The 71503-nt window shown below is 46.1% G+C and overlaps 1 protein-coding gene and 1 pseudogene across 2 annotated transcripts; one reads left to right on the top strand and one right to left on the bottom strand.

Annotated features, from left to right (window-relative positions):
- The first annotated feature begins 13233 nt into the window (after positions 1-13233).
- Parp11 (poly(ADP-ribose) polymerase family member 11) lies at positions 13234-67281 on the top strand. 2 transcript variants are annotated; one of them, XR_006634557.1, is made up of 9 exons: positions 13234-13282; positions 44932-45063; positions 45785-45905; positions 48612-48687; positions 53444-53516; positions 53595-53725; positions 61550-61701; positions 63786-64254; positions 64339-67281. XR_006634557.1 is itself a non-coding variant. In XM_045139722.1 (8 exons), exons 1-8 carry the CDS (start codon positions 13265-13267, stop codon positions 64100-64102), a joined length of 1020 nt encoding a protein of 339 aa, XP_044995657.1. In that variant the 5' UTR covers positions 13234-13264; the 3' UTR covers positions 64103-67281. The 2 variants fall into 2 exon arrangements, 1 of the variants encoding a protein (XP_044995657.1); XM_045139722.1 differs by having other exon boundaries at positions 63786-67281.
- LOC101607977 lies at positions 23858-24333 on the bottom strand (annotated as a pseudogene).
- Positions 67282-71503: the final 4222 nt, after the last annotated feature.

Genomic DNA, 71503 nt, shown 5'->3' with positions numbered 1-71503 from the left:
AGAAAAGCAGAGATCACTCAGAGCCAACCCGAAATCTCAGAAACAAAACATGCCTTCATTCATTTCCCCCCCCCCCTTTTTTTTTTGGATAGGGATATTAGATTGATAGAAAGAAGAGACATCACAACTCTCTTTGCTTTTAGCACGGCCTTTGACAAGACCCATCATAAGTGCCTTGTGATAAGATGCGAACTGGCTTGTGGCCCATGGGGACAACCAAGGCTGGGTGAGAACTACATCTGCAGGCTGGTGATTAGAGCCCAAGGGAGACCAGGGGTGAGCCACAAGCTCGCGTTCACCCTTCCAGGAGAGTGATTTTGTCTGTCTTAGAGGAAATGTTCTTCAGATTCTCATAAACAAAGAGAGATGGTTAATGTGAAAGATAAGATGATGAAGATAATAGTAATAATAGTTGACAGATGATTACTGAGCCTCGCTATGTGCCGTAAATTGTGTTAAATATATCTTTTCCACACAGCTATCACTTCTAAATCGTACCCCCTCCGCTCCCTAATGACGAAGGCAGTAATAGCATCCCTGTTTCAGAGTTGAAAAAAAATTGATGGTTTCAGAGATGAAGGCTCTTGGGCTGGAGAGATGGCTTAGCGGTTTAAGGCACTTGCCTGCGAAGCCAAAGGACCCGAGTTCGATTCCCCAGGATCCACCTTAGCAAGATGCACGCGTCTGAGGTTCATTTGCAGTGGCTGGAGGCTCTGGCACGCCCATTCTCTCTCTCTCTCTCTTTCATCAAATAAATAAATAAAACTACAACATTTTACAAAGAAAGAAAGAAATGAAGGTTCGTGCCCAGGATGACGCACACAGCTTGCAAGCAAGGATTTTCAGATCCAGGTATGCGAGGTTCCAAGGCCACAACTAAGTCATCATAAGGAAGATTTGGGAAGCCACAGCTTAAGTCCTCATGACAACATGGGAATTACCATGTGAGCTTTAACCCTAGAGATGAATCACATGGACAAGGGAGGGGGATATCTTGTCATGCCATGCCCACATGAATGACCATCAGTTCCAAAGAAAAAACAGTATGGCATAAGCATGAAGAAAGTTAAGCAAATTTTGGTTCCAATTACAGAAGCACGGTGTCAGAGTGACGGCGATGGACACAGGACGACTTGGTGATACGGTCAGAACGTGTTTTATGGCAATGTAGCCACAGGTTGGCTCTGAAGAAGAATATGCTAGCTTGTGGAACCGTCTAGAAACACAATAGGCTGCTTCTGTCAGTGGGCAGTGTGTTACTTACTCTAGGGGTTTAAATAGACTAAATGACCTCTTGTAATAAGGAGGTTCCTATGAAAGCAGGGAGGAGGCCCAAGGCCATCTAAATTCCTTCCTAATCCCAACTTTTGTTTTTTGTCTTGTTTTTAATTTTTTTTGTTTTTGTTTTTGTTTTTCAAGGTAGGGTATCACTCTACTCCAGGTTGACCTGGAATTCACTATGTAGTCTCAGGCTGGCCTCAAACTCACAGCGATCCTCCTACCTCTGCCTTCTGAGTGCTGGTATTAAAGGCATGCGCCAGCACACCCACCTCCAGTCCCAACCTTTTAAAAATATATGTTTTATTTATTTATTTATTTATTGGAGAGAGAGAGAAAGAGGTAGAAAAAAAGAGACAGAGAACGCCAGGGCCTCCAGCCACTGAACACGAACTCTAGACGCATGTGCCTCCTTGTGCATCTGACTTACATGGGTCCTGGGGAATTGAACCAGGGTCCTTTGGCTTTGCAGGCAAAGGCTTTAGCCACTAAGCCATCTTCTCCAGCCCTCCAGTCCCAGCTTTTAACATAGATGTTAACATATCAGAATCTGGTTGGCAGGTGTAATTTAAGTAGAGATCATCCACAAAATGACTTCCAAATAAACCTGCATGCATTACAACAATCTGGTTTGTTGGAGGGTAGGGACAGTTCATTGAATTTCAAGCTGCTTGAATTTATACTGACGCAAAGTGGCAACAAAGGCATTCCACATCAGAATAAGGGTGCAAGACTCACCGCCTGTGACTGGAGTACTCAGTGATGTTTCCTGACCACGCCTCTCTCTTTCTGACACTACGGAATTAAGGGATGTGTAGTTCATGCTAAATGTCTTTACTGCTAAGTACAGACCGCACTGCTTTCATCTGTCTGGATCATGAGCATAAAGCACATTGCATTATGGCTGCAACAAAAAGTCTTTCTAAACTGGGCGTGGTGGCGCACGCCTTGAATCCCAGCACTCGGGGGGCAGAGGTAGGAGGATTGCCGTGAGTTCAAGGCCACCCTGAGACTACATCGTGAATCCCAGGACAGCCTGGACTAGAACAAGACTCTACTTCAAAAAAAAAAAAAAAAGAAAAGAAAAGAAAAGAAAAGAAAAGAAAAGAAAAGAAAAGAAAAGAAAAGAAAAGAAAAGAAAAGAAAGAATGTCATTCTGATAAGGTCTTCACAAAAGCTGGCCTTTTCCATCTAGAAACACAGGGACTCTTTGCCTTATAAAGTTTGCACTCATGGTTTGTTCTTCATTTAGTTTTTTATCGATTTTGGCTTTAGCAGAGAATTTGTTGCCTGTGTACCAGCGCCATCTTGTGTTGGCAAAGAGTACGTTTTCCAGCCATGGAGAATAAAACCAATTTGACAATCTTGGGGACCGCTTCTCCTTTCTGTACGCCAGAATGTGTGGATTGGCATAAACCCTCCAATCCAATATTGGATGCCTTGGATCATCTAGGAAAGGCTTTCTCAGAGTCCTTCCTAAATCTAGAGGTGTTCGGTGCCCAGAATAAGCGAAACTCCAGGAAGGCAGAGCTCGGATTGTTCTCAGGTACATGAAAATGAAAGGCCTGCACGGGGAGAGGCCACAGCCAATCTTTTCCTTCCCTGCCTCCTTTCCGCCTCACTTTGTTAGAACTCCTGGCTTGTGAAAGCGTGACCGGACACCTGCAGAAGTGCTCAGAAGTGGTGCCCTGGAGTGGGAACGGATCTGATACACATGCCATACACTACACACACACACTGAATTCCACATACTGCACACACATGATACATACCCCGCATGTCACATACCACACACACTACATACTACACACACAGAACATATCATGTGCCACACATACATACCACATACTGCATATCACATACCACACACACACACACACACACACACACACACACACACACAAAATAAGAACAAATACCCCGCTCCCCAGTTATTCCATATTTGATTCACTGGGCTTTGCAGAGTAGAATGCATCCCAATTGTGTTTCAGGATTATTCAGGATTCGGAACAATGTTAAAAATCATCTCTGAAAGCCGGGCGTGGTGGCGCACATCTTTAATCCCAGCACTCGGGAGGCAGAGGTAGGAGGATCGCCGTGAGTTTGAGGCCGCCCTGAGACTATGTGGTGAATTCCAGGAGAGCCTGAGCTAGTGTGAGACCCTACCTCAAAAAATAAAAGTAAAAATAAAAAAATCAATCCCAGCTCGGGATTGCAGAGGTAGGAGGATGGCCATGAGTTCAAGGTCACCCTGAGACTACATAGTGAATTCCAGGTCAGCCTCAGCTAGAGTGAGACCCTACCTTGAAAAACAAAAAACAAAAAAAAATCTCTGAAAACAATCTAAGCTTGATATAAGAGTTATTCCCATTCGTATATGTAGGTGAGGTAAGGTGGGACCAGGGATCCGCTCACTCGTTTCTCTCGGAGGTTCGAACCCTTTGTGTTCTTTGGGTGGCATGTGTAGCCATTTGCTCTTTATCTTTGCCAAGATGTTTGAATCCCCTTCAGTGTCCAGACAATCCCTCAAAGACAGAAAGAGGACCTTTAGCATCTCACACCTTGGGACATCTTGGTGTGGATGCATGCGAGCATCACATCAGATTGTAGCTCATCATGATAGCCGACATGGGCTTCAAGAGACGGCAGCCACCTTGGAGATCACCTGGTGCGATGATCTCCTGCATCACATCAGATTGTAGCTCATCATGATATCCGACGTGGGCTTCAAGAGACGGCAGCCACCTTGGAGATCACCTGGTGCAGTGATCTCCTTTACTCTAGGTGGGAAGCAGTCTCTCCAAAGTGGACTGGTCTGGCTCGCTTGCCTGCAGTTTGGAGGGCCAGTGGTCTTTGAGGGTCCTGTTCTATCCACCAACAGTGCATGGTAAAGTCTCCACCCAGTGGCAGAGCACCCATGCTCTCCTCTTTCCAGCCCAAAGCAGGTAGCCACACGCATGAAACTGCATCAAAGCCTCAAGTAGGCCATCTTTGCCTTGTGCTCCAGAATAGACACGTTTCTTTAAAAACATTGGAATTTTTTTTTAAATGGATTTTTTTTCCCAACAAGGACAATGAGAACTTGCAGTAATAGTACAATTCTTGGAATCAATAGAAAGTTGTTAACTCTGGGTGGAACAGGCGTGGCTTAGGAATGGTGACTATCTTTCAGAGGGGCTCTGTACTTCCTGAAACTATGAGAAGGAGGGTAGGGATCAGCAAAAAGGGAAAGCAGGAAGGAGAAAAAAGTTAAGATTATAGATTAAAAACTTTACTGCTATAAAACCCACACACCATGCAACATACCCATTGCAAGTGCACAGGTCACTCACTGGCTTTGTAGTATAAAGGTGCCAGGCCTTGAAAGAACGGGTTAAAGAGAATTTTTAAAAACTCAGGAGTCAGTGGGTGTCTTTATCAACACACTCTACCCCATACTCTTTTATGGTATCTTCCAGAGCAGAAGAAACAGGAATATAAGGTTTTCAAACTTAGTTCAGGCTCTGTCCTGCCTCCAGGTGAGCTGTTGGCATTATTAACCCATAGAAGCTCCCAGGCCACCCACAAACTGAGCAGACGCTCCGGCCACCTGCTTGGTTTGGCAGACAGGAACTCTGGACTCCAGGCTCTGGCTGGCAGACAGGGCCACTTCTTGAAGGGCTGGAGAGGGGGGAAAAAAAAGAGGTAAGGAAATGGACATAGGTGATAAGCAGCGAACAAGCGACACTGGCTTGAAAAAGAAAAGCTTGTCTTTATCTTAGGAGGGTGGGCAATCTAGACTGGCATCAGAAATAGATGGCTTGCGGGTTGGGGAGACGGCTTAGTGGTTAAGGCATTTGCCTGCAAAGCCAAAGGACCTCAGTTCGATTCCCCCAGAACCCTTGTAAGTCAGATGCACAAGGTGGCTCCTGTGTCCGGAATTCCTTTGCAGTGCCTGGACGCCCTGGCGTGCCCATTCTCTCCCAGCCCCTCTCCTTCTTTTTCTCTCAACTAAATAAAATTTTTTTTAAAAGAGAGAGATGGCTTAAAATCACATTGAGAGATGGTATAAGACAGCAATTAGGGGCGTGGGCTCTGCAGCCAAGAGCTAAGGCTAGGCTCCCTTCTCTCGGGTCTTTTCGCCTCAGCTTCCTTGCAAGTAAAATGACATGACATAGTAGCTAATTCATAGGATTGTTGTGAGGACTACGTCTCTCTATATGCATAAATACATATATTCCTTCTCTGTTCAGATATTGATCCATTATCTTACTTTCTTATCCCCTCAGTTTCCCCCTCCCAAATGTCACCTCTTTCCAGGTTTATTGAGTACTCTCAACATTCCTTACTCTGAACTCTGCAATGCACTTATTTATTATACCTCATTGCTGCCTGCTTCCCTGCATCCCCAGACCAACAGCTGCTGTCTCCCCTTCCCCCCACGCATGTAAACATCACAAGGGCAGGGCTGTTATTTGTTCTTTTTAATTTTTTTTTATTGTTTTTATTTATTTGAGACAGAGGGAGGGAGGGAGACAGAGACAGAATGGGTGTGCCAGGGCCTCCAGCCACTGCAACTGAACTCCAGACGCGTGCGCCACCTTGTGCATCTGGTTTACAAGGGACCTGGAGAGTCGGACCTGGGTCCTTACGCTTTGCACACAAGCACCTTAACTGCTGAGTCATCTCTATGGTGCCTGTTTATTTTTTTTCAATCTGCTTACTGATGTATTCAAGGGGGGCGAGGTGGGGGGAGACCGTGTCTGGAATGTGAAAGGCCCTTGCTAAGTATCTACAAAATGGAAAAGTGAAGAGTATTCCTGTTGATAACATAGGGCAGGTGCCATGCCCTACCGTTGCACTCTTCACCCCCAATGCCTTCATCTGCCTCCCTCTCTTCTCCTGTTTCAAGGTTACCCCTTGCCCGTCAGTGTCTGGCTGCCTTGTGTCCCTTCACGTTTTGCACGCTCTCCTCAGTCGTTATTTCTTGTCCCTTGCCCGATCACTCTTATTGAGACCCCCCCTTTTTTTTTTTTTTTAATAAAAACATGATGACCAAAAGCCTCGTGTGACATTCCTGGAGGAAAAGCCACTGCAGCCAGGAATGTCACAGCTCCCCGGGGGGAGAGTCTTTTCAGAAGTCTCCATCCTCTAATTAGGATGGCCACACATCTCAGCTGCTGCTTTGGACCGCTGCTGTGAGCTGAATGCTGATGTCCATCTTTGTGCCTTGATAATTTCCCCTGAGCGGTCGACACTAATCATCGGTGGGATTTTCAACTGCGCCCACCCCCAGTCCGTGTGGGTGACTCATTCAAACTCTTCATTTTTCGGGTTGAATTGAGTTTCCGTGTCATGTTTCCTAATTAAGAAGTTTCGTGGGATTTCATTTTGAAATTTTTTTTTTTTTTTTTTCTTTTCGGAAAACAAAAATTTCTTCCAAGGGATGCTTATCTCGGTTTCTGCGTATGTTGCATTGGCTTCTTTTACCCCTTAATTCCCGCTGGGGTTGTTAACGCATCAGTCCTCAACGGCAGGGCCCCGCCTCATTGTTGGATCTTTTTCAGACACCGGCGGGGTCTTTCTATTCAACACACACGACTGTGGTGCTTTCTCTCGCCCTCCCTCTCACACCCTCTTTTGGCCCCTCATGTCTCTTTCGCTCCCCTCTTCCAGTCTTCCTCTATTTTCTGCCACCTTTCAGATATAGGACTTGCCCCTCATATCAAGTCTCCTCCAAGTTCTGGCTGTGATGAGGCCTTTACAAATAAAAACCACTAGAAGTCAGGAGAGGGCAGAACCAGATGGGCATGATCAAATTGTGCGGTACGAATGGATGGAATTGTCACAGTGAGGCTCATCATTTTGTACAGTTCATATGTGCTATTAAACATTTTTAAGGGTGACATCGGAGAAACTGGGTAAAAAAAGGCTACCTACGAGTCATGTGTAGCATTCTCATAAATTTTCTATTTTACTTCCATGAAAATTAAAAGTTACCCCGAATTAAAAAAAAAAAATTTAAAAAACTGGAGAAAAGGGCTCATTAAGATGGGATGCAAACCAGGCATGGTGGCACAAGCCTTTAATCCCAGCACTTGGGAGGTCGAGGTAGGAGGATCACTGTGAGTTCAAGGCCAGCCAGAGACTAATTCCAGGTCAGCCTGGACTAGAGTAAGTAAGACATTACCTGGACAAACAAAACAAAACAAAAAGGATAGATGCAAAATTTTAGAGTCCCTGCGTCCCAACACCCAGATTTGGGTGTTTGGGGTACAAAAGAGGGGAGGAATGGGAGGGATTGAAAGGAAGAAGGAGAAGGGAGGTAGACAGTTATTGTAATAATAAAATAATAGGAATACTATGTCTGCTCTTACTACTTAGTTCTCTCCTACTGTCCCAAATTTAGCTTGCTTTTCTCTTCATCCATTAACCTGCTTCCCCCATTGGATTAGTTTTTTAATATTTTATTTATTTGACAGAGAAAGAAGCAGAAAGAGAGAGAGAATGGGCATGCCCGGGCCTCCAGCCACTGCAAACACACTCCAGATACATGCACCACCTTGTGCATCTAGCTGACGTGGGTCCTGAGGAATTGAACCTGGATCCTTTCGCTTTACAGGCGAGTGCCTTAATGGCTAAGCCATCCGTTCAGCCCCCAGCTGATTATTTTTGTTTCTCGGTCCTCTGCTCCTTGCTTCCTGGTCTCCTCTTTCCTCTCTTGGCACTCAAAGACCTGGAAATCTCTCAGCTATCCCTGGGCGAGGTTTATTCTGGCTTAAGACATCTCCATCCAAACACCCAGAAAATGTGAAAGATAAAGCAATATGCCTGCATTAGGAGATGGCTCCGTGGTTAAAGGCATTTGCCTGTCCCAATTCAATTCCCCACCACCCACGTAAAGCTACATGGGCATTTGTTTGCAGTGGCAAGAGACCATGGCCCATGCACACACACACAAATAAATAAATAAATGAAATAATAATAATAGAAGAAGAAAGCTAGTTCCCAGGGCTGCGGCTATGGGCCTGGAGCAGCAATATAGAGGAAGGGTTCTGGTGCCGAGTGTCAATGTTATGTCTCCAGGTAAGTTGGAAATTGCAGACATCACACAAGGGAAGGTGGTATGTTGAATGGCTGTGAGAGTGTTGGCCCCAGTGATTCAGCCACCCTGGAGAACGCTGTGGAGGAGGGTGTGTTGACGCTTTTATCCGTGAGGATATTTTAGGAGGTCTTAGATCCATTTCCTATCCTTAGCAAGATATGAGGTGGCGCGTCATTAGTTACAAATCCAAATAGCCAAAAGGGCCCAGGCAGGCAACGTCAAAGAGGCAGAGAGTTCTAGTCTCCATCTAAAAGGGTCAGCACGGAGCCAGCTAGCTGTATCGTGGGGGAATGCAGTTCAAATGGTAGCGCACACAGCACTGGATGAGACACCCCACTTTAGAAGTTGTGACCACGTGTCATTATACACCAACGCTCTCTGTTGTGTTAAATCTCATTAGCTAGTAGTTTGTGACCCCAGGACTAGCTGATCATTTGCCTACAATTGTTCTCAGAGTTATTCTAATGCAGTAGTCCTAAGGAGTAACGAGAAAAAGTGCCACTAACCTTTGTACCCCTCTTTTCAGTTCCCTTCATGTTACTTTGGGATATAGTTGTTTTATTTAATTTCATTTTTTTTCTGTGGGTTTTCAAGGTATGGTCTCACTCTAGCCCAGGCTAACCTGGAATTCACTACGTAGTCTCAGGGTGACCTCAAAGTCACGGCGATCCTCCTACCTCTGCCTCCCGAGGGCTGGGATGAAAGGCATGCGCTGCCTCCACACCTGGCTCCACAGATGTGTATTTTTAATTTTGCACATCTACCTATACCTTTCCTGGTCGTGTTCCTTCCATTCTACACTCTGATCAGCAGTCTGGTAACCCCAATGCTTAGAGAAAATGAAGTACAGTCTCCATTCCAAAGAGACTCTAGGCCCGACTGTCACAAGTTGAACTTGCTGTGTAATTCAGAAGAGCTAATTCTAAAGTCACTTAAACTGTCACTGTTCAATTCTCAAGGCTAGTATCATTCTGATAACACAGATTGTCAAGGACAATCACACAAACAATATAACAATGAATGGTTTTTATTAACTGTAAGTAACCTTTTTCAGTGCTACGGATTGAACCCAGTGTCTTTATGAGCATGCTAAGCTTAGAATCCACCACTCAGATCTCAATCAGATTTTTTCCTTTCTTCCCCTACCTATTTCTTCCTTCCTTCCTCCCTCCCTTCCCTCCTTCTCTCCCTTTCTTCCTTTCTTTTTCCCTCCTTCCCTTCCTCCTTCCCTCCATCCCTCTTTCTTTCCTTCCCTCCCTCCTTCTTTCTTTCCTTCCCTCCTTCCCTCCATCCCTCTTTCTTTCTTTCTTTCCTTCCTTCCCTCCATCCCTCTTTCCTTCCTTCCTTCCCTCCATCCCTCCCTTCCTCTTTCCTTCCTTCCTTCCTCCCTTCCTTCCTTCCTTCCTTCCCTCCCTCCCTTCTTCCTTTTCTCCCTCCCTCCTTCCCTCCATCCCTCTTTCTTTCCTTCCTTCTCTCCCTCCCTCCTTCCCTCCATCCCTCTTTCCTTCCTTCCTTCCCTCCATCCCTTCCTCCTTTCTTCCCTTTCTCCTTTTCTCCCTCCCTCCTTCCCTCCATCCCTCTTTCTTTCCTTCCTTCCCTCCCACCCTCCTTCCTTCCTCTCTCTCTCGCCTTTTCTTTTTGTAATGCTGGGACGAGGTCTTATGCATGCTAGGCAAACTCTCTACCACTGAGCTGCATCTGCAGGCCTTGGTGTTCTTGAGATGGAGTTCCTTTATGGAGGAAGCTCAAGCTGGCTTCAAACACTCCATCTTCCTGCCTCTACCTCCCAAGTGCTATGATTATAAGTGTGTGCCACCACACCCAGCATAAATGAATTTTCATCTCAAATAAAAGATAAACAAATTGAACTAAGCAAGATAGTAAAAAAAATACTACATGACAAAACAAAGTTTATTTCAGGATGGAATGAATAGTAGGAAACCTCTTCATTCATATTAATGACCGTGAGTAAAAACTGATATAACAGCGGAACATAAGAGATAATTGGTACAATTGAACATCCTTTCCCAATTAAAAGCTTGTAGTAAAGTAGTGATAGAAAGACATTTATTCAAAGATGTTAACATATTTTAAGAATACTTAGCATCAAGTAGGGGCACGTTCCACATTAAATACATTAAAGCCAGATGCCCAATATCTTGTTCTATAGTCTTTGAAACTGTTCCAAGGTTTAGCCAATGAAATAGAAGAGAAAGCTATCTTATTGGTAGGTGATATGGCTGTAGGTATAAAGTTCATAAAGATTGTCAGATAAGCTTTTAGAACAAACGCATTTCAGCGTGGTATGTGTGGTGGTTTGAATAGATGGCCCCCAATATATTCAGTTGTTTGTTTGTAGTTTGCATCTGTAGTCACCTGACTGGAGGCAGTGTCACTGGGTGGATCTTAAGGTGTGGTGGTGGGTTTCAGATGTCAATCCAAAGATATACAAAGTGTGCCTAGCTGGAGTTCCTGAAGTGTGCTGTGCTGTATGGCTTTTGGCTTTTAGACTTGTGCTTTTTTCTCTCTCTGCTTGGCCCTGTGAAGGCAGGCCGGTTTCTTCTGCCATTATGGAACTTCCCCTGGATTTGTAAGCTTCAATAGATATCCCTTTCTCCATCACTGTGTCTGGCCTGGACGTTCATCTCAGCGAACCTGAAACTGTCTGCTACGGTATGATACATGATAAAAACACAAAAATTCAGTAGCTCTGCTAATTAAAGCAGTTTAAAATACTCAGGAACAAACTCATACAATTGTTCTTAGTTATATGAAATGTTTTAAAGTATATTTGAAGATATCAAAGACCTAGAAGCTGAGTGTGAAGTGGTGGAGCACATGCTTGGAGTAGAGCACAGGAAGTCCCGGGTTCAAGACTTGATTACATGAAAATACGTGTTTCTGCATGAAGTGATGCATTATTGTGAAAAATTTGAAAAAGAAGAAAATTATGAGATATACTTTTTGAAAGAGTAAGTACATTGCAATGCTATAGATTATACTAATGTGGTATGACATAAGAATGAGATCATTAATCGACTAGATAAGAGTGTTAGAGCAGTTTTTGGAATAGTAAAAAAGGGAAAATCACTTAAATGTCTATCACGAATTCTTTCAGATGTGGCCGCGTAGCATACATATGAAATATGGAAAACCGCTGGTGTGCTTTAATAAAATAGATTCATACACATTGGCACAGAAGAGTTTTCATAGAATATTGAATGGAAAGAAATCAGGTTCTAAATATGTACGCATTCTTTGATCCTTTTTTTGAAAATTTGTAAAAATACTGAAAGGTACTGTTATGAGTATAAACTACTACTTTGTCTTTATTATTTTTAGCTCTCTTTACCAAGATAACTTCAGTTGTGCTCTTGGTTGAAACTTGTTGGTGCTCTCAGCAAGCTCTAGGGAAGTTTACCCTCAAATATTCTCAAAGAACCCTCTTCCACGGAAGGACTGTGCACTAAGACATTGTACCACCTGGGGCTTCATGCCATGTTGTCTATAATCCACACTGAAGATTGTTTTATTTTCCAAAACTTGTGGTAGCAAAGAAGCTAAATGTTGAACTGATTCACTGAGTTACTGTACGAACTCAAACTTACCTTTGTCAACACATGGGGAAAAAAAAAAATCCCAAAGAGGGAACTGTCCAGAAAGGGCCCAGAGGGGATGATAAGAAGGAAAGACAGCTTAGGTTAAAACAAAGTAAAATGGAATCCCATTGTTAGGGTAGCCTGACTACAGAAGTGATTGATATGCAAATTGACACCTCTTGTGTGTTTGCTTACCCCTTCCCCTTGGCTATGAAAACTATAAAATGGAAATCAAATCTTCCCCTTTGGGCTGAAACTTCTTTGGCGGGCAACCTCAAGCTCTTCGGCTTCCCGGTCATAAATAACTTACTCTACTTTCACTCCTACTGGCATTGGAGTGATCTTTGCAGAGGATTTCTGAAACACAACCCCTTAGATGTTGCTCTCTTCCGTGGATTCTAAAATCTAAAGACCGTGGGTGTCCCCCCCAGCCCCCCACGCCAAGCAGTACCCAGCCAGCGTTCACCCAGGACACTTGACTCTCACATTTCCATGTCACGCCCTGAGCCAGCTGCTGTCCACTCTCACTGCACCCTCAGGAAGAAGACCCTCCCCTGTGACCATGTTGGTCCCATCTTCTGGGTCGCGTCAGGAAGCTTGGAGCTGGTCCCAGCTGCCATCGGTGGAACTGGGAGATGGTGTCAGGCCTCAGGCCTTGGTCACCAGCCTCCCTCCATCCAAGGGGCTCAAAAGAGATCTACAGGCCCATCCACAAGGGGGGATCCCTTGGGGTGGGGTGGGGTGGGGTCAGGGGGCTGAGGGCATGGAGCCTGGGGTGGTGGGTGGGTGGGTGGATGGGTGGGCTGGAGGGGGAGGGGGCTGGGTTGGAGAGAAGGTGGTGGCATGGAGCGCTTTGCCAGGCCCCGCCCACGACGAGCTCCTCCCGAGTTCGCAGGGCAGCAGCGGAGGGGGCGGGGCGCTCGCGCGCGGGAGGGGGAGGGGAGGGCGAGGGGGCGGGGCCTCCGCTGATTGGCTGGACGCGGGCGGAAGTCGGGAGGTTCGACGGCCCGAAGACGCTAGCTTGTGACGGGGCGGCGAAGGAGGAGGCGGAGGAGGTGGAGGAGGAGGAGGAGGAGGGAGGGGAGGGGAGAAAAAGAAGGCAGGCTTCCTTCCAGAGTGGCCTTCCGTTTCCTCTCGATCCCGGGGATTAGAAAAAGAAAAAAAAAGTAATAATAATAAAATAAAAAATAAAACCCCCAAAACTCAAATCAAAAAAGCCTCAAAGCCAAGCCTCCTTCCCCGCCCCCCCCATCCCCTCGCCCCCACCCCACCCCCCCCAGGCTCTAGTGTCGAGCCCCCCGTCATGTGGGAAGCGAATCCGGTGAGTAGCGGGGCCGGGCCGGGCCGGGCCGGGCCGGGGCGGGGCGGGGCGGGCGCAGGGGGCGGAGCTGGGAGCGGCGGGGACGCGGTGCCCCCCCGTGTCGCGTCCCCCCCACCCCCCCCGCATCCGCCCCGCTGCAGCCCGGGCGCCTTTGGTTCCGAGCGCGCCAGGGGCCGGGGCGCCCGGCCTCTGCGTCCCCAGCCTGCGCGGCTGGCATCGGGGCCTTCTGCGGGCCCCATATGGCTTCTTGCTTTCGGGTTGTCGCGGGGGTGGGGGGAGGTCTGTCTTGATTACTTCCGGTGGCTTCCTCCGCCCTCCACGGGTTTCGTTTTCCGTTTTAAACTTTGTGGTTTTCCTTTTCTTTCTTTCTTTTTTTTTAATGTTTATTTTATTGTTATTTGGGCTCAGTGATCCTTTGCCAGCCTCGCCCACCCCCTTTTCACCTCCAGCGTAGCTCCCACCTCCCCACGTCCTGAATGGACCTATGGCAACATCACTGTCCCAACCCGCTTTCCTGTATTTATTTATTTATTTTATTAAGTAAAAACTTTGTATGGGCACATCAAGTGTTGGTACCATCATTTCCCACCTCCCTGGCCTCACTCCACGGAGGGCCCTCCGTAGTGGGATTGCTGGTTTAAAAAAAAAAAAAAAGCAAAAACAACTTTTGGGGCTTTGGCTCTAGGTACTAAGTCTTTAGAAGGTGAAGTTCTTGGGAGGTTTTTTTTTTATTTAATTTGAATGGCCGCCCTGGTTTCTGGAACCTTTCAGCCTCTGTGCCCATCTTTGTATGCCTCCAGTGGTCTGCCTTCTGTCTGCCTGCATTTTTTTTTTCTTCTTGCTTTGCTTTTATATATTTGCTTGATTAAAAGTGCGGCCTTCCGCTTGCCTGCAAAGCTTAAGGACCCTGGTTCGATTCTCTAGGTCCCACGTTAGCCAGATGCACAAGGGGGCGCACGCGCCTGGAGTTTGTTTGCAGTGGCTGGAGGCCCTGGCACACCCATTTTCCCTTCCTCCCTCCCTCTCTCTCTCTTGTCTTTCTGCCTGTCTCTCTCAAAGAAATAAAAGTAAAATACAAAAAAAAAAAAACAAAAAACAAAAAAAACGATTAAATAATACTAAAGTGCGGCCTTTAACGAGTGGGACAGGCTGATGGATGCCACTTACAACTTCGAAGTTGACTGGCAAAGGGCAGAATCACGATTCAACAAGTCCCCGGATTTGATAATGTGAAACTACTCCACAGGCTGAGATAACTGCCTTCCACTTAATAACCGTCCATGTTCATACTTGTTATAGTCACCACTCTCCTTCTTATTTCCGGAATGTATCTTCAGATGAGTCCCTCGGTCAGGACGTCCTTGATGTTTGTAAGTTCTCACCAGGCGAAATGAGCCTACCGGTCCTGGACTCAGTAGTTGAAGCTATGCTTCTGCCCTGATCCAGCGTTATAACAAGTAGCCATGGTAAAAGAAGTTTGTTTGATTTATACACCCAGCACTGTAATCAGACCGTATTAGAGGAAAGTAATTGCTTGGATGGGATTTTAGCCAGATGATTTAGAATTATATGGGAACACTGTGCTGAGATTTCTCTTTCACTGCCGGCGCAAGCTTGTGTCTCGTCTGTCTCTGTGTGCCCCTGTGCATATGGGGATGCATATCCAAGTGTTTAGTAGCAGCTCTTTTCGACTTGGTTTCCCCATAACCGGCCCTTTACCTGTGTATCAGTCTTGTTCAGGGTTACATGTTTCATATCCATCACTAGATTGTCGTTTATTTGTTATTTTTGCCATAGTATCCTCAACTCCAAAACAGAGCCTCTCACATAATCAGCATTTACTGACTTTGTGGTGATTGGGCCAGCAGTGTGCTAATAGTTGTTCTTCCTGTTAAATCGTCCTCCAGGATCATTCACACATCCAGATTTGCTTTGTTTATGAGAATGACAAAGGCATTAGTAGATGCCTTGTATGTTTGGTTTGTTATGTCATTTTCCTGTTTCATTTTGAAGAAATGCTCAGTTTTTGGTGTACTCATCCTTACAACTTTAACTTAAGAAAATCTGCTTGTTTGCACACGCGTGTGTATGGCTACATCAGGGTCTCTTACCACTGTAAATAAATGTCTGTGAGTGGCTGGGGAATTGAACCCACACTGGCAGATCCAGACTGGCAGGCTTTGCAAGCAAGTGCCTGCGACTGCTGAGCCGTCTCCCCAACACCTATGACTTCCCTTGATCAGTGAAGCAAGCTGACTTTTGTTAATTGTATGGCCCTTTCACATATAATTTCACATTCTTTCGACACTCGCCTGCCACTCTAATATGACTTAGTGCCATTGTGTTTTTTACCTGCTGACGTTTTTCTTCCTGTGAGGATGTGAATGCTATCTATAAGCACAGTTTAGTTTATTTATTTGTTTTTTTTTTAAATGAACATTCTGTTTGAGGGCTCATTGGTAATTTGTGAATATCTTTAAGTATGGCCAACTTGGTTCATGGCCTATAAATTGTTACCCTGAGCTTTGTACACTTGGGAAGATTTAAAATCCAAAGAAGTAAGGCCAGGCATGGGGGTGCACGCCTTTAATCCCAGCACTTGGGAGGCAGAAGTAGGAGGATCACCGTGAGTTTGAGACCACCCTAAAACTACATATTGAATTCCGGGTCAGCCTGGGTTAGAGCAAGACCCTACCTCGACAAACAAACAACCCCCAAAAATAAATAAAATCCAAGAAAGTAAATAAAGTGAACAACGAAAATCATAGTGCAACCTAAGTATCAGTGCAAATAACTTTTGCATTATTGGTTGATTTAAGTCAGTTTACGTTTTCTTTCCATTGAGTGGGATCAGTTCTTTTTTTTTGTGAAGGAAGGCTTTGTTAAATGATGTAGAGGATTGTGTCTGGTTTTTCCCTGTGTGACTTTGGTAATATCCACGACCTGAAGGTGCCACCTGTGACCTGCAAGTCGACCTCCTTTTGCTCCTCTGATAAAAATACCTACCAAGTGAAACTCTTCCACTCGGGGTCATGAGGAATGTCACGCTGTGCTAGCCATGACCCCTCCCAGAAGCAGCCTCCCCTTTCCTGTCTCCCAGAAATGGCTGAAATGTGGAAAATCACCAACTTTGCAACATTTCCTTGGAGAGGAGGTGTGGGGAAAACCCCAAACAAGATAACCAAAGAGTGATAACTAAGCCTTCTCGGGAGTTCACAGTTCTTTCTTGGAAGACAGACTGGGTGTCCGTGGTTCTGTGTAGTCTTTCTCTGACTAGGGACCTCAAGGTGAGAACTGGCTTCCCGCCCGCCCGCCCTGGCCGGTCAGGTGAACAGAGGCGCAGGCAGCTCTCCTGTGAGCTGTCGTCATTTTTCCGTCTAACGAAGGGACCCTGGGGCCAACGTCTCACTTAGGAAAGTGGCCGTCTGGAGGCAGCGGGTAGAGCGTCGCCACCCCTGGCTTCCTCCTGCTCCGCTGTCCTTCACCTTCATCTTCGTCTTTCGTCTGTGCTGCATTGGAATAAGTTGGTCCCTGGAACTGTTAGGTTATCTGAGGAGTTAGCGAAGGGAGAGGAAAATGCCTTTCCCAGGGTCAGGATCACACAGCACAGGGCGTTCACACGCGGGCCGACCCTCCTTGGGCTCCATTCCGACCCTGGGAAGCAGTGGGACCTTTGCACACTCGGGCTGTGCCGTATCCAGCCGCCTTTCTCACTATTGTTTTATTTTATTTTATTTTTATTTTTGGTTTTTCAAGGTAGGGTCTCACTCTAGCCCAGGCTGACCTGGATTTCACTATGCCGTCTCAGGGTGGCCTCGAACTCATGGCGATCCTCCTACCTCTGCCTCCCGAGTGCCGGGACTAAAGACGTGCGCCACTGTGCCCGGGTCACTGTTGTTTTATATCCCCAGCTGCTGCTCAACTTCCTCAGAGCTTGAAGGAATAATGTCACACTGTCTTGTCGTCCTCACCCTCCCCTCTGCTAACTGCTTCAGGCCAGCTTCTGCTCTTAACACTTTTCTTTCCAGGAGGTCACCAAGAACCTGTGACTTGTCACATCCAGTATAGCCTCACCTTCCTTTCATGTCTTCTTTCTCTCCAAGTTCTTCCTTCTTGTTGTCCTTGGACCCGGACTTCTTCCTTCTGTGGTTTATCCTGGAATTATGATTCGGGATCTAGCCACCGCCCTCCAATCCTGAACATCCCATCTTTGATCTTTTTTTTTTTTTTTCTCAGCACATCCTCCTTCAGTGAGCGCCAAGCAAGGCTTCAAGGTGGATATGGCTGCTAAGCCACAGCTTTAATGTTGGCTCCTCTCTTGGGCTGGTTTGGGTGACAGCTCTGCCGCCTGTTTCTATTATGGTGCAAATTTGGGACGGTATAAGCCGAATTTACTCAGTCATTAATTCGTCTCTCTCAGCAAGTAATTAGTAAATATCTACTATGTATAAAATAAACACTATGCTAGAGCTGGGCATACACACTCTTAATTCCAGTACTCAAAGGGCAGAGGTAGGAGGGTCGTCGTGAGTTCGAGGCCACCCTGAGAGTACATAGTGAATTCCAGGTCAGCCTGAGCTAAAGTGAGACACTACCTCGAAACACTCAAATAAATAAGTAAACAGACAAGCACTCTTCTGGTCGCCTGCGGAAGGGGTACACGCATGGCGGAATCAGAGCCCCTTCTCTAGGGGTTCTTGGAGTGTGCAGCATGGCCGTGTGGAGAAGGTGCTGTCTGAGGGTGTCTGGACCGCTAGGAAGGCCACTGCAGTAAGCCACATGTAAGCTGGCTCTCCAATTATCAGCAGGTGGTCTGTGGAAAGGCCGAGACAGACCAGGTGAGCAGGGCTCATGGGAGTGAAGGGGGGTCCTGCTGGAGTAACAGAGCGGGACAGTTGCGTGCTGAGCGCCTTCAGTGCTGCGCAGCGGTGACTCGCCTCCCCCAGTCAGCAAGGACATTTGACACATAAGCTGGGGTCGATGAGATGGAGGTGGCGTATGCTCCCGGAAACGGACGCCCACAGAAAACGCCCGTGAAGCTGGTTCCCGACTGCGTGACTTACCTCCTAGCATGGCATGCAGTTATAGTTCACATGCTTATGTAGTTCTTTTGTTTAAAAAACTTGTATTTGTTTGCAAACAGAAGCACACACATAGACAGACAGACAGACAGGCAGGCAGTGGGCACGCCAGGGCCTTTTGCTGCTGCAGATGAACTCCAGATGCGTGCACCGCTCGGTGCATCTAGCTTTATGTCGGCACTGGGGCATTGAACCCAGGTCTTTAGGCTTTGCAAGAAAACACCGTAACTGCCGAGCCATCTCTCTAGCCTCGATCTTTATTTTCTTGACATTCTTTCTGATTGTTCTCACAGTCCTTAGTTCACCTTGGATTATGAAGCATATTCTTCTGAGGCTCAGAAGAGTCAAACTGTCGGCTGGGACTGGAAGTCAGCGCCGAAGAGTGCCCAGCGGGCAGAGGCTGGGCGCCTGGGGTGGTGCTGAGCAAGGCGTGGCTGCGCTTGCATAGCTAGGGCTCTTGTAGTGCTGGGATTGTTGCGTATGGTCCTGAGTTATTTATTTATTTATTTTATTTTACTTTATTTTAATTTTAGGGTTGATACCAAGGCTTAAAGTTTGGTGAACTTTCCAAATAGGAGCAGCCACAGCCTTTCATCTGGAGCTTTCTAGTTCTAGAACTCATCCTCGTTCCAGAGTGTAGGGGTGCAGTGAGTAGAAAAAGACCAGGAAAACCACAGACTCTGGACTTAAGAGAGATTATGGAACAATTTGAAATTGAAAAAACAAAACACAACAAAAAAATAAACACATGACTTTTGTACCGTACCCCTGTCCATGGTTGGAACGTTTTATCCTTGTGGTTTTCCTAGTGGCTCCATCCATGGGCAAGAACAGAAAAGTAGTGTGTGTCCCCAGGATCCACACCACATACATAACCAACACAAGGCCAAGGAAACGAGTCTAGTGCTTTGAAGTGTCAGGGAGAACACCCAAGTGGGGGTACAGACCGAAGGCTTGCGTTCGTATGACTTACAGGAATGAGTTTGAGCCGCTTGCCTAATGTGTTAGAGTGGAAATTGAAGATACACAAAGCCGCGCACATATCTGGAATCGGAACTCGTTAGCAGTGGCTAGAGGTCCTGGTGCTCCCATTCTCTCTTCCTCTTTCACAGATTTCATGTATGTATGTATGTATGTATGTATGTGTGTATATATATATATATATATATATATATATATATATATATATGATTTTGTTTGTTTGTTTGTTTTTTCAAGGTAGGGTCTCACTCTAGCTCAGGCTGACCTGGAATTCACTATGTCATCTCGAACTCAAGGTGGTCCTCCTACCTCTGCCTCCCGATTGCTGGGATTAAAGGCATGTGCCACCATGCCTGCCTTCAAATAAAAAATTTTTAAGTACTGGAGAGATGGCTTAGTGGTTAAACACTTGCCTGCGAAGCCTAAGGACACAATTTTTTTTCAGAAGCTTTTTCAAATTTATTTCTAAAAGCCACAAACTCTTAAAAAGTAACAAATTTATACTAAAGATATGCACAGCATCAAAATAAGCACAGGAGCACAGAAATAGCAATTTTTAAGATTAACACAGTATTCTGAATACAATACTACTAGGTGAGTAATTAAAAATGTTAAAAATGATTATACTAGGACTGCATTTACCTCAGAAACCTATGATAGCATGGGTCGAGATGAATCAGGCTTTAGGACAGCCTCGTCACTAGTCACGTTTCAATTAGTGCTGACCAGAAGCTATGGTAGTTCTTTTAGGCTAAGATTTCCAGTGAACTTATACAACTAATCTTCCATGTAAAATAGACCAATTTAACATGTTTTAAGGTAATCTGTCCTCATGTAATGGCAAATTGGGGTAAGTCTGACAAGGAGAGCCCTTACAAAGGCTAAGCATCCTTCTCTTTTAGGCCACCTTAAATTTTACTTTGCTTATATGTGTTTCCATTAACATTCAAATACAAATTTAGGCAAGTTTCAGCTTAAGAATCCTGCCAACTATGCTTACTAAAGTTTCTGTGCAATTAATTTTCAGGACAACCCAAAGATGATACTTAACTGGTTACAACAGTAAGATGTAAAACTTTTTAAGTTTTTCTGGTCCCTTAAAATTCAGTAGGGCCACAGGCATTAACTGGAAATCGCATTTGCTAAATAGTAATAAAAAAGCCTTAATCAAAGATGATAATGGTAATGTACATAGCCTCTCATACACAATCTTTCTAACTTTTCACCCTGTAAGAAAATGATTACAATGGCCTTCTGGCTTGCTATATGCTCCATATAATTAAAAAGAAACCAACAGGAAATTCAACATTTTAACAAGCTAGAACTATTTACTGTAAGCATCTAGTGAAATTCTGGAAAACATGCTACTATACTTTGAGAAAACACTAATGATAAGCATGTGTTGAAGGCAGCTTATAAATGAAACATTATATATCTTGTGATTATGCATACAATTTATCAGAAAGACTGCTATTTTTCCAAGAATAGCATCACACTAAACACTATGTAATTAAGACTGAGAGTTCACATGTTTACTCTGCCTCCAGAGCAGCACACGCCCCTTCGACCTCCTCTGGTTATGTGGCCATCGCGGACTCACAGCGTTTTGTTTGAGCAGGCTAGTATAGTCACTTAACTGTTAAACAAATTTAACCAGCTTCAGGGGAAAAGTTTCATAGTCAGTAAAGTAACGTTAATATTAGCTTCCCCCAGCAGAATGGGAAACTCATGTGGGAATAGTTGCAAGCCTGGCAAAACGCTTCTGTAGGAGCAGACCATGAGGCAGAAGACAGCTGAACTGTGAATGATCCTTCTAGTCAGCGTCAGTCACTAGACCGCTCGCAGCGGCTCGGCCGTGTTTGTTGGTAGTTCTCATCAGTATTCAGACGCCAGCGAGCAGTTCAGATCCCATGGAATTCTTCAAAACTAGAATGATTATGTTTTTTGCTCTGAAAATAGTGCTATAAAACTCAATTATTTTCTTAGCTTCTTCAATGTGCTACCATCTTCATTTAAACATGGTCGCCTACAGTTCTTTCCTAAGGAAGTGAAAGCCAAACCCAGTGAGCTGTGACCTCATGTCGGATTGAACACAGCCCAACAGGAGAAAAGCACAAACTTCAAAATTTTGACAAGTGATTTCTTTTTTTTTTGGTAGCTTCAAGCTTTCTAAATAGAAAACAAAAATATAAAACCAGATGGTCACTTTTCTGACAACCTGACTTAGAGTTTACATAGACTGTAAAAGACCCTATAGACAATTGTTTTTCAAAGATGCAAACTATAATATTTTTACTAATGTTGGCTTTTTACTTGATGGAAATTCATGACACAGTGACATCAAAGATAACTCCAAGAGACATAAGGTATAAAATGCCACTGTTGTTTCTTTGTAAGAGAAACATAAACTCTGATGTTTTCAAATATTTTTAAAAAATATTAAAGCTCTAGTCCTGCTTATCAGCTGCTAATCTAAATAGAATTTGAACTTTTGATGAAGAGGGTTTATCTGGGCTAAATAACTTTGATAACCTTATAGTATAATGAGGTTCCAAGAACCTAGACATGGCTGACCTTAACCAGAGCTAATTATTTATGACTCAAACAACTAGGCAGCAAAAATCTACTACATAAAGGGTAGAGAAAGGAAGGGAGGAGGATACTTAATAGGTTGATATTGTATATATGTAATTACAATGATTGTAATGGGGAGGTAATATGATGGAGAATGGAATTTCAAATGGGAAAGTGTGGGGGTGGGGAGGGAGGGAATTACCATGGGATATATTTTATAATCATGGAAAATGTTAATAAAAATTTTTAATTAAAAAATCCAAAAACAGTAATAATAATAATTAATTACTTAACTAATTAAAAAGGAATCACTCTTAAAAAAAAAAAACTACTACAAAAATCTTGCCCCATTTTCCAGACAACTGCTTACTGTCTAAGTTTAAAAACCTTCTGCCATGAGAGGCAAAACAGATAAAAGAGAAAGTAAAACTTGTTTTTAGTCTATTTACCTAAGTAAACTCTTCAAAAATCTTATGGAAGCCGGGTGTGGTGGTGCATGCCTTTAATCCCAGCACTTGGGAGGCAGAGGTAGGAGGATTGTTGTGAGCTCGAGGCCACCCTGAGACTCCATAGTGAATTCCAGGTCAGCCTGGGCTAGAGTGATTCCTTACCTCCAAAAACAAACAACAACAACAAAAAATCTTACAGAAAAAGTGATGTCTAGACAACAGTTTTATCATTTGATCTGTCAGCCAAAAAGTACTAATTCCCTGAACAGAGGAAATTCAACTGCATTATTGAAGTTAAAAGATCAGTCTCGTAGTCTTTAACACCAAGACATGAAAGACTTTGCAAATCTAACATGGTGCTTAATACGAAAGCCGCAGTTCAAAAATTTGTGTTCATTGTAAGACTAAAATCTTGTCACTGCAAAATCCTCTGTTTAATCTTCTCAGTCACTCAAAGCTGCTACTAAAACAGTCCATCTTTAAAAAAATTTTGTTGCCGGGTGTGGTGGCGCACGCCTTTAATCCCAGCACTTGGGAGGCAAAGGTAGGAGGATCGCCATGAGTTCAAGGCCACCCTGAGACTACAGAGTTAATTCCAGGTCAGCCTGGACCAGAGTGAGACCCTACCTCAAAAAACCAAAAAAAAAAAAAAAAAAAAAACCCCAAAATTTTTTGTTGTTAATTTTATTTTTTATTTATTTGAGAGCGACAGACAGAGAGAGAAAGAGGGAGGGAGGGAGGGAGGGAGAGAGATAAAGAGAATGGGCACGCCAGGGCCTCCAGCCACTACAAAGGAACTCCAGATGCATGTGCCCCCTTGTGCATCTGACTTTTGAGTCCTGGGGAATCGAGCCTCGAACCGGGGTTCTTGCTTCACATAGCAAGTGCTTAACCGCTAATCCATCTCTCCACCCCCAAACAGTCCATTTTCAAAAGGGAGGGAAAGAGACAGGAGGTGAAGGATGGGGAAGTCATATACATCTAACAGTTTGAAATGAACAGTCTTTTTTGCTAGGGATCTCAAGCTAAATGAGCATTTTCTACCTTCCCTTCCTCTTTAAAGAGACCGTCTAGTCAGAGTACCTCCTTTAAGTCACTGAGGGCGGTGCGGCATGGCAGCAGCTTCAGTTTCCTAGGCTGGTCTCCAGTCCGAGTAACTAAGTAACCTCTCAAGACTATTCGTACAGGGTGGCGGGCTAAGACTGCAGGGCACGGCCCCCATGCCCACGCTCAGGAGAAAAACTAGCCATTTTAAAGGTCGCCACCAGGTACACTCTTACCTACATGTCACTTTATACCACTGGTGGTTAAGACTGATGTTTTGCAGTGAGGTCCTTTTGCCTTTCTGCCTGCAACTATATACACATTGCAAAGCTATTCTGTATCACATGATTTTAGATGAAATAAATGTAAAAATGAACTACACAGTCAACACGTCAACTGTAACACTCCCATTATTTATCTGGATCACAGTGGTGACGGCCTCCTTGTCAACTGTCTTGTGAGTTAAAGAGCTGATTCTCATAGCCCTCGGGCAGGTGCGCTCTCCTGGTCTGCTCTGACTTAGGTACTGAGCCTCTGTTCATCGGGAAAGCGCGGACTGTGGGCAGTCAGCCCTCCCCAGGGGGAATGCTGGCTCCAGGCACGTGTTCACGACGTCCTGGATGACGCTGACTATCTCTGTGCAACGCCGATGCACGGAAGAGACGCGAGGGGCTCAGCTTCTTCCTCGCGCTCTGCTCTTCAGACTCCGCCTTCCTCGTAGCTTGAGTCTTTGACTTGAGCTGGTCACTAATGGCCGACTTGCGGACATGACCAGAACCACATTGCAAGATGTGCAGAAGAGTCTTTCTCGGTCTTTGTGGGGCTCACCTCCAAATGCAGTGACTCGATCCAGGGGTGTCCCATACAAAGCAGTCTTAGACCGATTATGAGCTGGTGGTGTCATCTCTGCAAATCTTTCCATTCTGACTTTGAATGACGTTTGGATTGGTTTCCAGGTTTGTTTGTTTGTTTTTCAGTTTGTTTTGATACTTAGCAGCGAAGGTTCTCCAGCGCAAACCCAGGCACTTTTCTGTTTGCTGCAAGTGGGAGATGCCTTGAAATCAGATTTTCAGCACGTGCTGGTGCAGGAAGAGTTTCTGGGCTTGCACCCGGTCCTCCCTTTGGTTGCCGTAGCTCCTCAGCACTGTGGGATTGAGGCTGCAGTGAGGGGAAGTGGAAGAGACAGGCCAGAAATCAGAGGAGGAGGAAGAAAAGGAGGAGCAAGGGGTTGAAGGAGGAGGGTCTGCCCCAGCCCCGCACTGTGCCCCATCCTAGGAAGTACTACAGGGACCCAGGTTCGACTCTCCACATCCCACATTAGCCAGATGCACAGAGGTGAGGCAAGCGCAAGGCCGTACATGCCCACTGGGTGCATCAGGAGTTCAGTTGCAGTGGCTGAGTCCCTGGCATGGCAATTCTCCGTGCCTCTCGTCTGCACTCTCGCTTTCTCTAAAAAAACATAAAATAAAAAGTTTTAATCCTATAGATGTGACTCCACCATATGAACAAATGGATCCTTCAGTGATTTCATGATTACTTCATTTTCTCAAGTGTTTCCTCGTGTATGGTTGTAACATTGGGTATGGTCTTCATAACATCCACAGCAGTATCTTGGGCTGTGTTGAAGGCAGAAAACATCAGGCGCAGGGAAGGCATTTCACCAGAGTTCGGTGGCTTTGGCATACCTGATCTCAGGGCTAGGGAGATGGCTCAGTGCCCGAGGTGCTCGTCCCACACGCACGAGGACCTGAGTTGGCGCCTTAGCACCTGTGTGAAAGTGCCATGTGTGGCGGTGCATTCCCGTAATCCCAGCTCTGTGGAGACAGGCAGGTCAGTCCCCAGGGCTTCCTGGCCATGGCCAGCGTGTCTAGCCCCACTGGTGAGCTCTGAGTGCAGAGAGGCCCTGACCCAAACGTAAGATGGAGAGTGACTGCAGAGGCATCTGACTTCACCTCTGCCTTCCACATTCATGCACACAAACACCTGAGCGCACACATGTGCCCTCACATATCAACATGCATACACACATACCACATATGTATACACAAAGATTAGTTTTCCTCACATTAAAACTTAAGATATTTTGGCAAGCTATGGTTATTTAAAACAGGTCTTACGTAAACTGCTGTGCTCCACATGAGCAGACCCTTGAAAAATCATAGGATGGTTTTGTTGGTAAAATCAACACTGTGAAGAAATGCTTTTTCTCTTCCCTCATTTCAGAAACTCAAGATAGCATCCTGTTGCCTGGCAGCTAACAGTTGCCAGTAGGAAGAGTAATAAGAGAGCGCACTGGGCGTGGTGCTGAGATGCACGGGTCCCGACACCCCTCTGCCCTCAGGTTGAATCGGGCGTGCTCACTGTCCACGCGGTGACAGTCCTTTAGTGGTAGCACTGGGCGTGGTGCTGAGATGCACGGGTCCCGACACCCCTCTGCCCTCAGGTTGAATCGGGCATGCTCACTGTCCACGCGGTGACAGTCCTTTAGTGGTAGCACTGGACATGGTGCTGAGATGCACGGCTCCCGCCATCCCTCTGTCCTCAGGTTGAATCGGGTGTGCTCACTGTCCACGCGGTGACAGTCCTTTAGTGGTAGCACTGGACGTGGTGCTGAGATGCACGGCTCCCGACACCCCTCTGTCCTCAGGTTGAATCGGGCGTGCTCACTGTCCATGCGGTGACAGTCCTTTAGTGGTAGCACTGGGCGTGGTGCTGAGATGCACGGCTCCCGACACCCCTCTGCCCTCAGGTTGAATCGGGCGTGCTCACTGTCCACGCGGTGACAGTCCTTTAGTGGTAGCACTGGACGTGGTGCTGAGATGCACGGGTCCCGACACCCCTCTGCCCTCAGGTTGAATTGGGCGTGCTCACTGTCCATGCGGTGACAGTCCTTTAGTGGTAGCACTGGACGTGGTGCTGAGATGCACGGTTCCCGACACCCCTCTGTCCTCAGGTTGAATCGGGCGTGCTCACTGTCCATGCGGTGACAGTCCTTTAGTGGTAGCACTGGACGTGGTGCTGAGATGCACGGCTCCCGACACCCCTCTGTCCTCAGGTTGAATCAGGCGTGCTCACTGTCCATGCGGTGACAGTCCTTTAGTGGTAGCACTGGACTTGGTGCTGAGATGCACGGTTCCCGACACCCCTCTGCCCTCAGGTTGAATCGGGCGTGCTCACTGTCCATGCGGTGACAGTCCTTTAGTGGTCGCACTGGACGTGGTGCTGAGATGCACGGTTCCCGACACCCCTCTGCCCTCAGGTTGAATCGGGCGTGCTCACTGTCCATGCGGTGACAGTCCTTTAGTGGTCGCACTGGACATGGTGCTGAGATGCACGGCTCCCGACACCCCTCTGCCCTCAGGTTGAATCGGGCGTGCTCACTGTCCATGCGGTGACAGTCCTTTAGTGGTAGCACTGGGCATGGTGCTGAGATGCACGGCTCCCGACACCCCTCTGTCCTCAGGTTGAATCGGGCGTGCTCACTGTCCATGCGGTGACAGTCCTTTAGTGGTAGCACTGGACGTGGTGCTGAGATGCACGGCTCCCGACACCCCTCTGTCCTCAGGTTGAATCGGGCGTGCTCACTGTCCACGCGGTGACAGTCCTTTAGTGGTCGCACTGGACATGGTGCTGAGATGCACGGCTCCTGCCATCCCTCTGTCCTCAGGTTGAATCGGGCGTGCTCACTGTCCATGCGGTGACAGTCCTTTAGTGGTAGCATTGCCTGACTCATGCTATGCCAGGTTTGAATGTGTTGCACCCCTTTCAGTGGATGCCACAGCTCACAGTACCCATGTCTAAATGAGTGCTCCTTCCTTATGAATGTCTGACAGGCAGGAAAAGGAGCAGAGCACTCTCACCTCATGCGCTTTTGTATAGATATGTCAAGGACGGATGATCATTTTCTCTACATGTAGCTTGTTTGGATGTAAAACAAAAATATATTCTGATATATATTCTGAAACCATCAGCAATGTATGATGTGCAACAGGCTCAATTAATTTTTTTAAAAAAGTCAGTAGCTTGTTTTTAATTCCCCTCAGGCATTAAAATTTGAACTCAAAAGCATCTCAGGGGCTGGAGAAAATAGCTTAGCAGTTCAGGCACTTGCCTATGAAACCTAAAGATCCACGTTTGACTCCCCAGATCACATAAGTCACATGCAGAGTGTTTTGCAGGCAAAACACAAGGGAGTGTGCATGTGTGGAGCTCAGTTACAGTGGCCGGAGGCCCTAGCGCACCAGTTCTCTTTCACTCTCTCGTTTTCTCTCTCACTGTTATTCTCTCTCATAAAAAAGGCCGGTCTGTTGGGCTTGCCTCAGAAATGAATAAATAAAAATTTCTTGGTAGTGTGGGAACCTTCACTAAACTGAGGACTGCCTTTCTTACTTTGGTCTTTTCTGTGCTTGTCAACAAAGCAAATGGATTTTGGGATTTGTGTGAGAACTTACTTCATTTTATTATGTTATCCTGGGTGAAATTTATACGACATATACCAGGCAGCACGGTTTAAGCGCTGTTGGAATGGATGGAAGAGAAGCTGGGTCAGGGGCTGGGGAGATGGCTGCGTGGCCAAGGCACCTACCTGCAAAACATACACTCTCTAGATCCCACATAAGCCAGATGCACAAAGGTGAGGAAGGTGCTGGTCACACTTGTTTACTTGGTGATGCAGGTTCCTGGAGTTTAATTGCAGTGGCAAATGCTCTGGTGTGCCAGTTCTCTCTCCCTTCCTTCCCCTGTCTCCCTCTCTGAAGTGAAATGAAATAAAATAAAAAAGAAGCTGGGTCAGAAGCTATGAACATTAGATGGGAGCTGACTGTGGAAATATCTCAGTTGGTAAACTGCTGATCTTGCCGGTGTGCTGAGCCGAGTTGAATCCCCAGAACCCACGTGAACATGTTTGGCCTCGTGGTGAACATTTGTGATCCTCCTGCTTTGGAGGCTGAGGCAGACTGATCCCTTGGGCTTGTTGGCCCAGCAGTCTAGGCTAATTGGTGATCACCAATCCAGTGAGAGACCATGTTTGACCAAATATGCCTAACCATATTTAAAAACAAAACACATTAGATAGAAGTTGACATAAGAATGTGTAGAAAATGAAGAAACAAGCATAGTATCTATAAACAAAAATTTTAGCTAATCAGTCCTCAAAGGAGGTGAAATGTTTTCCTAAAGTACTCACTCAGAAAAGAAAAAAAAAAAAAACTAAAAAAGAAACAGAAAAAAGTTGACAGAGGTGAGAATAAGTGGGGCCCCCAAAACGAAACACAGAATAATAAGGTTAAATCTAACCACATTGTTAATCATATTGCATGTGCGTGATCCATATGGCCCAGTTAAAACACAGATGGATGATGCAAGACCCGAGCATAAGATCTCCAGGGCGAACCCATGACATGGCTGTGGCATTAACCAGGTGGTAAGTGTTTGTCGACCATATGCCAAATCCTGAGTTTCATTCCTTGCACCGCAGTATAATTCACTACAGTTTGAATGCAGGGACACCAGAAGGATGAAACTAAATAGATATTTAGTGGCAATTCTATTCAAAGGGAACCTTGGTTGGGTTAATGTGAAAGTAGATTTCAGAGGTGATATTTTTAGGGATAAATAATACTAACTTATCATGATGAAGAGGTCAGTTGATCAGCATCTATCCTAAACATCTGTGTGCCTGAACATGCTGGAAGCAAAGCTAACAGGATAACAACAAAATAGAATATAAGCCCAATGATAATAAGAAATTAAATAGTTTTTTTTTTCTTGTAGTTGATGGAATAAGTAGCTACAAATGAGTGATATTAGAGAAGAACAGTACTCAAGCTACTTAATCTAAAATCTAATTGACATTTGTAGAATACCATATCTATCAATAGCTGAGATGTGTTTGTTTCTCAAACTAAATATGAACATTTAACAAGGTAGACCATCAGTAGAGCCTTAAAACACCCGAGACTTGAAAGAATTCATGTTAGATACTAAATTAAGTTAGAATTCCGTAATAGAATGGTACATGTGGACTTCCCAAGTGTTTGGTAAAGAACAACACTAAACCGCAGGCAAAAAGAAGGGGAAGCAGTGTGAAAAGACAGCATATTGGGCTGAAGAGATGGATTAGCAGTTAAGGCGCTTGTCTGAGAAGCCAAAGGACCCATGTTTGACTCTCCCGATCTCACCTAAGCCAGATGCACAAAGGTGAGGCAAGTGCAAGGCTGCACATGCCCACACGGTGGTGCAGGCGTCTGGAGGGTAATTGCAGTGGCTGAGGCCCTGGAGCACCAATTCTCTCTCCCTCACCAAAATAAAAAAAAATAGAAAAGATGACATATTAATTTGTACAATGCTATGAAAACAGTACTTGGAAATTTATAGCTAAATTTAATACAGCCATTAGACAAAAATAAATCACAAACTATATGACTAGAGCTTCATTTTTGAGAAACAAGAAAAAGAACCGAAAAGCAGGAACTAGTTAAGCTGAGAGTGGAAATCATAAAAACTAAAACACAAGGTGAAATCAGTAAGTCAGTGGCTAGTTCTCTGAGACCATCAGTAATGTGGGTGAACCTTTAGCAAAGACAGTATCTATTAAATAATTTAATTGTGTGGGGCTGGAAGTATAGTTGAATGGTGGACCACTTGCAGAAAACCCTGTGTTTGATTGTCAAGCACAACATAGACATGTTGTTAACATGTAATGTGTTAGCATGTAATGTTAACAAAAAAGAAAAAAAAGAATTAAAAAAGTCAAGTCTACTACCTAAAGCCTTTTCTCAACACTGTATCAACACTGGTCCTGGCAAGTTGTAATATAGGTCATGACGAGCCTTGGGAGTCTGGGCTGACATATCACAGAACACCAGTAACCCTCCCAAGGTTTGTGGTACCTTAAATGAAATCAAGCTATTACCATTACCTTCTAATGGAAAATTATGGTAATAGTTTGATTTTATACACATACACACAAATATGTATATTTGTAATCCACATAAGGTACAAACTCATTTGACTCACAGGGTAATATGATCTTACAAATAATCCACAGGTGCAATAAAAACCTGCCAAGAGACAAATTCATACCAGTATGTCTTCTTTTAGGTCAGGGTACATTCAAGCTTGTCTCACTTGGTTTATGGTTATCTTCAAGTTCATAACAACATTACAAGTTACTTTAGCAAGTAGGGAAAGTATTTTAAGGTCATAGAAATCTTGTTGGTTTTATCAAAGATGGATTATATACTAGATTTAGACCATTATTCACTTCCCAAAATTCACCGTTAGCCTCAGATCATTATTCTGAATGTAAATAAAGCAATTTTCTGTACAGAAATGAAGAATTTAAATTTATGGAAAGAACCTACTTTCCAAGAAAATTACAGACCCAGATGGCAAGTAATTCTTCACATTTCTACCATATAATGAAGAAATCACTGTCTCAACACAATGCTGTAGAATATTAAAAGTGGTCAATATTTTATGGCTCATTCTATAAGGCTACTGATTCCTCAGTACCAAAACCACAGAAATAAAATTGTAGCTCAACATCCTGCATGAACTAGCTACAGAAATTTGAAGAAGACAGTGATTCCAAGAATGCAAGGTTGGTTTAATATTTAAACAGAATTCAGCGCAATTCAACATGTAAATAAACTAAATTGAAAAACTACAGAATCATTTCAGTGCATTGCAGTTAGCTTCTTGTTGGCAGAAAACACCTGACCAAGAGCAGTTTATGGGAGGAAAGGGTTAATTTTGTGTTATAGAGACTCAAGGGGAAGCTTCATGATGGCAGGGAAAACTATGGCATGAGCAGAGGGTGGACATCACCATCTGGCCAACATCAGGTGGACAACAGCATCAGGAGAGTGTGCCAAACATTAGCAAGGGAAGCTGAGTGAAACACCCATAAGTCCACCCCCACCTCTAGGAGGATCCAGTTCCCAAATAGCTGCCTAGCATTCAGAACACAGAAGTTTTATGGGGGTTACATGAATTAAACAACCACACAGTGTATGCAGAAAAAGATGGCAAAATCAAATACTCATTCATTTGTTTTGTGTTTCTTTTTAAAAAATACTCTGTATTTTTATGCAGAGAGAGAGAAAGGTAATGGGCACGCTCAGGTCTCTAGCCGCTGCAAAACAAACTCCAGATGCATGTACCCCTTTATGCATCTGACTTTACGTGGATACTAGGAAATTGAACCTGGGTTGTTAGGGTTCCAGGCAAGTGCCTTAACTACTGAGCCATCTCTCCAGCCCCCACCTTTTTTCTGAGGTAGGGTCTCACTTGAGCCCAGGCTGACCTGGAACTCTGTATTCTCAGACTGGCTTCTCACTCTTCTCCCTTCCTGCTCCTGATGCTCAGATTAAAGGCATATGCCACCATTCCCAGGCAATACCCATTCTTTTTTTTTATATGCTCATAAACTTTAATAAAAATATTGTTATGACAAAATTTATGGTACTAAAATTCATGGTTTCCACTTCTTTAATGGGAGACATCTTGATGAAAACTTAGTAATCTTAACTCTTCTGGCCTTGCTTCAAAGTTATCCATAAAGGGACTTGGTTCCAATTTTATTTCATCATCAGTACAAACTGCTATTAGCCATGCTGATTTCCAAGATGCAGAACACTCCAAAGGGATCGTCTGAGATTGACAGTGCATAAAGTATATCTCAGTTTGAAAGAGGACTGTATCCTCTGAAATAACCATTTTCCTGATGTGCCATGTCTATGAGTAGGGTATACCAAATGGTACAAATATGTTTGTATTCCTCTCACAGGGCAGCCCATTCCCAGAAACAATTCACAGCACGTTTGTATGGATTGTTTCTGTTGTTAGTAGAAGGGCTAATGGAGACCATCACCCAATCCAAAGAACAGTTTATTTTCACATTGTTGTTCTCAGCACAAGGCCAGATCAAGACAGCAAGAAGAATCAAGATCTCTAAAGCCGGAGAGACCTTCATCTTCACTGAGCTGGTACCCATTCCTGATGGACGTTCCTGGCAGCGTGAAGATGCATGGAAGCTGCTTAGCCTGCCCGAGGGATTAACCGGAGTTGCCTCAGCTCTGCATTTTCTCAAGGAAAAATTTGTCTGTCATTGTCTTGTACCCAGCTTTAGGGAACTAAACCTATCCAGTACATGCTTAAGACTACGCCAGTTTGTCCAGTTCGTTTTTATTAGCACTGTCAGCTATGGTGCCTTCTGTCTGGGGGTCTGAAGCTTAGTGTAGTCAGTCACAACAGTGCCACATGTTTATTTATCTGATTCTCAGCAAAAGTGGACATCTAGGCTCCGGTGAACTTCCTTGGCTGGCAGTATCGTGCAATGCTGTCACACCCGTTTGCCGGGAGAATTGGCTTGTTTGCCGCGGGAGTCCTCTGGGGAGCAGTACTTTGAGGTTCGCATATAATCTCTGGACATTATCTCCTGTGCTTCTCTCTTGCTGATATTATTCTGTATCCTTGTACTCTAGTAAACTACATCCTCAGAGCTCTGTGAGTCCTAGGAAATCATTTGCCTTGTGCACAGGATTGGGGTGGGTCCTAGAGACCCATGAGGCATTAAAAAACATCTATATCCAACATCAAGGGGTGTTTTTTTTGTAATTTTTTATGAGAGTCAGAGAGAAAAATAAAATTGGTACACTACGGCCTCCAGCCACTGCAGTTGAGCCCCAGATGTGTGTGCCACCTTGTGTACATGTATGGCCTTGCACTTGTGACACGTGTGTATCTGACTTATGTGGGATCTGGAGAGCAAAACATGGGTCCTTAGGTTTCACAGGCAAGTGCCTTAACTGCTAAGCTTTTTTCCAGCCCAGGGTTGTTTTTGGAGACAGGATCTGTATAGATTTGTGATTCTCCTGTCCCCAATCTCCTGAGTGCTGGGACTGCAAGAATATACTCCCATGTCTGGCTGTTCATATCATGGTCATAGTGAAAGACACGAGGACCTGAGCTCAGACCCCCAGAACTCACGTAGACCACCAGGCATGGTGGCACACAGCTGTAGCCCCAGCACTGTGGAGGCAGAGACAGGGTCTGATGGAAGCTAGTGAGCTGCGAGTTCAGAGAGACCCTGTCTCAGGATAAGGCAGAAGACCACAGATGTCAGCCTCTGGCTTCCACACACGTGCGCACAGCGCACGCATGCACGCACAAGCCCAGCTACACCGCATGCGCACTACACACGCGCACACACACGGCTCTTCATAGAGTGTGCACAGTCTTACTACACTGGAACACCTGCAGTTATCCCTGTCTTTGGGCACTACACACACGCGCACACACGCACGGCTCTGTGTAGCGTGTGCACAGTCTTACTACACTGGAACACCTGCAGTTATCCCTTTCTTTGGGCTGTCTTTTCACTCTCTGAGGAGTGTCATCTATGTCACCGTTTTAAAATCTGACGTATTCCAATTTACCTTTTTCTTTTGTTGCTTATACTTTTGGTGCTATATCTCGTAATGGCCTAATCCAGTGCCACAAACATTTATTCCTGTAGTTTCTAGATAGAGCCATGGGTTATTTTGAGTGAATTTTTGTGTATTATATGATATAGGAGTTCAGGTTCATTCTTTTCCTTTTTATTTGTTTGTTTTGCAAGGTAGAGTCTCACTCTAGCCCGGGCTGACCTGGAGCTCCAGAGCTCCAGCCTGGCTTTGAACTCACAGTAATTCTCCTACCTCTGCCTTCCATGTGCCACTCCGCCCGGCTTTAGTTCATTCTTTCGCATGTGGATTTCTAGTTGAACCAAAACTATTTGTTGAAAAGATTATCCCTCATTGAGTGGTCTTGGCTTTGTTTAGAGTCAGTTAACCAAAAGGACTTATTATTCATTTTTAAATATTTATTTATTTAATTGCAAGTAGAGAGAGAGACAGACAGAAGGAATGGGCACACCAGGGCCTCTAGCCACTGTGAATGAACTCCAGATGCATGCGCCACTTTATGCATCTGGCTTTACGTGGGTACTAGGGAATCAAACCTCAGTCATTAGGCTTTGCAAACAAGTGCCTTAATCACTAAGCTATTTGTACAACCCCTATTTAATTTTTTATATTTAATTTTTATTTATTTATTTGAGAGAGAGAGGGAGAAGATGGGTGCACCAGGGCCTCCAGACACTGCAAATGAACTCCAGACATGTGCACCCCCTTGTGCATTTGGCTTACATGGGTCCTGGGGAGTTGAACCTGGGTCCTTTGGCTTTGCAAGCAAATGTCTTAAGTGCTAAGCCTTTTCTCCGGCCCTAAAAAGTTTTTTTAATCTATCCCTAAGCCACCCTAGGGAGACAGAGTGAATTAGACTGGGTTGTAATCTCCAGAGCCTGCTACTTCTGTTGTATTCACGTGGCCAGGGTTTGAATGAATAGCTCAGAAAGGTCCGTATCTATAGACCTGGTTCTCAGTGTGATGGGGTTGGGAAGCTTTATTTGCAAACAGAGACAGACAGAAGAGAGAGAGAATGTGGGTGCCAGGACCTCCAGCCACTGCAAGCAAACTCCAGATGTATGCGTCCCTTTGTGCATCTGGTTTTACATGGATGCTGGGGAATTGGACCTGGAGAACTCAGGTGGTTACGCGTTGCAGGCAAGTGCCCTAACTTCTGAGCCATTCTCCAGCCCAAGGATTTAGTTTGTGAACTTGGAGTTCTGTTTAGTTTTTTGTGTTTGTCCTTTTGCTAGTAGCACACTGTCACGTTTACTGTGTCGTGTCCTGGTGCTGGTTTCCACTGTCACGTTTAATGCAACAGGTTATGAAATAAGAGGGAACCCCCATAGGCTTTTTCATGATTACCCGACAATTCGGGCCTCTTGTGTTTCTGTATGAATTTTTTAGCCAGTTTGTCAGTTGCAGCAGGACTGCCATTGGAGGTAGCTAGACTGCCTGTTCATTCCCACATGTTAATTCAAGGGATGAACAGCAGTGAGGAGCAAATGTGGCACATTGGGGAGAACAGGGAAAGGGGTCCAGTGACACTGCGCCTCGCTTACAGGGCGCGGAACACGAGCACTAGCTTTAAACGGGAAGACTTGAGGCAAAGAACAAGTTTTGGTCGGGGTGGTCTGGTTGATCGTGACCTTGACTCTGATTCTGCAGGGTGCTCGAAAGCAGTCACGCCTGTCTTCACTGAGGCACGGAGCCTGGCTCCTCTGCAGTCGTTGGTTCTGGTGCAGGGTGCAGCCTCGCCATCGAAGACAGTTGTCCTCTTGTGGGCATGGTCTGTCCTGCAAGACTCCACCGTCCCTGGAATGCAAGATTACTGCGGGTTGAGGACGTGATGTTCGTTTTTGTGCCTTCGGCCTTGGCAGGGCCTGAGCTAGCTTAGCACCACTGGTTCCAGTGGGCGCTTCTCACGTGGTTGACGCATCCACATGGAGTCAAGCTGGAGTCTCACCACAGTAGCAGCGGCAGAGACGCAGGCTTTCCGTCCTGCTTCGAATTCCCTCATGTGACTCAGACATTCATTGCTTTTGAGCACAACAGCCTCTGCTGTGCCTGTCATAACCCCACAGGGACTCTGGTAGAAACTGCACTGAGTCTTGAGACCAGCTCACCATGTGCTGCTGTCTGAATAATATTGTCCTTGGGTCCGTGAACATGGGCCACTTGTATCTGCTTAGACTTCCCTTAAGAAGTTTTGTGTATGTAATGTCTTTCTGGTGTTATTTTAAATAGAATTGTTTTTCATATGTTTTGGAATATTCCTTTTTAATATGTAAAATTGAGACCTTTAATGGATGAAGAATGCTGACACCTTGTTCAACACTGTATTAATTTTAGTATTTGTTGCTGGATTCCTAAGAAGTGTCTCCACAAGGTCAAGCCATCTGCCAATAATGGTTTCTCCTCTTTCTTTCCAGTCTTGGTGCATTCTGCTTCTTTTGCTGGGATAATTTCCCTGATTATAACGTTTTGTACTGTGTTAAATAGGATTGGAGGAGACATCTTTGCTTTGTTTTGACTCTAAGGAGGAATGTATTCAGTGTCTCAGCATTAAGTGTATGTCAACTGCGCATTCTTTAAGTAAATGCTTTATATCAAGTTAAGTAAATGCCACTCTATTTTTGGTTGGTTGACAGTTTTTATTTAGAAATGATGTTGGATTTCCCATTCATTTGCTGTTTGTGTTCAGATAACTGACGCATGTTGGGTTTTGTTCTGGTGATCTGTACAGGTCGCCGTCTTCAGATCCCCTATCCTCAGGTCAGGACCCCACAAGATGAGTCACTTCTAAACAATAGGCCAAGAAATGAAAAAGCTCGATATTGACAATCTGGGGTACATAAGGGCCTTCTTCCTGGGTCACACACAGTCATCCTCTGTCCTCCCATGGCAGAAAAAACAGGGAGCTGCTAGGGTCCCTCTGGAGGGCCAGGAACCCCACACAGACTCCGCCCACCCGGTTAGTGATCTCTAAAGGCCCGAAGTTCATATACTGTCCCGCTGAGATTATATTTTCAACGTGCAAGGTTTGGGGAGACACAGATGTTCAGTCTGTAGCATTCTGACCCTGTCCTCTCCAAAATTCATGTCCTCTTTCACACGAAATGCGCTCATTTCATTCCAGTCAACCCCGACATCTTCACTCATCCCAGCACCGGCTTTAATGTATAAACATGGACTTCTCCTCTAAATCTCTAGTTCAGAGATGGTGAGACTCAAGGTGACATTCACTCTGGGGCGAGCTCCCCTGCAGCTGGGAACCTGTGAGTCCACACGCATTCCGTGCTCTAAAGGACAGTGGTAGGGCAGGCATTCCCGTTTCGACAGGGAGGTGGGGAGAAGACTGGGTGGCGGGTCTTGAGTGAGCCCTCAGCTAGATCTCAGGCTGGGAACAGTCATCCTCTTGTGACTGATGCTCAGCCTTCCAGGCCCGCTGGACTGGCAGCCGCCTGGTCCTTGCGGCTGTAGGCAGAGGCCACCCGGCCTTTAGAAAGCCGTATGAGGCCCTCTCTGTCCCCTTGAGCTGAAGAAGCAGCCTTAAGCTCTGAGCTGCCTTCAGCGTGAACTTCCCACTGTTCTGAATGAAGAACGGCGCACACCGGCGCGTGAATAGCTGGACAGCGTCATCCCGTCACAGCCCAGCAGCCTGCCCCCGTCCCGTGCCACCGCCTGCCCTTCAGTGTGGACGGGCCGTCTTCCTCCTGGAGCAGCTTATTAAACCCACTGCTCACGCCCATGCTCACAGCACACCACACCCCCTCTCTGCTTGCGGTGTCTCCCCGTGTCCCCCTCTCTGCTCATGGTGCCCCTGATCTCACATCCCTGGACTTCTGAAGTCCCAAGTGCAGGCCCGCAGGTGGTACTGTTCATCATTGTAAAGCCTGCAGAGCCGGTACCCGGCCATCCTCCAAGGGGCTTCCTTGTGTCTTAAAGTGAATTCCCATAATGCTTAAAAACGAAAATCTAGTACGAAATCTGCTTTTAAATTGGATTAAATCACATGTAGTGATATTATTTATTTTCATGTTGTTACTTATAACTGGCAGTTGACATTTTGTTTTCCATATTCTTATGCCATTTTTGTTCATGCATTTCTCTTTCATTATTTTTTTATATTAAATGGATTTTTTTTTAGTGTAACTTTTTTGTTTGGCTTTTCGAGGTAGGGTCTCACTCTAGCTCAGGCTGACCTGGAATTCACTATGGAGTCTCAGGCTGGCCTCAAACTCACAGCAATCCTCCTACCTCTGCCTCCCGAGTGCTGGGATTAAAGGCGTGCGCCACCACACTTGGCACATTTTCTTTTAAAATGTTATTTTGATTGTATTTTCTGAATCATAGTTCTATAGCTTAAAATGTAGTTGTTTTTTTAAAAAATTGTCTTTATTTACTTACTTGTTTGACAGAGAAAGAGGGAGAGAGAGTGAGAGAATGGGTGCACCAGGGCCTCCAGCCACTGCAAATGGACTCCAGATGCATGCACTTCTTTGTGCATCTGGTTAACATGGGTCCTGGGGAATCGAATCTGGGTCCTTTGGCATTGCAGGCAAATGCCTTAATTGCTAAGGCATCCCTCCAGCCCAGAACTATACATTTTTGTTTGTTTGCTTGCTTTTTTTTTTCCTCATGGCAGAGTCTCACTGTAGACCAGACTGACCTGGAACTTACTCTGTAGCCCAGACTGGCCCCAAACCTGAGGCCATCCTCCTGCCTCAGCTGCCCTAGTGCTGGGATTAAAGGCATGCACCAACCACACCTAAATATACTAAAATAAACACTAAAATATACATATTAAATTATCATAATGTCTAGTCCTTAGTTTCAGTGAAATGTTGGGACCTTTATACCTAGGTAGCTCCATTCTCTCTGTATCTTAAAAAATTTGTATGTAGTGTGCATATGTATGTGGTGTCAAATGAATGCATGCATGTGTGTGCAGGTATGTGTATGGAGGCCACAGGCCGACGTGTGTCTTGCTTAGTTGTTCTTCTGCCTTATTTCTTTTAAGATCTGGTCTCTCACCGGACCCAGAGCTCACTGACTCAGCTAGACTAGCCAGCCTGTGAGTCTTCTAGTTCTTCCTGTCTTCTCCTCTCCAGCTCTGGTTTACAGTACAGGCCTGAACCGTCATGCCCAACTTTGACATTGACGCTCTGGATCTGAACTCAGGCCTGCATGCTTGTGAGCCGTCTCCTCAGCCCCGTCTTTGCACCTCCTTAATACTGTCCCTGCTGTGTATATTACAGTCAGGTACACACAATGATGTCTCAGTCAACCATAAACATACGTGACGGTGGTCCTGTAACACTGTAGGGTCACCTTGTGACCCTGTGGCCATTATAGCGTAGCCCAGCCCACTCCTCAGAGACTTGTGACAATGCTGTTGTAACAGACCAGCTTTGCTTGGCCAATCACACAATATAGTGCTTGCTACTTGATTTGATAGCATGACTTTTACCTCTGTGCTAACCATTCATAACAGTAACTATAAGCAGCAAGTTTTACACAGCATCAACCTCCTGTGTTCATATTTAGTGTGCCTTTTGAAGGTTACACTGAGAGTCTTAGTTAACTCATTCATTAATTTGCAGATAAAGTCTCATTTTATTACTTAGGCTAACCTGGAGCTTGCTTTAGAACCCAGGTTGGCCCTGATTTTATGATCTTATGATCCTCCAGCTTTAACCTGGGTAGTAACATTGCAGGCGTGCGCCACCGTGCCTTGGACCATCTTTAATGTTGATGGTCTTTATTGATGAGATACAGCATTAAGTTCTCTTAACCCTCTAAGTGTGGCTTGCCTTAGTCCTTCGAATCTGTTTGTATTAACTTCTAGAACTCTTCTTAAGGCTGCTTCTGTTAGGTTTTTTTTCTATCCAGTTTTGCTCTCTAATTTTTGTAGAAAATCGAATATTTAATTCAATGAATTAGTTTGTTTATTTTGAGACAGGATATCCCTATGCATCCCAGGCTGGGCTTGAACCCATAATCCTCCTGCCTTAATGTCTTGAGTTCTGAGGTCACAAGCGTGTGCCACCGTGCCAGTCCTGAAGTAGACACTTTATTGATTTTAACTTCTTGCTGTTGCTGCCGTCGAGTTTAATGCCTCTCCTGGTGAGTGATGGTGAGTCATCGCTGTGCGCATGTTTAGTGTTTGGCCGAATAAAGCACCTTTTGGATCCCTCCCGAGAGGACCCCGTGTTGAGCTCGTACGTCTCCACACTGCTGAGGTGACTGTGCTGTGCTGTCTTTAATCCTTGCTTCACAGCGTGTGTCCCTGTTCAGTCCGCGGTTCTGCGCCCCGTTCTCGTGTCTCTCAGGTGCAGATGGATTGATCTGCAGCTTAGGACACGGTCGCAGCCTTGTCTTGTATCTTGCACTGTTCATTCCAACTTGGGCAGAGCCTGTACTTCTGCATGCTTCTGGACTCCGGGTCACTGATTACAAGAGACTAAGCCCAAAAGAGCCTTCTCTTTTTCTGCCTCGAATTCTCCACGTTGACCTTGTACCGTCCCTTTCACTTCCATCAGGGCTTCTAGCTTTCCTTGTTTTCCACGAAGCTGTCCACTGTCAGTCTTAATGCCCATGGGGTCCTCTGCTCTCCCTCCATCCCACGGGCAGATACAGATATAGACCTCTCCGTCTTTGTGGTCTGATAGGCAGAGCCCCACACCTTGAAGAGGGGAGGTAGGAGCCCTGTTTTCCCAAAGTGACACCCTCCCATTCCTTGAGTGCTCACCAGAGGGGGGGCTAGTAGCTGCTCGCCTTTGGGCTTAACTCCTGGCGTGGCGCTGTCCTCTAGGAGCGCTGAGCTAGTGGCAATTGGGGCCGTCTTGTCGCCTTGCCTATTTGAAGCAGATCCTCCCCCATTCTGCATTGGGCTCTGCGTGGGGAAAGGGAAGCTGTCCTCCGTGCTGGCTGTCTGGCTGTGACTGTGAGCTCCGGTCCCGTGGGCTGCAGGGCTGAGCACCAGCAGCCTGCTCTTCCCGGCAAAACGAACCACAAGCTGGGAGGTGCAGGGGCCCCGTCTTGGGCTGCTGTAGTGGCCATCAGTGGTACTCGGAACAGGGCACCCAGATGCCACAGACCTGCCACCTTCCTGAAGGTGTAGCGAGTGTCCCAAAATGGGTGCCACTCCATTTGCTGGGTGTCCCTAGCACAACCCCCAGGGACGCCTTGACATTCGCTGAAGGGCCGAGCTGCTGGGAATGCTCGCTGAGCTGCCAGCTTTTAATGTCAGCTTTCGTAAGTTATTTTTAAACCAGGTAACCCTACATGCTCCAGGTTGGCATTCTTGAGTTTGCAGCCTCCTGCCTCAGCCTCCCAGTGCTAGGGGTTCAGGCGTGTGCCACCATGCCAGTATTTGGATTTTTACACAGAGGTGTGTATAGAGGCAAAGGCATGTTCATCACCATGTATGGTTTCCTCAAGGTGGAATTGTGTTTATGTTAATAAAATAACTGCAGCTGTGTTGTAAAATCTCACTGGGAAACTCTGGTAAGTGTGGGAAGCGGCATTATGTTCTAGGATCTTGGCCAGGATTTTGACTTTTGAACTGTTTTCCTCATTGTTTTTTAGTTCTGTGTTCCAAACTTCACCCCAGTGCTAATAAATAAAGGTTCCCCTTGGTGTAGATAGCCGAGGAGGCAGGTCCCACCGCATGCTCATTGCATGTGAACATTGAAAGAATGCTCTGGCACTTTATGCCAGCCTTTCCTCCCAGCCTGGTGCGCGGGAAGTGTCGTCAACGCCCAGTAGCAAGGGAGAAGCACTCGAGGGAACGCGGCTGTGACTGGGCTGAGCCGTTCATCCCACTCACTAACCGCCTCCCCGTGATGGATAGCTTGCACGTGTTCTTTTTATTACCTATAAATGCGTTCTAACTAGAGCCATTTATTACTATGGTTACAGCATTCTAAACTTATTAATTTAAACCAAGTTTCTCTTTGAGTGCAATTAAACAAAAGAGCCATGCCTTTGGAGAGAAGGCTTGCTGTAGAAGAGTGTCAGGTTTTTATCTTACGAGATGAGTCATTTGAAAGGAAGCCAGATCATCTGTGAATCTAAACAATCCAGCGAAACTGAGCCAGAGGAGAGGCTCACCAGGAAGAACCGTCGTGACGCCCCCTCCCTCTTTGCCACAGGTCTCTCTCTAGACTGTGTTTCTCAGCTGGCCTTGAACTTCCAGGCTCTAGCGTAGCGATCCTCCTGCCTCAGCTTCCCAGTTGGCTGGGACAACAGACAGGGCCCATGGTGCCTGGCTTGTGGCAACTTTGCGATGGTAGCTGTGGTGCCATGTAGCTGAGCACGCAGTGAGCGTATGCCACGGAAAGGCCTTTCCGGCCTCTCCTTTTTCTCGTCGAGGAAAGATAGAACTCACCAGGCAAATATTGTCTTGTTTGCTTCAAGCTTAACTTTTCCAAATGCTTTTTCAGAGTATTTTCAAAGGAAAAACTAAGTTTAGGTCACTCTTGCTTTCTTTCTCACTCTCTCACAATGAAAAATAGCCAGATGATGTGAACAGCAAGGAGAGAAAAAGCAGGACTTAAATTTTAAATCATCGTCTTTTTGTCTGGTTGAAATGCACAAGGTCGTCGTTTTGAAACCTGAGGCTCTTGACCAGGATGTTCAGGCTTTCATTCTCAGCAACCAGTGAATTAAAACACAAGAAGTGAAAACCAAGAAATAATCAAAACAGCATTCCTTAGAGAGCTTCTAAACACAAATAAAAAATCAAAACTGGGCTGGAAAGGTGGCTAGTGGTTCAGGCAAATGCCTTCAAAGCCTAAGGACCCAGGTTTAATTCTCCAGTGCCCACGTAAGCCAGATGTATAAGGTGGTGCACGCATCTGGAGTTCTTTTGGAGTGGCTGTAGGCTCTGGCACGTCCATTCTCCCACCCTCTCCCCCCACTTCTTTTCCTCTCTGAGATAAATAAATAAAATTAAAAGTAATGAACCCCTTTTACTAAGCTCAGGTCCTGTAATGCATTGTCTCGTCGTCGTTTAACCTAACGTAATGAGGATAGAACCTTTAATTTTTGACTTTGTGAAGAGGACTATGATCTAGACAACATACTGGAAGCTTATCCTGGGTTCCACAACTTCTAGAAACAGGATATTTATAATGAAATTTAAAAATCCCAGTGTTTCTAGTCATACATATTTTGTGTTTAAAAACAAAGGTGTATGAAGTCAATTTTTTTTTCTTTGCATGAATATGTTTTGGGGTGTGCATGAGTGTGTGTGTGTGTGTGTGTGTGTGGTTATGAGTGTGAGTGCATTTGCCCATGTGGGGCCCATGCACTTGTGTGTGGATATGTGTGGAGGCTTACTCCATTACTGTCCAGTTGCTTGTTTGAGACAGATTCTTAGCTTACTCGTTCACCAGCCAGTGAGACCCAGGGGTTCCCCATCTCCACTCCCACCACTGGAATTACGGCATTGGTATACATAGTGCTACAGTGCTTCTAGCCACTACAAACAAATTCCAGACACATCTGCCTTACATGTGCACTGGGGAATCAAACCTCTGCCCTTTGGCTTTGCTGGCAAGCGCCTTAACTACGAAGCCATCTCTCCAGCTCCACTGATTAATTTTACACAAAGAATGTTCTTCCTTTGCTAGTTGCGCAAATTTAAATCAGCAAATCAAAACTCTTTAAAGATAGGAAATCAAAATCCTGTGAGGTGTGAAGTTTGAGCAGCCCCTTGGTTCCTTCCTCATCGCAGTAGCCACCCAAGAATGTCATTTTCAAAGGTGCGCATGAGTAAAGTTTGCAATAGTCATGTCATACAGTCACTGATCACAAGCTGTGAGGCAGGAAATGTGCTGGTTGTGTGCACAGACCGTGGAGCCAGCCTCCCTGAGCTTGACCCTCCCTTGGATTCTCAGCTCCTCACTTATGCCAGGCGTCTTGTCTTTACAGGTTGCTGTTAGGCCTGAGGTTTTTTGTTTGTTTGTTTTTTGGTGTTTTGAGGTAGGGTCTCACTAGAGCTCAGGCTGACCTGGAATTCACTATGTAATCTCAGGGTGGCCTCAAACTCACGGTGCTCCTCCTACCTCTGCCTCCCGAGTGCTGGGATTAAAGGCGTGCCCCACCACGCCCGGCCTAAAGAGGTTTTCATCTCTACCGTTCTTAGACCAGCACTTGGCAATAGTAAGGGTCACTAAGGACTAACTGTAATTATCCACATCATTACCATCTTCTTTTTCTTCATACTTAAAAAACTTCATGACAAGTTGTTATACCTACTCAGACTTTTTAATTGTGTATGTATATATGCATCATACGTACATCCTGGCATTCCTGTGGACAAAATAGTTACATTTCTAGCCAAACTAACATTTCTGTTTTATAACTTTACACCTAACACCATATGTTAGGAACATTTTTTATGCCATCAAATGAAATAATGACTTTTAAATTTAAAAAGTCAGATACATTTAAGTAGTATAATGTAATGGATCCTTTTATCAAATACGTGAGCATGTGTTATGTGAGCTCTTCCTGTTCTTCTCTTCCGTGTCCTCCCAGCGGTTTCTGGTTTCTCGGGGCTATGATGACAACCTGAAATGTGATGGAGTTCAACAGCTCCATGGGCACTAGCATAGCCCACTCACAATTATGGTTGAACATTGATACCCAGCTTTTTTAATGTTTATCTCCAGAGCCAACATACACAACAGAATCTCTTGGTGAAGTGACATGGGGAAGACATTGGAATACAGTTCCTTGTAAAGTAAAAGACCCGTGAGGGGCTGGAGCAGTGACTTAGTGGTTAAGGCACTTGCCTGCAAAGCCAAAGGACCCAGGTTTCCTCCCCAGGACCCATGTAAGCCACATACACAAGGGGGCGCACACATCTGGAGTTCATTTGCAGTGGCTGGAGGCCCTGGCATACTCATTCTCTCTCTCTTTTTCTCTCTCTCTCACTCTCAAATAAAGAAAAATAATATATGTACTTATTCATATATATACATGCATACATATTCCATGAAAGCACACTCATTACTAATAGTTTTTTTCTCCCGCACGTCTTGCTGGCGTTTCAGGAGATGTTTCACAAAGAAGAGGAATTCTTATTCAAAAGGACAGACATGGACACCTCAGACGACATGGACACCTCAGATACACAATGGGGCTGGTTCTACCTGGCAGAATGTGGGAAGTGGCACATGTTCCAGGTACTTCCCTCCGGGAACCGCTAAGGGGTCATGAGCAGAGACCCTGATGGAAGTCAGAACTTGGAAATTCTTCTAGTTCTTTTCCTTGGGTAATCACGCGACTTACGTCGAAGTAGTACGTGGGTACTGTGTTTAAGAGCAAGTGGCACTGGGAGTTGCATGTCCTCAGTTCATCTGAACAACTCCCAAATTTGATTGGAAAACGAGTAGGTCCGTGTTACACGTGTCCCGCAGGCCAGGTGTTTCGTGGCACTCTCCTGTGGCCTCCCCACCGATTCTAAAGCACATGTAACCACTTTTTCTGAAGGCAAAGAAAGTAATACCCAGAAAAGTTGGCATGATTCATCCAGGGTCACAGAGGGAGTTGAACCCTACTTAGGAACTTGTCCTTTTCTTTTCAGCCTGCCCGGGTTGATGAAGGAGAGCTTAGCACAGCATCGTAGTCTAATCTTGAGAATAATTAGTAACTCTCGCGGTAACTTGAGAAGAGGAGCCACGGCCCACCGGGGAAAGGACGTGACAGTGGTCGTTCTGCCCTGGGAGCCCCTCAGGCGCCCTCGGCGTGCTGGCCGAGCCGTGAGCGGCCTGTGTGCTGAGACGTCGCACGGGGGCCAGCGCGTGCCCCTCGCTCCCGCGCTCTGTCACCAGAGCACAGCACCACCTCGGTGGCATCTCGCCTCGTGAACAGCTGGTAACTGGAACTTTCTGGTTTGTCTTAAAGCCGGATCCCAACGTCCAGTGCTCAGTCAGCAGTGAGGATATCGAAAGGAGCTTCAGAACGAACCCGTGTGGCTCCGTTTGTTTTACGACTTCCAAATTCAGCTACAAGATAGACTTCACAGGTATGTTCCCCTACAGTTGCATGTTTTAGAATATTGACATGTGCAGTAGTACTGTATATTATTTATTTATTTATTTGAGAGCAACAGACAGACAGAGAGAAAGAGGCAGAGAGAGAGAGAATGGGCGCGCCAGGGCCTCCAGCCACTGCAAATGAACTCCAGACGCGTGCGCCCCCTTGTGCATCTGGCTAACATGGGACCTGGGGAATCGAGCCTCCAACCAGGCTCCTTAGGATTCACAGGCATGCGCCTAACCACTAAGCCGTCTATCCAGCCCTTTATTTTTACTTTTATGTATTTATTTTAAATATTTTTATTTATGTGTTTGAGACAGATAAGAGAGTGAATATGGGCAGGTCAAGGCCTCCTGCCACTGTCCACGGACTGCACACGTGTGTGTCCTTTGTGTATCTGGCTTTTTTCCTCAGTACTGAGGAACTAAGCCCAGGTCATTAGGTTGTGCAAGCAAGCACCTTTAACTGCTCAGCCCTCTCTCCAACCCCAGCACTATATATTTTAAACAGTGAAGTAAATCCTTTCCTATTAGATACAAAAATAGCTCTAAAAACATTCAACATTTGAAATCTCAAGCAATCCTGCCTTTCCTGAAAGCGCATTTAGCTTTGGTGCATGGAGTCCCTGTGAAGCTCGGCTTCTACGGAGCAGCCGTGCTGTTGCCAGTCTTGTTTCTGCTCTGTGCTCTGAGAAGAGCCTCGCTGCGTCGCCCTGCTGGTCTTGAACTTGTGGTCCTCCTGCCGTGGCCTCTTGAGTGGCGAGGATTTTAGGCTTGTACCACCACAACAAACTTAAAGCTTTTTGTTTCCACATTCAATCAGCCTGGAAATCACTTTGGGATAATTCAGAACCTTTTCATCTTAAAGATCATAAGTACATAGGAGAAAGTTGCCAGTTTAACCACATGGCTCTTGGTTGGTGGTGTTGCCCGGGAGCTGGTTCTCAGTAGATGCTTCCTTCTGATTCACTGGCTTGTTCGTGGGTCAGCTCAGCTTGTCTGGAGATGAGCTTCATTTGAATTCCATCCATGTCTGTGGGCTGTGTGTAGATATCCCATGAAAAACCTGTTGGTTCAGCCTGACTTTTAGATTGCTCTCATCTGCTGTTCAATGCCTTGAGGCAGACAAGACATGAGTGGTGAGACATTTGTAATAAACGCACGTGTGGGAGGCTGGAGAGGTAGCTCAGCTGGTAAAGTGCTTGTCTTGCAAGCATGAGGACCTGAGTTCGATCCCCAGAACCTGTGTGAAGGTGCCAGGTACGGAGGCACTTGCTTCTGATCTTAGCGCTGGGGAGGCAGGGACAGGAGAATCCCTGGCACCCACTGGCCAGACAGTCTAACAGATGGACTTCCGACCAACGAGAGATTCTTTCTCAAAAAAAGTGGCCAGTACCCTGGCGTGCATGCATGCGTATGCACACACATGCACTCACTCACTCTCTCTCTCTCTCTCTAAAATAAATAAAACAAATTTGTTTCTTTAAAAAAGTGTATTTGGATGCTTACTGCTCTGGAGTGTGGTGCTGGGTGCAGTGGCGCATCCCTGGACGGTCTGAGGCTCGGGTGCCGCGAGGGTCTGTCATGGAAAGCACAAGGCCACATCTCATCATCTCGTCTCAGCAGACTTTTTTTTTGTTTCTTTTTTTAATTTTCACAATTTTTATTAACATTTTCCATAATTATAAAAAATATCCCATGGTAATACCTCCCCCCCCCGCCCTTTCCCCTTTGAAATTTCATTCTTCATCATATTACCTCCCCATCTCAATCATTGTACTTACATATATACAATATCAACCTATTAAGTATCCTCCTCCCTTCCTTTCTCTTCCCTTCATATCTCCTTTTTACCTTACTGGCCTCTGCTACTAAGTATTTTCTTTCTCACACAGAAGCCCAATCATCTGCAGCTAGGATCCACATATGAGAGAGAACATGTGGCGCTTGGCTTTCTGGGCCTGGGTTACCTCACCTAGTATAATCCTTTCCAGATCCATCCATTTTTCTGCAAATTTTATAACTTCATTTTCTTTACCACTGAGTAGAACTCCATTGTATAGAGCTCCATTGCATAAATGTGCCACATCTTCATTATCCACTCATCAGTTGAGGGACATCTAGGCTGGTTCCATTTCCCAGCTTGTTTCTTTGTTTTGAGGTAGGGTCTTGCTGTAACCCAGGTTGACCTGGAATTCACTATGTAGTCTTAGGCTGGCCTCAAACTCAGTGATCCTCCTACCTCAGTTTGTCTCAGCAGACTTTTTATGTTGCATTCTTTTAATCTCCAAGGCCAAAACCATTATATTCTTAGTTCAGGCCATCATAACTTTAAAAAATAATGTTAGGCAAACCAGACGCCCATAGGGGCCCCCTGACAGATGTTTCTGGCACCTCCAGGCAGGGCGCTCCGCTGCTCCTACGCCTGGCCCTGTTCCTGGGGAGGAGCCCAGGCTGCGGGCTTTGTGAAGAGGCTGAAGTGCGTTACAGCATGTGACTAAGTGAGCATCTGGGTGTGCGAGCGTCGATCAAGCATCGAGGCTGGGCTCCCCAGTGACACCCTCGCTGCCGGCGAAGACCCTGGCGTGCCAGGCTTGCCAGCTCTCCCGGAGCCACGGGCGCCGCGGGGGTCTTCGCGGCCGTTCCTCGCCGCGTGCTTCCGCGGCCCCTCTGACGCCTGTGTTCTTTCACAGAGATGAAGCAGATGAACGTCACCACTGGAAAGCGGCGCCTCATCAAAAGGGCTCCCTTCTCCATCAGCGCCTTCAGGTACTGTCAGGGCGGGAGGCCCGGGCCGGCTCCCCTCCCTGCGGCGCGGCAGGGCGCCGAGCAGACTGACCGTGCTCTCTGTGTGGACAGAGGAGTGAGTCTTCTGTCCCTGCGTCACGCTCACTGTGTTGGCAGAATACTGAGTCTTCTGTCACTGTTGCCGTTCATGCCGTTCTTTTCCTTGTGCATTTATTTACTTCCATTATCTAGAACATTGTACTTGGTAGTTGCAAATGCCTATGGTCTCTGCAAAAACAAACAAACAAAACCCTTAAATAAATTCACTGGGATGAGATAAGCTTGAATTTTAACTGGAAATACTTAAAAAAAATTAAATTTATTTTCAAACAGAAGAGAAAGACAGAGAGAGAGGGGAAGGGAATGGGAACACCCGGGCCTCTTGCTACTGCAGAGGGACTCCCGAGGCGTGCGTTACCTCGTGCATCTGGGTCCTGGGATGTTGAGTGTGGGCTGTTGGGCTTTGTAAGCACGTGCCTGCTGAGCCACCCTCCGGTCCCAGCAATTCTCTTGCAGAACTGTCCAGTGGTTTGGTCCGTAGATCCTAGGGAAATGCCCATTCTCTTCCTCTGCTGAGGCAGCATTGCCACTGGGAGACTCCGGGAAGGGGTCAGGCCTAGTGGCTAAAGAGGCCCGAGGCAGAAGGGCAGCGGTGGGACAGCCTTGGGGCCCCTGTTTTCGGGCAGCAGTGGGACAGCCCTGGGGCCCCTGTTTCTGGGTCTGGGTTGCAGATTTTTTTTTTTTTCTCCCTCTAGACAAATGTAGCCCGAGAAAGAGAATTGTGAATGCCACAGGAGAATGTGAATAGAAATAAATATACAGAAATATGTGAATAGAAAAAAGGGAAAAATCTTAGGGTGTATCTTCTATTTTCTGGAATGATCCCTCAAGCAAATGTTGAAATTTCTTCGGTTCAGAGAGGTGAAAATGAAACTGAAAAAAAAATTTAGTATGTGAATTGTAGGGGATATTCTTTTGAAATAATTATAACCACAACAAAAGACACTGAAAGAACTATAGTAAAGAAAAAATATTTTAAGTTTCTGTTAGTTTGTTTCTTAAGATTTTGGGTGTTTCTTTTGGCACCACGACTTAAGTTATTCAAAACTTACGTCACAAAGTCTCTTATACATCTGTGGGACACGGAGGACATTTTCTTACCAGCCACACCTTGAAAACATTCCTTAGTGCCAAGAATATAATGCAGGAATCACTTATCTTCGGAGACTGTACAATCTGGTAGAAAAAAACAAGGCATAATAATACTGGAAAATGTCTTGTAATTGTATGGTGTTATATCTGGTATTCTTCTGGTGGGGATAAGAGGCATAAGTTGGGGTCCAACACTTCGCTCTGTCCTAGACTATACAAAGCATAGAAAAGACAGGAGAGAGAGGGGGTGGGCAGAGCAGAGGAGGGCAAGTGGGGTCCCAATAAAGGGGAGGGGTGCCGCTTAGGAAGGGCGAGTGGAGGTGGCCGAAGGTGCTGGTGCGTAACCGCTAAGCGCAGCAGGGCGTGGAGCCGTGCTTCACGCAGACAGCGAGCTCGCCAGGGCGTGCGCTACGTGCAGGCCGTAAAACATTGTTTTCCATAGCTCAAAGATGCTTTAGATAAAATGAGAAAAAAATTAGAAAATCAAAGGGATAATTTTTAAAGTTTCCGAAGTTCTCTCTGAACTCTTTAAGAATCACACGGACTAAGAATTTGAATGTTCATACAGCCATAATACAAAAAATATGAACTTGGTACACAGTTTTTGCTAGCAGACTGACAGGAATCCAGGTGCATAATTAATTTTTTTTTTATGGAGAGGTTGTTGCCATTCTCTATACTTCTGGTGAAAAATTAATAAGTACACATTTTAAGAATGGTGTTTGGGCGGTATATATCAAAATCATAAATAGTTTGCTTTTTGACTCAGAAAGTTTATTTCAGGGGGTCTGGAAAGATGGCTTGCTGGTCAATGGCACTTGCTTGCAAAGCCTGATGGCCTGGGTTCAGTTCCCAAGCCCCCATGTAAGCCAGACACAAAAAGTGGAGAAAGCATCTGGTGTTTATTTGCAGCAGAAAGAGACCCTGGAGGGCCCTTACAAACACACACACACACACACACACACACATGCAAATAAATATTTATTTTAAACTTTTTTTTTTAAATTTTTTATTTATTTATTTGAGAGCGACAGACAGAGAGAAAGAGGCAGATAGATAGAGAGAGAATGGGAGTGCCAGGGCCTCCAGCCTCTGCAGACAAACTCCAGACGCATGCGCCCCCTTGTGCATCTGGCTAACGTGGGACCTGGGGAACCGAGCCTCAAACTGGGGTCCTTAGGCTTCACAGGCAAGCGCTTAACCGCTAAGCCATCTCTCCAGCCCAAATATTTATTTTAAAAATGAAATCTCATTTCAGAGTTATTTTATAGTAATTTCTGGACACTTATAATAACAAATTGGAAGACTTGTCCTTGACAGCATTCTTCTGACAACTTCCATAATGAACCATGATCCCACACACACACTTTCCCCTTCACAGCTCCACTCTCCATCATATCCCCTCCCCCTGTCAATCAGTCTCTCTTTTGATGTCATCATCTTTCCCTCCTATTATGATGGTCTGTGTAGGTAGTACCAGGCACTGCGAGGTCATGGATGTCCAGGCCATTTGTGTCTGGAGGAGCACTTTGTAAGGAGTCCTGCCTTTCCTTTGGCTGTTGTGTTCTTTTTGCCATCTCTTCTGCAATGAACTCTGTGCCTTAGAAGGTGTGATAGAGATGTTTCTGTGCTGAGCACTCCTCTGTCACTTCTTCCCAGCACTGTGGTTCCTTTTGAGTCTTCCCAGAGGTCATCACCATCTGAAAAGAGAAGGTTCTCTGCCAAGAGTGAGAGCAGCATTATTGTAAGGGTATGAACATTAAGAGAAGTGCTTACTGGGCAGTTTGATAAGCACAGTATATACATTTAGCCAGATAGCAGCAGACATTACACCCTTAGGCTCATGACAACCCCTGTTGTAGGTTTTCAACATCAAGGATGTATTCCCTCCCATGGAGCAGGCCTCCAGTCCAATTAGAGGGCGGTTGGTTTCCCCAATAACAGATGTGCCCCTATTTCCCCCTTTGGCTCATTTGGCCTGGCTGGCCTATATAAGGCTTGCAGTGTCCACTGTTGTTTATCTTCATTGGTGATTTCTCTCTCCCATGGAGCCACATGCAGCATGGCATTTTCCAGCATTCTGTCAGCTGTCCACAGGGAGGAGGTTACATTGTTAACATAGTAGCACAGGTTGAAGGCAAGTCAAATGCCATCAGCAGGGTGCGGCTTAACGGATTGTGTGTTTGGTATTGTGGCATGTGGTATCGTGGGTGCATTTGTTCATTCAGCTTTATTCACTGAGTGTCAGCCATGGGCCAGGCTTTCCTCTGGGCCTTGGGACTAAAGATCCTTTGCAGACTGTTATGGAAAGATCTTCATGAGAATTGATTGAATGGAAAAAAATACAAGTGCAAAAACTATCGTCTGTGTGGTGCAACTTGACTTACACTAACCTGAAGAGATTCTGCAGGAACGTCCGAGTGAAGAGGTCAGAGCAGTGACGAGAACGGGAGGCAAATGCCCCGTGTACTTCTTTTTGTGATTGTTGTAATTAGCTTGCAGAGTAACAGGTTTCGGCTGGAGAGACGGCTCAGCAGTTAAGGCGCTTGCCTACAAACCCTAAGGACCAGAGTTTGAGTCCTCAGTTCCCACATAAAGCCAGGTGCACAAAGAGGCACACGTATTTGGAATTTGCAATGGTTGGAGGCCCTTGCACGCCCATTTTGTCTGCCTCTCTTTTCTCTCTCTCTCTCTCTCTCTCTCTCTGCTTGCAAATAAATGCATTTTTTTTAAAGCAGGCTTCCTAATGTAGCTGTATAAATAACAGCTTCTGGTTTTTCTTATCTGTGTCATTTTTGTTCTTAGAAATTCATCTCCTTTAGCTAAAATACTCATTTTAAAGAAAACTTAGAAATTTCAAAAGAGAGAATTGGACAGCTGTTTTCGAAAATTTGATGGTACATAGTTTTGTATGTTCCCATCAGCATTCACAGTTCAGTACCTAAAAAGTAGCGAGAGCCAGGTGAGGTGGCGCACACCTGTGGTAGGAGGATTCTGAGGTAGGAGGACCATCATGAGTTGAGGCCAGTCTGGGCTACAGGGTGAGTTCGAGGTTAACTTTGGAGAGAATGAGACCCTGCCTTGTAACAAAACAAAATCAAACAACAACAAAGTAGCACACAGTTATCACTAAATATTTTTAAGAAACCAACGGTTGTGTGGAGAGATGGCTCAGTGGTCAAGGCGCTTGCCTGCAAAGCTTAAGGACCCATGTTCAACTCATCAGATCCCACATGAGCCAGACACACAAGGTGATGCATGCACAAGTTCGCACATGCGCACAAGGTGGCACATGTGTCTGGGGTTTGATTACAGTGGCTGGAGGCCCTGGCACGACAATTCTCTCCCTCCCTCTCTCTCGCCCTTTCTTGTACTTTCTCATTAAAAAGTGTGTGTGGGGGGGAGGGTCAATCTATTGGGCTTGTCTCAAAAAAAAAAAAGAACAAAAAAAAAGCAAAACAACAAGGGCTAAGCCTGCATTCGCCATGGTGCCTCAAAAGAAAACCCTTGAGGAGAACTTGCTCTGTTACTGACACCAGTTAAAGCCAGCATCTGATGTTTTCTGTGTCTTTTTTGCTGTTTGAAGTTACATCTGTGAAAATGAAGCCATCCCCATGCCGACACACTGGGAAAACGTGAACACTGAAGTCCCCTATCAGGTGAGAGCAGGCCGGCCCGCCACACTGGGGCAGCCAGTGGACAGGACGCGCGTTAACCCATCCCATTTCTTCTCGCAGCTTGTCTCTCTGCAGAACCAAACGCATGAATATCACGAGGTTGCTAGTCTCTTTGGGAAAACAATGGACCCCAACCGGATCAAAAGAATTCAGAGAATCCAGAACTTAGACTTATGGGAGTTCTTTTGCAGGTAGGATGGTTTCTAACCTGAACTTCCTTCTGTGGCCCAAACTCTTTAGAAGTCTCAGTCATGCACAAACGTTTGCTTTAGCATCTGGTGGCACTGACGCGTTCCTTTGTGGTGTTTCGCCCTGGCCTCTGCCTGCCTCCTGCGCCTCAGGGAGGGCGCTGCTCGGGCGGAGTCCAGGCACCACAGTGCGCGGCACGTCGCTCTCCTTCCCAGCTCCCGAGCTGTATGGTCTTGGCCGGAACCTCAGGGCCTCCGAGCTTTGTTAGGGCTCTCCCCGGCTCAGCCTTTGATGCCCTACTAGAAATCCCTGACCCTTGTGACTTCTGTTTAAAAAATAGCCTTTGCTTGTTTTGAACACTTTGAAAGAACACTTTAAAGCATACCTTCAAATGTCCTGTTTAGCGGGGCGTGGTGGCACGCGCCTTTAATCCCAGCACTCAGGAGGCAGAGGTAGGAGGATCGCCGTGAGTTCAAGGCCACCGTAAGACTACAGAGTGAATTCCAGGTCAGCCTGGGCTAGAGTAAACCCTTACCTTGAAAAAAAAAAATCTGCTTATCTCACAGTTTACACTGCAGATTTAAAATCTCAATTCATTATTGAATTTAGGTTGGAAATGACCCATTGCATTATCAATGCAGTCTAAAAATAAAGTCTATTACATGAAACTTAATCATGTCCAAATAAATGTTAGCCTGTGTTTTTATAATGAATATTACGTAAGTGGTTCTCTGAATTATTTTTAATCACCATCTGTAGGTGAGGTTTTATTTCTGATATTTTTATCACAGGATTTCACTGTTTTATTCGGAGAAATTTCTAACAGATACAAAAGTAGGAATCTAACATAACAAGGTCCCATGTACTCATCCCCCGAGTTAGTCTCTGTCAGGATGTGCCACCCACACCGAGTGTGATGTCACACACATCTGATCCTAGCACTCAAGAAGCTGAGGCAGGGTGATCATGAGTTCAAGGCCAGCCTGGGCTACAGAGCAAGTTTGATGCCATCCTGTACTACCACATACTGAGACTCTGTCTCAAACAAACAGGCAAGCACCAAAAAGGAAGACTTACCGCACACAACCCATGTCTTGTTCTTGTTCTTCTGAAGTGTTTGAAAGCAAATCCCTCTGTCCACGTCATTTCCATGTGTTCAGGCTGACCTGTGCTTAGTAGCGTCATGCTTGTCATTCTTGCGTGGTCCCAGCTGACTGGGCCTGAGTACATTCCAGGTATGCTTGTAATACTTTATAATTGAATGATTCTGAGTCTTTGGCCAAACTATCTTTTATTTCTAACAATCACTGACTGAGTTTCAAAGGCTTGGTCCGTTCTTGTTGGGATGGTTCTCTTAGAGGAAGATGAATGTTATTTCCTTCTGTGATGTCATTCTCCCAGAGACAAAGTATATTTTTTTTAAAATGGGCGGATGAAAAACTATTATTTATTATTTTTAATGAGGTCTCCCAGTCTCTAAAGTGGAGCTTATAGTGTTCCCCCTCAGGCTTTGAATTCTCTATGAAAGCTCAGTGGTAAACTGAACTGCTGAATCCCTAAAATATTGTATACTAAGAATTATACCAGGAGCAGTTTACTTGGGTGCCCTTTGCAGCTTTGTGTAATGTCAGTCCATAGATGTAAGTGAATCTGTCACCTGCTGTTACAGTGAAATCACCAGTCCTCATGGGAAGGGCAGCCTGTCACGACAGCTCCCGCAGACCAAAATAACCTATTCAGTCTGATTGTCATGTCAGCTGTGACTCACCATGTAGATAATTGGGCCCACATGAGTTCACTCTGTTTCAGCATACACATTGCTTTCTTTCTTTGTTTTTTTTTTTTAAGTGATTTAAAAAAAAACCTTTGTTTTATTTTATTTATTTGAGAGAGAGAAAGGCAGCTATAGAGAGAGAGAATGGGCATGCTGGGGCCCTTGGCCACTGCAAACGAGCTCCAGACACATGCGCCGCCTTCTACATCCAGCTTATGTGGGTCTTAGGGAATCAAAGCTGGGTCCTTTGGCTTTGCAGGCAAATGCCTTAACTGGAAAGCCATCCCTCCAGCCCAACATATTGCTTTCTTATTGCCCTTCCTTCTTCCAACAAGTAGTCTTAGGCCCTACTTTGTGGCGGGCATTATTCTACATTTCTGGGAAGTAGTGGAGTATGGGACTATTGGTCAGGTAAGGAGTCAGGCTAATGCTAACCAGAAATGTCCAGGTGAACAGAGTGAGGCCATCTGTCCACCCTTGCCCATAAAAGAAATGTGATGGTGTGCAGTGTGTTGGGGAGGGGTATTAGGTTGGATTTTTCTGAGGCAGGCATCATTTATGTTAAACATGAGGCTGGAGTAACAAGGGAATTCCAGGCATAGGAAGAAGTGTGGGCAAAGTTGGATGAAAATAGGAACATAGCTGGAGAGGTGGCTCAGCAGTGAAGGCGCATAGACTCAACTCCCCAGATCCCACATAAGCCCGATGCACAAGGGGAGGCACGCTCCAGGTCTGTCTGGAGGTCAGTTGCAGCGGCTGGAGGCCCCGGCGGGCAGTCCCCCCACCCCGTCACTCGCTCTTGCACATGAGCACACGTACGTTCTCTCTCATTAAAAAAGAAAAAAGTTGGAACATAGAAAATTGAGGACTTCCAAACAGAACACAAAATCGGGGTAAATGGCGAGACAGTAGGGTGGCCGTGTGGCCAGCAGTCAGCCACGCGGGTCAGAACCGCTGACTTCGTCCTGTAGCTGAGTGGCGTCAGGTTGACCCGCAGTGGTAGAGGAGCCTGTGCCTGACCACGCAGCGCTTCATAAGCTGATCGGATTTCTTTCTTTACTGAGACAGCAGAAAGCTTGTAAAACTAAGCAAGAGAATGATAGGTTAGGTTTTCATCTTAGAAAAGTAATTCACCATACTTAGGGGAAAGTTTCAAAGCCGTGGTCATCAACTGGGAATGGTTGTGCCTACCGGGCAACATTTGGTAAAGGTAGAGACAGTTTTGAAGCTCACGTGGTAAGGCGAAGGAGGCTCTCGGCATCTAGCAGGCAAGAGGCCGCTACTGCTAAAGGGCCTGCAGGACTCAGCGTAGCCTCCCGCAACGAAGGCCTGTCTGCCCTAAGATCGTGCTGACAGGGCCGAGAAGCCCTGATTTAAAGCAATCACAGTTTGAAGCAGGGAGACCAATTTAGGAAATGGCTTCAGTCATTAAACTGAGACACGGTGGTCTCTCCTGTGTGGCCGTGAGGGGGTAGTTTTGCAGTACTGAGGCTATAAGATGATAAGGCATATTAGTGCATGATTTCCTGTGTGGAGCGGGAGGGGAGGGAGAGAAGAAAGGTCAGTTCCAAATTCTGGTTTCCTTGTCTTACTCAGCTAAGGAGGAAGTGCTGCTCTGGGCAAAACCCAAGGGGAGGGGAGAGCCCAGCAGCAGGAGAAGGGTTCACACTGGAAGCAAGAGCTTTGGGACTGTTAGAAGATAGGGATTGCTAGAAACTATAGGGGTGAATGTGACTTGAGAATGTATGTATGTACATTAAGAAAAGAGGACTCGACTCTGGAGAAGAATAACAGAGAAAGAAAAATCGAACAGCGAAGAAACGGGGAATGAGTAGCAAGTGGAATTGCAGAAGCTGAAGGAAGAACAAGACGTCTACACAGACAGGGACCATCTGCAGGCTCCTCCTACAGAGATGTGGAGTGGGACACAACTGAGGCAGAGCAGAATTTGAAAGACATGAGGAAAAGGGGAAGGACAGTCAAGATGCCCAAAGAGGTGTGATAGGATAGGATACCAGGAACACTTGTCGCAGAGGAGGGAGACATAATGTCCAGATTGTTTAGAGGGACGTAGAGGTCAGAACAAGGCATTTCTTCCTAATCCCTTCCATTTCCACAGTGAATAAGAAGTGAGACCAGCCGTGGTGGCATGCGCCTTTAATCCCAGCATTTGGGAGGCAGAGGTAGGAGGATCACCATCAGTTTTAGGCCACCCTGAGACGACATAGTGAATTCCAGGTCAGCCTGGGCTAGGGTGAGACCCGACCTCGATAACACTTTGAAATGAGCATTGTGGGGGCAGAGCACTCCCTTAGGACCGCAGCGTCTCTCAGTCCTGAGGCTGAGCTGAAAGCGGAATGTGTCCGCGCTGGAGGATTCCACGAGCACTGTCGTGACTCAGCTCAGCAGCGCAGGTGAAAACCCGGCTGCGGAGAGGCTGGGTCGTTCTGGACTTGGGAAGCCTGCAACGGCTGGGGACCAAGAGGAGGGACAGCCGCCATCCTGAGGAGGATGCAGACGGTGATCTCGGAGGGGCGCAGACCGACCTCCGCATCAGAGCCCTCTGTGGCTCCTTAGCAAGTAGGGCTCCGTCAGCCAGTCTGGACCCACTGAGTCCAAGTCTCTGAGTCCTGACAGTTTCATCTTTGATGAGTTCACAGGCGTTGTGGAGCTCGTCTGGGACGGGGGACCTCTGGATCCACCTAGCCCGGGTCAGGAGCAGGAGACAGCGCCACTCCTTTGGCCTTTTCAGTCCTTGAGTCCTGAGAGGATGAAGCATTTTAGCACTAAGTTCAGGAGCAAACGTGGATCTGAACACGAGGGTGGAGTCCTTCGTCATTCCTGGCAGGTTTAACTGACTCCTGGAACAGCAAGGGTGCCCACCGTCTTGGATACATTAGCTGAGGAAAGCAAAACAAACTTTGCTGTGGGGGTACAAAGCTTATCTGCCGTGCCCACCCTGCTTCCAGTTGGCACACGTGCTCCCTTCATCCTGGTAACCATGCAGTGTTTCACGGCCTGCTGACGCTCCCCTGCCAGGCTCTTCAACTCACAGCTCAGTTGCAACACGCGGTGAGTGAGTTTTCAAACCCGATTCTTCTTAATCAGTGCTGGAAGGTAGTGACAGGTGACCACCCGGTTTTTAGAGTTGCCTCTTGTGGTTACAGCTCATGAAACATGATCTTAGCTGTGTACATGTATGATGTTTACTTAAAAGGAAAGCCTGATGTGGATGCACTAACAGCAGACTTCAGATCGCCGTGGCGGCATGTGCGGAAGCCCTTCAGGCAAGTTCGTGTTTATTCAGCGTGCTTGAGAAAGCTTCTTGCAGTGGAGACCACGTGACAGGCATGGGCCAGCAGCAGGGTGAGCGGGCGCTGAGAGGCCCTGTGCAGTGCCTGGATGGCTCGCTGGCTCGCTTCTTGAGTCCGTCCATGTCTTTCTCAGACACTTGGGTGACAGTGTGGAAGGCTGGCTTGTCACACACGTGGAAGAGCTATCCACAGCTAGGAAGAGTAGCTTAGTTGTCATGTGAGTGGACGTCTAGTCAGAAAGACCTGGGAAAGTCAAAAATAATTCCAAACAAAGCTTTTTAAAAAGCTTTTTTCTCCTTTTGTCATAAAAGGGATAATATGCATTATGAGGCAGTTACAGGAAGTTCTAAAAAACAAAAGTCAACATAATTTACTCTTGATGAAACATAGTTTTAGGAAGGAAGTATTTGCTTAATGCACATTCTTCTAGTGGCATCAGCAGTGTCCTGGAAAGGTCGTCGCGCTAGACCAAAGCTCGGCCTTGTAACTGCAGCGCGTACTGCCGAATGGCTCCCGAGGAGCGCCCTGCGTCTTCGTTTTATCCTTCAAACGGAACCGTCCAGCCCCCCAGTTCTTCACTGGTTGGATGGTCAGTTAATATGGATATTTCACTTTTTTATTGAATTTTCACTTTGTAAACTGAGATAAGTGTGCAACCCTTGGGTTTTCAGTCAGTTGTTTAAATGCTTTAAGTGGAGAGAAGTGTGGTTTGAAAAGTCTTAGGCGTTTTATTTTGGTGCCATTGTTAGAAGTCAGTCAGTAGCGTGCCTGACTAGTGGGTTTGATTCGGGCCCTGCCAGCATTTGTGAGGCACAAGGTATCTGCAGCATTCCGGTCAACTGTGAAGAAGGTTCTAGACGCCATGCTGTGTAAGGACTAGCTTAGGCAATAATGTGGACTCAGTCTAGAGGAGAATGCCCACAGAGGCCTTCATAGCTACTTGGAACCTGTGTGGAATCAGCTTATAAGAGTGTCTGCCACCGTTCTGTGATCAGGAATGGGCCAAGGACAGTCACCTTAAGTAGGCAACGAGGCAGTCTGTTTGAGGCGCGCTGCATTTAACAGTTTCAGCTGGTCATTGAGAGAGACTGGGTCGTCTTGTAACAAGGTCCTGACCCTGGAATGGATCGAAACCGGGGTCAGGTTCTTCAGAACCACTTCGTCCACTTGCGAGTTGTACTAGAGTGGTGTTTTATTTTTGTCTCCGCTTTCTATGAACTTGGCTCTTTAGAACTCATGAATGCCGTTCCCCAGGCTCTTTTCTGTGCTTGTGCTTACGTGCTTCGTGTGTTCAGGACAAAGGCTCGGCTCCTTAATGTCAGATGTAGAGAAGAGGGAATTCATGTTTAAACATCTTTTTTGTGAAGCATTTCAAAATTCAAAATGTAGCAGGTAGCTTAAAACACCCAGACACCTTCCGATCAAATCAACATTCTAGTCCTTGTCACATTATCAATTTCCCGTCTTGAGTTTTGCTTTGTTTTGCTTTGTTTTTGTAGAGATAGGGTCTCACTCTAGCCCAGGGTGGCCTCAAACTCACTGTGATCCTCCTACCTCTGCTTCCTGAGTGCTGGGATTAAAGACGTGCGCCACCACACCTGGCTCCCATCTTGGTTTTTAAAGATGTGAAGCATTACAGTAATAGGCAGTGTTTATTCCATCCTATCCTCTTTTCCTCCTTTTCTCTTGAAATTGACACTGGTATTTTTATATGTTTTTCTTAGCTGTGTGTCTCCATGCAATACACATATTTTAAGAGATACCTGTTTTTGCAACATTACTTTTGTGTTCAACATTGGCTTTCAAGTTTACTGTGCACATGGCTGTGGTTCACTACTTCTTGCTTTTATATGTAAATGAACTTATATATTCGTTTTTCTGAGAAGGACTTAATTGCAGGCTTTAGGTTTTTGTGATTAAAATTAGCCCCACATTGAATAACCTGGAATATACTAGAAGAGACTTGTCTATTGAGAGGCACAAATGGATGACTAAGTGTTCCTTAAAGTTCAAAATTTAATTTAGTCCAGCCAATATTTTCAGTCTATGGGGATAAAAAGAATAAAATATGGTCCTTGCTAAAGTAATTTTCTGTCTAAAGCCTTGTAGACTTTGTACTTTTGCTTCCAGTCATTGGCAGGTATCTGTAAAGTTTGGCTAATTTAGTCAACCAGCTGCCCTTACTGTGCTGGGGTACAGTGGAGGGCATCTAGAGGGCATCTGTAGATTTGGATATAATCCTCCCCTTTTCCTCCCCTCCCCTGTCTTCCTTTCCCCTCCTACACTGGGCTACAGTGGAGGGCATCTATAGGGTATCTATAGTTTTGGATATAATGCCCTCCTCCCCCCTCTTCCCCTCCTCTGTTCCCCTCTTCTGTCTCCGAGGTCATTGAGCCCATCACCAGCCTCTTGGTCCAGTTTTCCAGTTTCCCTTTCCATGCTGGCTGCAGCTTCGTTTGCCTTTGAGACAGGGTCCATGCAGTCCAGTCTGGCCTTGAACTCTGATGGTGAGCCTCGGCCCGGGGGCTCTGGACTTGCAGACATGCTCCCCCCTCAGCAGACAGCCGGGCTTCTTTGCAGCCTGAGGCACCTGAAGTTACTTCTCCAGCACTGCTGTGTCCTGCTTCCTAGCGAAGAAGCCGTTTTGTCACAACCTTTGTAGAGAACTGTGCTCCATAAAAAAGTTAATAACTTAACTGGACTGTTTCTGTGTGCTTTTGTGTCTGTTGTGTTTTCAGGAAAAAGGCTCAGCTCAAGAAAAAGAGGGGTGTCCCTCAGATTAATGAGCAAATGCTATTTCATGGCACCAGCAGTGAATTTGTGGAAGCGATTTGCATCCATAATTTTGACTGGAGGATCAATGGTATCCATGGTGCTATCTTTGGAAAAGGTAATTATCAGAACTTCAGCTCTAAGTCTAGTCCAGTGCAAGAGTTCTCTCTTTCATGAAAATGGATTGCTTTGTAACTCAGAGAGTTGGTAGTAGTGACGGTGAAAGTTACTGGAATAGGTTCCAAGCAGGGCTTGTGAGCCACCAAACACTGTCCACACACAGGATGGAACTGAGACTTACTTGTTAAATAGCGCCCTGAATCCTGGCCGTCCCAATGGGGCATCTTGTCTGTACTAGAGAACTTTTGAGTCATATTTAATTTCCATGTAATACCAGCCTATTTGTAGCAAACATATAGAAATAATTAAAAAGCGAGAGAGAGACTGGGAAGAAGGCTCAGCAGTTAAAAGCATTTGCTTGCAAGCCTCTTGGCCCAAGTTCAACTCTCCAGCACCCATATAAAGCCCGAGGTGTCAGTGATGGCAGGGTGCCTCTGGCAGTAGAAGGCAGAGCCTGGAGAACAGGGCGCAGGCGAGGCCGCACTTCCTGGGGCCCTCTTCTCGCCTGCACCCATGTGCCGCGGCTAGCGCGTGCGCCTACGTCCAGGTCATCCGCAGCCACGCAGGCCTAGACACACGCACGCACACACCATGATTCTGAAGAAGAAAGAACGATAAAAACAAGCAAGGAGGCCCACGGCACACTGGCACCGGTGCTGGCGCTTTTGCTCTGTTGATTCTTAAGATGGTGACAGGGGAGACTATTCATGTGTCTCTCCTTTGTGGAAGTTCGGCCTCCCACTCATGGCGCTCCTCAAGCAGGAAGGGGCGCTGAGGGGAATGGCCCGGGTGCTCATGACGCCCCTCATGCAGGCAGGAGAGATGGGGGGCACGAGACAGACTTCCTTCGTGTGCACCTCACTTCTGAGAAAAGCAGCTACCACTCAGGAGCTGCATATGCCACGATTCCCAGTGAATTCATTTCCAGAAAGCCCCCGAAAAGGCCACCGTACTAATTTAACTGCAGAAGGCAAAGAAAAGTTTGACCCCAAGTCCGCCACTGTTGGGTGATTATGAGACTTTGCAACTCATTTTCCAAGTCTGTGACCTATGTCTTTGACAAAGCCAGTCTCTGGCTCTGCTTTCCCAGGCTTTCAGGTTGAGCCTTCAGTGAAAGTGCCCAGAGCACGTGGACAGCCACGTCCATCACCTGCCCATCACCATACGAAAATAACCAACTTTAAGAGAGCAAGTTCTGCTTTGGCTCCTAGTTTCAGAAATTGCAATCCCTACACAGTTGGCCTGCTGTGGCTCGTAAACCCGTTCTGTGTCAGAACATCATGGCACACAGGACATGGTGGAGCAGGCCGCTGGCCTCCTGGCAGGTGGGGAACAAAAAAGAGGAGAGTCTGGGGTCCCCTCTCCCCCTTTAGGCCGTGTTGCAACGTTCCCATGACCTCCCGTTAGGCTCCACCTCTTAAAGTTCTCGCACCTCCCTAGCACCAAGTTCCCAGCAGGCTCAGCCTTTCACACAGGGTCCTGAAGGACAGGTAAAAAAAGCAACGACGACCATATCTTGTATCGTCTCCGAAGTGTTGTCTGGGGCTCTAAAGTTCTGGTCGTTACAGAATCGTCAGTGGGTTGTCCCCCCCATCTTAGAAAACGGCTCGTGGCTTTGAGCTCTTCCTGGAGCACTGTTCCTCCTGGTGTTCTCGGGGGGGGGGGGTTCTCTGGACACTGGCCGGAGGTTGTGGGGAGCAGACTGGAAGAGGGAAAAGAGAACTGGTAACTCCAGATCCTGCCACACTACTAGTCACAGAATAGCTTTTATGTCTGCTTCAGCAGGTTCCCTCGTCAGATCTGTTTTGGAACCAGAAGCTGGGAATGCCAGCTTGGTGAAGGCCCGGGAGGGCAGCAGTGAGTCCTGTCTAGACCCACAGAGCCACAACTCTGGCAGTCTGCCTGCAGCTGCCCCTGTTAGGTGGATTTCTGTTCGGCTCTGTTCTTACTGTCTGCAGATGAGATCCTCCTCCTGCCTCTGTGACATGAGGTCACGTGTCTGTCCTACAGCCAGAATGGTTTTGCTGGTTTTGTGTTTCCTTGGGGGTAATCTTAACTCTTTCTGCTTCTTCCGCGTTCAAGGAACCTATTTTGCTAAAGACGCTGCTTACTCCAGTCGCTTCTGCAAAGATGACCTGAAGCACGGGAGCACCTTCCAGATTCACGGGGTCAGTTTGGCGCAGCGGCGTCTGCTCAGGAACTACAAGTCTATGTTTCTTGCTCGAGTGCTCATTGGAGACTACATAAACGGAGACTCCAAATACATGCGCCCTCCCTCCAAAGACGGGAGCTATGTGAACCTGTACGACAGCTGTGTGGATGACACCTGGAATCCGAAGATCTTCGTGGTTTTTGATGCTAACCAGATCTACCCTGAGTACTTGATAGACTTCCACTGACTCCACTCCCAGCGCCTGCTCAAAGCGTGCTCTTGTTCGCAGGAAGATTGGCTCCTCTGACTTCTAGCCACTGATAATACACTTATCTGATACTTTTGAAACAGATACGGAAAATAAGTGGCCTCCATATATAAAGACGTACTGACTATCAGGTTGGTTTTTTGTTGTTTTGCCTTTGTCTGTTACTCATAGTTTCGTTTGCTAAAGATTGATAGCCTTGTCTTGTTAACACACAGGAGTGAGAGATACCATTCAAAACGGAACCAGCTGAGTCTTGATTACCATGACCATATGGAGTCTTTCAATGTTTACAGCTGCGTGTGATCAGGATATGTGATTTCAGTTCAGAGGGGCACAGATCAATATTTCCTGTTAGAGGGGCTGATACTCGACTTCTGGTACTGTCGGCTCCTATGGTGTTGGCTTTGTTGGTCTTCCGAGGGGCACTGGAAACCCTGAGAGAATCCGGGCTCTTTGACAGCAGCAGGAAACTAGAGCATCCTTGCTGTGCCGCCAAGCAAGCCGGAGTGAAGTCGGCCCAGAGCCCGCCTCCCGTTGCCCTGGGTGCAGGCTGCGGCCTCGGCGATGACTGTCTGCAGCCCGCGCCTGAGCGGCCGCGCTCCCCCGTGCCTGCGCCCAGACTCGCTCTTCATTACACCCTTCATGCGTGGCGTTTATTTATCGTTCAAAGCATTTACTTTCCCTTTGTTATAGAAGGTCCTCCAGTGATCACATCTAAGATGTTTTACCTGTTCTCCCGCCCAAGCTACTCAACAGTGATTCCTAAAATCCATGCCATAGTGTTGCCTCTCCGTTTTCAGTGATGGGAAGGGTATGAGAGAGATGTCAAGGGAGGAACAAATCTGGCCTGCCGCGCCCTTCACCAGCTACATACGGTTCAGAATCATGCTCAGTGGAAATTTGCCTGTTCCCACTGCTCGAAGTGGAAGCAAAGCGATGCTGCCGCAGCTGCCTTTTCTAACTCTGGACACTGTCTCGGTGAGCCTCACTGCGTTTTGCTGGAGAGCTGGTGAACACCGATCAGTTTCCAGTCAGCGTGTGCCATGTTGTCCTTTTGAGTGTTTGAGCAGAGGCGTCATCTGAACTAGAACATGTAGAGTAGAGAGGAGAATCGGGGTGGCAAGGCCCTAAGTTCCATTCACCACGAGATTTCCAGTGTGGCCCAGGATGAGTGCCGTTATCCGGGAGGGAAGTGGGCAGCACACGGCAAATTTTTGCACACGTGATGCTGCTGCACAGATCCACTGCTGGCTGCAGATGCTGGCTATGATTCTTTAGAAATGAATAGCACATTTTAAAAAGTGCAGAGGTCATTGTAGCTGTCACTGGAGGCAGCATGACAGCTGCCTTGAAGAGCCCACAATAGCTCAAGAGCAGAACATGCACAAATATGCACACCAGACACATCCACGCACAACAGACCACAAGTTCACACTCACACAGTCACTTTTTTTCTGTTTGTTACTTGCATACAATAATATTGAAATTGTTTCTCTTTCAGCATGGGTTTACACGCATCCTTCTCTCAGCTCTTGAGTGGTATAACTGTTAACATCCCCCCATTTCATACACCCCTCTAACAGCCCTTGAGTGGAATAACTGTAAAACATCCCCCCATTTCATACACACCCCTCTAACAGCACTTGAGTGGAATAACTGTAAAACATCCCCCCATTTCATACACACCCCTCTAACAGCACTTGAGTGGAATAACTGTAAAACATCCCCCCATTTCATACACACCCCTCTAACAGCTCTTGAGTGGAATAACTGTAAAACATCCCCCCATTTCATACACCCCTCTAGCAGCACTTGAGTGGAATAACTGTCCAACTTCCCCCCATTTCATACACACCCCTCTCTCAGCCCTTGAGTGGAATAACTCCCCCAAATCCCTCATTTCCTACACACCCCCTCTCAGCCCTTGAGTGGAATTACTGTCCAACATCCCTCCATTTCATACACACCCCTCTCTCATCACTTGGGTGGAATAACTGTCCAACATCACCCCATTTCATACACACCCCTCTCTCAACACTTGAGTGGAATAACTGTTCAACATCTCCCCATTACATACAAACCCCTCTCTCAGCACTTGAGTGGAATAACTGTCCAACATCCCCCATTTCATAAACACCCCTTTCTCAGCCCTTGAGTGGAATAACTGTTCAACATTGTCCCATTTCATGCACACCCCTCTGTCAGCCCTTGAGAGAAATAACTGTCCAAAACCCCCCTTTTTATACACATCCCTCTCTCAGCCCTGGAGTGGAATAACTGTCCAACTTCCCCCCATTTCATACACACCCCTCTCTCAGCCCTTCAGTGGAATAACTGTTCAACATCCCATTTCATACAACCCCTTTCTCAGCATTTGAGTTTAATAACTGTCCAACATCCCCCATTTCATACACACCCCCCTCTCAGCCCTTGAGTGGAATAACTGTCCAACATCCCCCATTTCATACACACCCCTCTCAGCACTGGAGAGGGAGAAGTTTTGTGGTAGTATTGAATAGTTAGTTTCTTTCGCCCACGTGTACATCAGTGTCAAGATCATCGAGAGCACACGTGGGTATTTGTATTTTCAGGGCAGTCTATGCAAATCTGAGCCTCTGCCTTGTTCATATGAGGAAGGCTGGACCCAGATGCAGTGGCCACTCACTCAGTAGAGAAAGCACTGCACTTCCCGTAGAATGCATGACCAGCCCTCATTTGTAAGAAAGAAATGACTTGATATGTGTCTTAACATACGATCGTCTAAAGTTCTCTGAAGCTGAGGTGGTATCTCTCTATTTGGCCAGTAAGGGAAACCAACATTGTATGATCAATGTATAGCAAAAGTGCATCATTTCCTCTGATAATCACGTAGACCAGGAGGGGAAAGTGAGGAGGAGCCATTACAGAGTAATGAGAGTGATTGGAAAACTGCGTTGAATAAATTCCAGTTAGTAGCGACTTTGCACTTTGGTGAAACCGTGTTTATGAGTGTGTTTATGAACACAGTGTCATAAATCTTCTCCTTGTGAACAGGAAGGTGTGACATCGTGGGTCCTTTCATTTCTAGACTGTGACGGTGGTGGTGAAGAATGTGGAGCCACGGTTAATATTTGAGTGTATTGTTTGTACATCTGTCGATTAAAGGTTTCCATAGCAGATCTTGGCTGTTTTCTGTGTACCATAAGTGTGTTTATGATTTCTGAGTCTCAGCTTGCACTGTTTAAACCCAAGTTTTCATCTTAATCAACGGACTCTCAAGAAGTTTGCTGCCCATAAACTGTACCCTACATGCAGAGGGGGGGAATTCTGGTGTTCCCCATTTCAGTTATTGAGTGCAACAGTGAGGAGGTGGCCTGTGAAGAGGCCACATCCCCTGTGCTACGGAGAACTGGGGACAGATGAAGGCCCGAGGCCTGCGGTGACCTTCTGTTAGGAACTGCTGACCTCACCACTCCCAGCGTCCACGGTCAGTACGGCTAGTGCAAGCTCACGTTCCATCGACCCCTTGAACGTTCACTGGCAAAATGAAAGGAGAGAGATCTGAAGAGACAGCCTCGTCTTAAAACCGTAATGAGAGGCAGCGTGCTGGAGCTCGCCTGGGACCACAGGTCAGGCTTCCCGCTCACTGAAGCCAGATCTCGTTGTGTGTAAATACTGAGCTGATATTAGGCACCGTTGTGTTTAAAAACGTGCTTGATCTTGGACTGATAGTAAGTATGCCACCTTCACACATAGTCTGGCTATCTTCCAGGCTCGCAGGACCTACGGATCAATCAGAGAAGCAGTCTTATACCAGCCCCAGCACTGGTCCCCAGGTTTTCGGAAAAAAGATGTTTTATTATTCTATTTTGATGCCTTTTTTTTTTTTTTGAGGCAGTGTCTCACCATGTAGCTATTATTGGCCTGTTTATTTTTTAAAGTTACTTATTTCCGAGAGAGAGGAAAGAGGAAGATAGATAGAGATAGATAGAGAATGGGCACGCTGTAAACAAACACTGTAAACAAACTCCAGACACATGTGCCACCTTGTGCATCTGGCTTACGTAGGTCCTGGGGAACTGAACTTGAGTCATTTGGCTTCACAGGCAAATGCCTTAACCACTAAGCTATCTCTCCACCCTGGACTGCTTATTTTTTAAATAAGTAGTAAAAATAATTTTGGGATCCTGGAGAAATGGCTTAGCGGTTAAGGCGTTTGCCTGTGAAGTCATAGGACCTAGGTTTGATTTCCCAGGACCCACGTAAGCCAAATGCACAGGGGGCAAATGTATCTGGAGTTTATTTGCAATGGCTAGAGGCCCTGGCATGCCCATTCTCCCTCTCTCTCTCTCTCTCTCTCTCTCTCTCTCTCCCTCCCTCCCTCTCTCTCTCTCTCCTCTCTGCTTGCAAATAAATAAATAAAATATATTTTTTTTTATTAGGATGGACTGTCATCTAGAGACAAGTAGAAGGAACAATACCCACCCCCTCCCCCAGGGGAAAAAACCGAAAACTTTTTGTCAAACATTGAGCTTTATGAGACACAGTCTCAAACTCCTGCGCTCAGGACATTTCCTACCTCGGGTTGTAGAGGAGCTGGGATTCCAGGCATAGACAAGTTAACTTTCGTAGAGAACCTTTGGCAAAGTGATGGCATCAGTTATTTGTCATTGCTGGGGGAAAAAAAAATAACAGAATACCCAACCAGAAGCAGCTTGTGGAAGGAAAAGGTGTATTTCAACTTCTGGCATCGAGGGGAAGGTTCTGCTTTGCAGAGAAAGTGTGGCCAGACCACCCAGCTTGTGTCTCATCGCCACATCAGCAGGGAGGAGCGAGGGAAGCTCAAGAGCACGTGGCAGGTGGACTGTAAGGTCTCAAGGCCCACGCCCAGTGACACACACCTTCCAGCATGCCTCCACCTCCTGAAGGCTCCTTAGACCTCTCAGACAATGCCACCAAGTGAGGGTCGAGTCCACACGAGTCCATAGGGGGCATTCTCCATTGAACCGCCACAGTGATGTTACTTTTACCTTCCCTGCTTTATTTTAAACAGTTTTTTGGTTTATTTTTATTTATTTGAGAGCAACAGGCAGAGAGAGAAAGAGAGGCAGAGAGAGAAAGAGGCACAGAGAGAGAGAATGGGCGCGCCAGGGCCTCCAGCCACTGCGAACAAACTCCAGACGCGTGCGCCCCCTTGTGCATCTGGCTGACGTGGGTCCTGGGGAATTGAGCCTCGAACCGGGGTCCTTAGGTTTCACAGGCAAGCGCTTAACCACTAAGCCAGCTCTCCAGCCCTCCCCTCCCTGCTTTTGAAGGCCCCTGGTACTATAGGTAGTAAAATTTTTGGTGAAACAGATAACCCACCTCACTTCCCTATGGGCGATTTTAGGATAGTACCCAGCAAGGAATGTGAAGTGTGCAGTGATAAGTTCAGGAGAGGGAAGAGCTAAATACCTGGGGGAGGAGTTCACAGGTCATCATTCACCTTCACTTGATTTTTTTTAAAGAAGTTTTAAAAAATTAATTATGTACTCTACTGTATGAACATATCGCATGTTGCTCATATTCCCATGGGGCTCCACAGCCCCTTTTCTCTGCCCCCATTCCACTGAGGAAAAGGGGTGGAAAGATTGTAAGAGCCACCTTCACTTTCTCCAAAGGTAGTTTCAACCTCTCACATCTTAAGAAGATAAGATGGGCCTGGAGAGTTGGCTTAGCAGTTAAGGCACTTACCTGCAAAGGCTAAAGACCCAGGTTCGATTCCCCAGTACCACATAAGCCAGGTGCACAAGGTGGTGCATGCATCTGGAGTTCTTTTACAGTGGCTAGAGACTCTGGCATGCCCATTCTTTCTCTTCTCTCTTCCTCCTCCTTTCACTCTCTCAAATATATAAGTAAAAATGAAAATATTTTTTAAAAGAAGATAGGATAGAAAGGTTTGAGCAGCAGCCTCCCCTCTTTCCCTAGCCCCTTCCTTAGTGATTTGTCCTGGGTTCATTTTAAGAATTTAATTTTGGAGCTGGAGAGATGGCTTAGCAGCTAAGGCGCTTGCCTGCAAAGCCTAAGGACACATGTTCAACTCTCCAGATCCCACATTAACATAAGTCAGACACACAAAGGTGAGGCAAGCGCAAGGTCGCACATGCCCACTAGGTGGCGCAAGCCTCTGGCGTTGGATTGCAGTGCCTGAGGCCCTCATGTGCCAATTCTCTCTCTCTCAAAAAAAAAAAAGAATTTAGTTTGGGTCTTACTTGTTTTTAAGTGGCTCCTCATGAGATCAGAATAGGAGCTTTATACCAAAGACACTAGTATTTCCTGCAGCTTCTCAGCTTTGCTGGGCCCTCCGCCAAGCCTAAATGGTTTATGCTGACTCCACTGTGGTAGTCTAGTCTAAAAGAGTCACAGTCCAATATTTAATTCAAATCATTTTTGTGATGTTAATCATAAATTCAGATGGTACTCCTTGTATTTTTCCATTCCTTTAAAAAATAACCTTTTCAGCTGGGCATGGTGCCTCAGGCCTTCAATCCCAGCACTTGGAGGCAGAGGTAGGACAATCTCCATGAGTTCAAGGCCACTGTGCAATACAGTGAATTCCAGGTCAGTATGGGCCAGAGCAAGACCCTACCTCAAAAAACCAAATAATAATAATAATAATCTTTTCCTGAGGGGTTTATGCTGTATTGCGTCTTAGATAAGCAGGAAGCCGCAGGCATTTTACAACTACATTTGATTAACACTCAGAAAAAAAAAAAAATCAGCATTAAACCTGTTTCTTCTACTTTGTTCCTTCAAACTGCAAGGATCAACTTGGGAGCCACTGAACTGAAAATCTTTTCTGTTTGACTCAGTGTAACTTTGGATAACTCCCCAGAGGGAGGAGGTCATGTGGATGAAAAACAGGCAGGAAAGGGGAAAAGATCTGATAGAGCAATAGCTCACGTAACTGAATTTGTATGAAAATAAAAAAAAAAAAAATTAAAAAGACAGTTGGAAAGATCCTGAAGCCTGGGCTAAAGAGTAGGAAGAAGGGGGGCTGGAGAGATGGCTTAGCGGTTAAGCGCTTGCCTGTGAAGCCTAAGGACCCCGGTTCAAGGCTCAGTGCCCCAGAACCCACATTAGCCAGATGCACAAGGGGGCGCACGCATCTGCAGTTAATTTGCAGTGGCTGGAGGCCCTGGCGCGCCCATTCTCTCTCTCTCTGCCTCTTTCGCTCTCAAGTAAATAAATAAAATAAATAAATAAACATACAAATAAAGAGTAGGAAGAAGGACGAGCCGACATGGCTCTTGCTTGGACTTTGCCACTCGTCAGTCCCTCTGCACCCCTCCAAGGTCGCCCCTCCCCCCCCCCGTGGAGTGCCAGGCAGCAAACCCAGTGAGAGCGTGGCCTCCATTCGGA

This window comes from Jaculus jaculus, chromosome 23 (genome assembly GCF_020740685.1).
Source record: "Jaculus jaculus isolate mJacJac1 chromosome 23, mJacJac1.mat.Y.cur, whole genome shotgun sequence".
NCBI lineage: Eukaryota > Metazoa > Chordata > Mammalia > Rodentia > Dipodidae > Jaculus > Jaculus jaculus.
Note: the sequence above shows the minus strand (reverse complement) of the source record. Positions and strands in the feature narration are given on the sequence as shown.

Excerpts from the sequence above, each read along its gene's own strand:
- Parp11 (XM_045139722.1), top strand. Across the intron at positions 45,064-45,784 it reads GGAAGTGGCACATGTTCCAG|CCGGATCCCAACGTCCAGTG; the intron begins GTACTTCCCTCC and ends TTTGTCTTAAAG. Across the intron at positions 48,688-53,443 it reads TTCTCCATCAGCGCCTTCAG|TTACATCTGTGAAAATGAAG; the intron begins GTACTGTCAGGG and ends TGCTGTTTGAAG.